Source organism: Hemiscyllium ocellatum, chromosome 18 (assembly GCF_020745735.1).
Source record: "Hemiscyllium ocellatum isolate sHemOce1 chromosome 18, sHemOce1.pat.X.cur, whole genome shotgun sequence".
Classification (NCBI taxonomy): Eukaryota; Metazoa; Chordata; class Chondrichthyes; order Orectolobiformes; family Hemiscylliidae; genus Hemiscyllium; species Hemiscyllium ocellatum.
Genome location: NC_083418.1, coordinates 13,964,391 through 14,036,295, shown reverse-complemented (window position 1 = coordinate 14,036,295; position 71,905 = coordinate 13,964,391). Strand labels below are relative to the sequence as shown.

The 71,905-nt window shown below is 50.7% G+C and overlaps 1 protein-coding gene across 1 annotated transcript; it reads left to right on the top strand.

The window, feature by feature from the left end:
* The first annotated feature begins 22,096 nt into the window (after positions 1–22,096).
* On the top strand, positions 22,097–57,000 carry LOC132824134 (tetraspanin-4-like). The gene is made up of 7 exons (XM_060838376.1): positions 22,097–22,414; positions 29,735–29,926; positions 35,405–35,479; positions 43,034–43,135; positions 45,775–45,906; positions 49,336–49,419; positions 56,932–57,000. The coding sequence occupies exons 1-7, from the start codon at positions 22,097–22,099 to the stop codon at positions 56,998–57,000; spliced, it is 972 nt and encodes a 323-aa protein (XP_060694359.1).
* Positions 57,001–71,905: the final 14,905 nt, after the last annotated feature.

The window sequence follows — 71,905 nt, the reverse complement described above, 5'->3', positions numbered from 1 at the left end:
AGTTTCCCCACCTCCCCCAACCCTTCCACATGCATTTAAACCCTGCTGAATGATACTGTCAGGTCTCCCTGGCCAGGTATTGGTGCCCCTCCATTTTAGGTAAAAACAATGACTGCAGATGCTGGAAACTCGATTCTGGATGAGTGGTGCTGGGAGAGCACAGCAGCTCAGGCAGTATCCAATGAGCAGTAACATCGACACTTCAGGCAAAAGCTCCTCAGATGCTGCCTGACCTGCTGTGCTCTTCCAGCAACACTAATCCACAGCCCCTCCATTTTAGATGGAACCTGTCCTTCCACCCTGGAAGACATCTCAATGATCCACATACCCGAAGCCCTTCCTCCCACACCAGCTCCCTAGTCACATAGTTAACCGTATTATCTTCTTATTCCGAGCCTCCCTGTAATGCGGCACAGGGATTACAACCCTGGAGGTCCTGCTTTTCAACTTCCTACCTAACACTGGAACTCCCTTTTTCAGGACCTCATCTCTCTTCCTACCTGCGTCATTGGTATCAAGATGGACCACAATCTCCAGCTTCCCTCAACCCTTTAGAAAATCCTGTGCCCACTCAGAGACATCCTGCACCTGAAAGGTATCACCCCTCTCTGGTGTTCAGCCACTCAAACCCCTATCTGTGCTGCTGACTACAGAGTCCCCTATCACCACTGCTCACCGACAACTGGATCCTCCTTGTTGTACCACTGAGCCAGTCATGGGGCCTCACACACACACACACACACACACACACACACACACATCCCAACAGTATCCAACATGGTTTATCAGTTTGAGAGGGACTCCTGCACACATTCACCCTTCTTCCTGGTGGTCACCAGTCCTCCTTGGTGTGTGTAACCATAGAGTCATACAGATGGTCAGCATGGAAACATACCCTTCAGTCCAACCCATCCATGCTGACCAGATATCCCAACCCAATCTAGTCCCATTTGCACACACTTGGTCCATATCCCTCCAAACCCTTCCTGTTTATACATCCATCTAGATGCCTTTTAAATGCTGTAATTGTACCAGCCTCCACCACTTCCTCTGGCAGCTCATTCCGAACATGTACCACCCTCTGCATGAAAAAACTTGCCCCTTAGGTCTCTTTTATATCTTTCCCCTCTCATCCTAAACTTATGGCCTCTAGTTCTGGACTCCCCCACCCCAGGGAAAAGACTTTGTTTATTTACGCTATCCATGCCCCTCATGATTTTATAAACCTCTATAAGGTCACCCCTCAGTCTCCGACACTCCAGGGAAAACAGATCCAGCCTGTTCAGCCTCTCCCTGAAATCCTCCAACCCTGGCAACATCCTTGTAAATCTTTTCTGAACCCTTTCAAGTTTCACAACATCTTTCTGATAGGAAGGAGACCAGAATTGCATGCAATATTCCAACAGTGGCCTAACCAATGTCCTGTACAGTCGCAACATGACCTCCCAACTCCTGTACTCAATACTCTGACCAATAAAGAAAAGCATACCAAATGCCTTCACTGTCCTATCTACCTGCGACTCCACTTTCTAGGAGCTACGAACCTGCACTCCAAGGTCTCTTTGTTCAACAACACTCCCTAGGACCTTACCATTAAGTGTATCCTGCTAAGATTTGCTTTCCCAAAATGCAGCACCTCGCATTTATCTGAATTAAACTCCATCTGCCACTTCTCAGCCCATTGGCCCATCTGATCCAGATCCTGTTGTAATCTGAGGTAGCCCTCTTCCCTGTCCACTACACCTCCAATTTTGGTGTCATCTGCAAACTTACTAACTGTACCTCTTATGCTCGCATTCAAATCATTTATATAAATGATGAAAAGTAGAGAGCCCAGCACCGATCCTTGTGGCACTCCATTGGTCACAGGCCTCCAGTCTGAAAAACAACCCTCCACCACCACCCTCTGTCTTCTACCTTTGAGCCAGTTCTGTATCCAAATGGCTAGTTCTCCCTGTATTCCACGAGATCTAACCTTTCTAATCAGTCTCCCATGAGGAACCTTGTCGAATGCCTTACTGAAGTCTATATAGATCACATCTACTGCTCTGCCCTCATCAATCCTCTTTGTTACTTCTTCAAAAAACTCAATCAAGTTTGTGAGACATGATTTCCCATGCACAAAGCCATGTTGACTATCCCTAATCAGTCCTTGCCTTTCCAAATACATGTACATCCTGTCCCTCAGGATTCCCTCCAACAACTTACTCACCACCGAGGTCAGGCTCACCGGTCCATAATTCCCTGGCTTGTCCTTACCACCTTTTTTAACAGTGGCACCACTTTAGCCAACCTCCAGTCTTCCAGCACCTCACCTGTGATTATCGATGATACAAATCTTCTATGGAAGCTTGTGGATACATTGGAAGCAATTCAGAGAAAGTTTACTAGACTTCTACCCGGGGTGAGCAGATTGCCTTATGAGGAAAGGGTCGGTCTGTATCTTCTGATGTTTAGAACAGTCAGAGGTCACTTAGTTGAAACAAATAATCTCCTGAGGGGGCTTGACCGGGTGGATGTTGAAAGAATGGATCCTCTGGTGGAAGAATCTAGAAATAGGGGTCACATTTTAAAAATAAGAGGCTGCCCATTTCAAACAGAAATGAGGATTTTGTTTTCTTTCAGAGTCTTTAGAATTCCTTTTCTCAAAAGACAGTATATACTTAAGTAAGAGAGAGCTGGGTTCTTGATGACCAAGGGATGAAAGATTTTTGGGGATATGCAGAAATTTCTAATAAAGGTTAAAACCAGGTCAGCCACAATCCTACTGAAGGGTGGGGCAGCCTTGAAGGACCGAAGGCCTACTTCTGTTCCTTGATCACTTGTTAGCTTAGAGAGAGCTGTGAAGCTTTGAGTATGTTTAAGATAAAGATTTACAGATTTTGAATCCAAAAGTGGCAAACCGGGCTACAGAGATGGGAAGAAAAACCCTTTAAATTGGAAGTAAAACTCCCTGTAGTTTGAGTGGGGAACTGATGAAGGCATGGAGAGAGTTTGTGAAGAGAGCATTACTGTTGTTAAAGGGAGAAAAGGAGGCTATTGATTTACCAACAGTTTCTGACGATTATCGTCTCTGGTGAGCGAGCGAAGCAGAGACCTTTTACAGGTCAAAGAGCCAGCCATTCAGTGAAATTAGGGGCAGCATGGTGGCTCAGTGGTTAGCACTACTGCCTCACAGCGCCAGGGACCTGGGTTCGATGCCAGCCTCGGGTGACTGTCTGTGTGGAGTTTGCACATTCTCCCCATGTCTGCGTGGGTTTCCTCTGGGTGCTCTGTTTTTCTCCCACAGTCCAAAGATGTACAGGTTAGGTGGATTGGCCATGCTAAAGATTAGATTAGACTTACAGTGTGGAAACAGGCCCTTCGGCCCAACAAGTCCACACCGACCCGCCGAAGCGCAACCCACCCATACCCCTACATTTACCCCTTACCTAACACTACGGGCAATTTAGCATGGCCAATTCACCTGACCCGCACATCTTTGTGACTGTGGGAGGAAACCGGAGCACCCGGAGGAAACCCACGCAGACACGGGGAGAACGTGCAAACTCCACACAGATTGCCCATAGTGTTCAGGGATTAGCTGCATTAGTCAGGAGTAAATATAGAGTAATAGGGGAGGGGGATGGGTCTGGGTGGGACACTCCTCTGAGGGTCAGTGTGGACTTGTTGGGCCATTCGATGATACTATAAAATGGACAGTATAGACAGAGACCATTCGGTCCATTGTGTCTGTACAGGCCAAGCAGTGCACAGGAACAGCAGGAGGCTGTTCAGCTCGAGGGGGAGCTGCCCTGGTTGGTTGGGTTTGATCTGAGCTGTGCTGAGGCCAGTGTCCTGGAAAACCCAATAACTACAGTCAGACAGCTTGACATTACTTAGAGGGGAGAGCGTTTTGGAGGAGGAGAGGTGTAGCTGACAAAACAAGAGGATATAGTGGTGCTATAATGAGGGCAATGATTCCCAGAGTGAGACAGGAAGGGATGAGTGTACAAATAACAGCACATTAGGTGAAAGGGGTAACCAAATCTTAAAAGGGCAAGATTAATGACTCGTTCTTGCACATAGATTTCAGAACAAAATCAATGAATGAAATGCTCAGGTAGAAGTAATAGACATGACCTCATAACCATTCTGGAGTTGAGGTATAAGGAGATCGAAGTCGTATTCAGGGATATGTGGCTTGTTAAAAGGACATGTTAGAAGTGGGATAGCATTGTTAGTACGATAACAAGAAATGACCTTCAGTTGGAAGATGTACTGTCCATATGAGAGGAGGTAAGAAACAAACGAAAGGGAGAAGACCCCAGTGGGAGATGTCTATAGGCCCCCGAACTGTGGGTAAGGAATAGGGCAGAGAATAAATCTGAAGATAATGAGGACCTGTAACCAAGACAATACATTAATCACAGGCAACTTTAATCTTCTGACAGATTGGGAAGGTCAGATTTGCAGAAGTAGCCACAATTTATCATGTATATTCAGGATAGTCACCGGGAACGATCTACAGGGGATCCAGCCAGGGATCAGGCTATTCTGGGTACACTGATGAGAAATGAGGCAGGTTTAATAAACCATGTCAGAGTAAAAGATCCCCGAGGACATGGTGAGCAGACTACGGTCACATTTAACAGGCAGTTTGAGAGAAACTTGGGTTGGAACTAACTGGGCTAAATGTAAACAAAGGAACGAGGGCAGAGCTGGTTCGAGTAAACGGAGAAAGAAGTTTAATAGAGAAGGCGGTTGAGGAACAATGGCGGATGTTTATGAACGTAAATCATGGCTAACATCAGAAATATACCCCAGTGAGAAAGGAGGATTCTGAAAAGTGGTTAACCAGGGAACTTAGTGACAGTGTCATATTGAAAGAAAAAACATATACAACGTGGCAAAGGTTAGTGGTAACCCAGAGGATTGAGAAAGCTTTGTATGCCAGATAAAGACAAGCCAAAAAAAATGAAGAGAGAGAAAATAATCTATCAGGGTAAACTAACAAGTGATATCAAGACAGATAGCAAGAACTTGTTTAAATATATACAAGTGAAGAATCGAGCCAAAGTGAAAATCAGATTGTTAGAAAATGTGTCTGGGGAATAATAATGGGGAACAGGAAATGGCAAAGGAGTTGAATAAATCCTTTTGTTCAGTCTTTACAGCAGAGGAGGATATGAATAGCATTCCAAAAACACAGAAAAATCACGAAGCGGAAGGAGGAGAGCAACTAATTCCAGTGAATATCATTCGAGAAAAGGTGTTCAGGAAACTAAAGGGGTGAAAGACTGATCATCACCTGGACTGATGGGACAGGATATTGGTTAGACCACTTTTAGGAGTAAGTGAGGACTGCAGATGCTGGAGATCAGAGCTGAAAATGTATTGCTGGAAAAGCGCAGCAGGTCAGGCAGCATCCAAGGAACAGGAAATTCGATGTTTCGGGCATAAGCCCTTCTTCAGGAATGCATTCTTGAAGAAGGGCTTATGCCCGAAACGTCGAATCTCCTGCTCCTTGGATGCTGCTAGACCATTTTTAGAATACTGTGTTCGATCCTGGCCTCCCTGATATCGGAAAAATGTTGTGAAACTTGAAAGGGTGCGGAAAAGGTTTTCAGGATGTTGCTGGGTTTGGACGGCTTGATCAATACGGAAAGGTTGAATCAGCTGGAGCTGTTTTCCGGACCATCAGAGGCTGAGGGGGGACCTTATAGAGGCTTATAAAATCACGAGGGTGTGGTCCTTTTTAGTACGATAACAAGAAATGACCTTCAGTTGGAAGATGTACTGTCCATATGAGAGGAGGTAAGAAACAAACGAAAGGGAGAAGACCCCAGTGGGAGATGTCTATAGGCCCCCGAACCGTGGGTAAGGAATAGGGCAGAGAATAAATCAGAAGATAATGAGGACCTGTAACCAAGACAGCCAAGATCCTTTGCCCAAAACTAGAGGGCATAGGTTAAAGGTGAGAGGGGAAAGTTTAAAAGCAATTCAAGAGGCAACTTTTTCATGCAGAGGGTGGTACGTGTATGGAAAGAGCTACCCGAGGAAGTGGTGGAGGCTGGTACAGTTGCAATTAAAAGGCATCTGGATGGGTATATGAATAGGAAGCGTTTAGAGGGATATGGGCCAAGTGCTGGCAAATGGGACTAGATTGATTTAGGCTAACTGGTCGGCATGGACAGGTTAGACTGAAGGGTCTGTTTCCACGCTGTACATCTCCATGCATCTATGACTCTGTTAAAAATCACACAACACCAGATTGAAGTCCAACAGGATAATTTGGAAGCACTAGCTTTCGGAGCACTGCTCCTTCAGCAGGTAGCTAGGGGGACAGGGTCATAGGTCTCAGAATTCACAGCAAAACATCGTAGTGTCACACAACTGATGCGATGTATTGAACAATCCTAGACTGCTGTTAAGTCTTTCATCCTTTAGAATGGGCTGCAGGTTTCAGTTCATTAATATGTAAATCCCAGAACTTCAAGTCCCATTCCCAAGAAATTTTAAGGTTTTAGAAAAAAAAGTTAAAAATCACACAACACCAGGTTATAGTCCAACAGGTTTAATTGGAAGCACACTAGCTTTCGGAGCAACACACTCCACTACCACCTCATAAAGAAGCGTCGCTCCGAAAGCTAGTGTGCTTCCAATTAAACCTGTTGGACTATAACCTGGTGTTGTGTGATTTTTAACTTTGTACACCCCGGTCCAACACCGGCATCTCCAAATCATAAAAAAAAGTGGCATCTCAACTTAGACGATGCATGAAAGGTGAGAGGTTAGAGTCTCTCTGTCCCAACCTTGAGTCAGACCATTCCTATCTCAAAGTAGGGATTGATAAAATGTCACATGGACTGACTGCCTGCAGATTATGTGTTTTTTGAACAAAATAGAAGACATCTGCAAAAACAAATCTGCAACTTCACCCCATAGACTTATGTGTCTGTGCACGTGTGTGCGAGGGAGAGAGACAGTGAGAGCGTGTGTGCATGTGTGAGAGTGAGTCAGAGAGAAAGAGGCACAGAGTGTATGAGTCTGTTTAACAGAGTGTATACATGAGTGTGATGGAGTATATGCCTGTGAGAGGGTGTGTGTGAGTGATGGAGTATATGTCTGTGAGGGTGTGTGTGTGTGTGTGTGTGTGTGTGTGTGTGTGTGTGTGTGTGTGTGTGTGTGTGTGTGTGTGTGTGATGGAGTATATGTCTGTGTGTGTGTGTGTGTGTGTGTGTGTGTGAGTGAGAGATAGAGTATATGCCTGTGAGAGGGTGTGCGTGTGATGGACTATATGAGCTGAAAAATGTGTTGCTTGAAAAGCGCAGCAGGTCAGGCAGCATCAAAGGAGCAGGAGAATCGACGTTTCGGGCATAAGCCCTTCTTCAGGAGTTCATTCCTAAAGAAGGGCTTATGCCCGAAACATCGATTCTCCTGTTCCTTGGATGCTGCCTGACCTGCTGCATTTTTCCAGCAACACATTTTCAGCTCTGATCTTCAGCATCTGCAGACCTCACTCCCTCCTGCTGGAGTATATGCCTGTGAGAAGGTGTACCCCTGTCACCTCCACATCCAGGACTCTACGAAGCTTCAGGACTAGTGGGTCTACTGGCTTTAATCTTCCAGGAATCCTTTGAGTCTGGAAAAATCCCTGAGAATTGGAGAAGGGGCAAGAGACAAAGAACAGGCAACAATAACTCTGTTAGCTCAATGTCCATTATTGGGAAAATGTTCGAGTCTGTTATAAATGGAGCATTTACATAGAATATATATAGAATATAGAACATTACAGCACATTACAACGGCCCTCGATGTTGCGCTGACCTGTGGAACCAATCTGAAGCCTATCTATCCTACACTATTCCAATTTCACCCATATGTTTATCCAATGACCATTTAAATGCCCTTAAACTTGGCAAGTCTACTACTGTTGCAGGCAGTACATTCCATGCCCCTACTCTCTGAGTAAAGAAACAGCCTATGACATCTGTCCTATATCTATCACCCATCAATTTAAAGTTATGTCCCCTTGGGCTAGCCTCACCATCTGAGGAAAAAGGCTCTCAATGTCTACCATATCTAACCCTCTGATTATTTTGGATGTCTCAATTAAGTCACCTCTCAATCTTCTCTCTAACGAAACAGCCTCATGTCCCTCAGCCTTTCCTCATAAGACCTTGCCTCCATGCCAGGCAACATCCTAGTAAATCTCTCCTGAACCTTTTCCAAAGCTTCCACATCCTTCCTAAAATGCGGGGACCAGAACTGTACGCAATACTCCAAGTACAGCCGCACCAGAGGTTTGTACAGCTGCAGCATGACCTCTTGGCTCCGAAACTCAATCCCTCTACCAATAAAAGTGAACACACCGCATGCCTTCTTAACAACCCTATCAACCTGGGTGGCAACATTCAGGGATCTATGTACATGGACACCAAGATCTCTCTGCTCATCCACACTACCAAGAATCTCACCATAAGCCCAGTACTCTGCGTTCCTGTTACTCCTGCCAAAGTGAACCACCTCGCATCTTTCCACATTAAACTCCATTTGCCACCTCTCAGCCCAGCTCTGCTGCTTATCTACGTCTCTCTGTAAGCTATAACATCCTTCAGCACTATCCACAACCCCACCAACATTAGTGTCATCTGCAAATTTACTAACCCATCCTTCTACACCTTCATCCAGGTCATTTATAAAAAATGACACACAGCAGTGGCTCCAAAACAGGTCCTCGCAGTACGCCACTAGTATCTGAACTCCAGGATGAACATTTCCCATCAACCACCACCCTCTGCCTTTTTTCACCAACCAATTATCTGATCCAAACCGCTAAATTACTCTCAATCCCATGCCTCCATATTTAATGCAATAGCCTATCGTGGGGAACCTTATCAAACCCCTTACTGAAATCCATATACACCACATCAACTGCTTTACCCTCATCCACCTGTTTGGTCACCTTCTCAAAGAACTCAGTAAGGCATGACTAACCCTTCACAAAACCGTGTTGACTATCCCTCACCAACTTATTCCTTTCTAGATGATTATAAATCCTATCTCTTATAACCTATTCCAACACTCTACTCACAACTGAAGCTAGGCTCACCGGTCTATAATTACCATGGTTGTCTCTTGAGCAAGGAAACAACATTTCATGTCCTCCACTCTTCTGGCACTATTCCTGTAGACAATGACAATATAAAGATCAAAGCCAAAGGCTCAGCAATCTCCTCCCTAGCTTCCCAGAGAATCCTCGGATAAATCCCATCCGGCCCAGGGGATTTATCTATTTTCACACTTATCAGAATTGCTCACACCTCCTCCTTATGCACCTGGATCCTATCTGGTCTAGTAGCCTGTTTTTCAGTATTCTGCTTGACAACATTGTTTTTCCAGTGTGAATACTGACAAAAAATATTCATTTAGCGTTTCCCCTACCTACTCAGACTCCACGCACAACTTCCCACTTCTATCCTTGATTGACCCTAATCTTACTCTAGTTATTCTGATATACCCATAGAAAGCTTTAGGGTTTTCCTTGATCTTCCCTGCCTCCTCTCATGTCCCTTCCTGGCTTTTCTTAGCTCTCTCTTTAGGGCTTTCCTGGCTAACTGGTAACTCTCAAGTGCCCTAACTGAACCTTCACATCTCATTCTAACATAAGCCTTCTTCTTCCTCTTGATGGGAGATTCAACTTCTTTAGTTTCAAAGCATATGATGTAGTTTTCACAGTCTGTGACAAGATTTGTAGCTCGGGTGCTTGTTGTTGTGGTGCTGTTCGCCGAGCTGGGAATTTGTGTTGCAGACGTTTCGTCCCCTGTCTAGGTGACATCCTCAGTGCTTGGGAGCCTCCTGTGAGGCGCTTCTGTGATCTTTCCTCCGCCATTTGTAGTGGTTTGAATCTGCCGCTTCCGGTTGTCAGTTCCAGCTGTCCGTTGCAGTGGTCGGTATATTGGGTCCAGGTCGATGTAATTATTGATTGAATCTGTGGATGAGTGCCATGCCTCTAGGATTTCCCTGTCTGTTCTCTGTTTGGCTTGTCCTATAATAATAGTGTTGTCCCAGTCCAGTTCATGTTGCTTGTCATCTGCGTGTGTGGCTACTAAGGATAGCTGGTCGTGTCGTTTCGTGGCTAGTTGGTGTTCATGGATGCGGATCGTTAGCTGTCTTCCTGTTTGTCCTATGTAGTGTTTTGTGCAGTCCTTGCATGGGATTTTGTACACTACATTGGTTTTGCTCATGCGGGGTAGCGGGTCCTTCGTTCTGGTGAGTTGTTGTCTGAGAGTGGCTGTTGGTTTGTGTGCTGTTATGAGTCCTAGTGGTCGCAGTAGTCTTAGTAGCCACACACGCAGATGACAAGCAACATGAACTCGACTCTACCCTCTGAGACAATAAATTCCTCCACATCTCAGTCTTATATTGACACCACTTTATTCCGAGACTGTGCCCGCTGGTCCTTGACTCTCCTCTGAGGGGAAATATCCTCTCAGCATTGACCCTGTCAAGCCCCTTAAGAGTCCAATGTGTTTCAATGAGACCACCTCTCATCCTTCCAAACCCCAGTGAGTAGAATCCCAACCTGTTTAGCTTTTGTTTACATCTGGGATTATTCCAGTGAACCACCTCTGAACTTCCCCCTTAAATATGGAGACCAAAAACTGCTCCAGTACACCAGATATAATCCTGACAGTAGCTGGTACATTTGCAATATGATTTCCGTACTCTTATACTCCAACCTCCTGGAAACGGGGGCCAATATTTGATGACCATTCCTGATGACCTGTGATGTGCTAGCTTCCTCTGTTTCCAGCACAAATACCCTCAAGCCCCATGGTGTTGCAACTTTCTGCTTTTTCTCGCCCATTAAATTATGCTCTTTTCCTTCGTTCTGCCTTCCAAAACAAACAACTTCACTTTTTCTTAAATTATAGCCCATTTGCCAACAGTAAATTGTTTGTATCCACTTCAAAACGTGCCTTTCCACCTACTTTTTGTGCCATCTGCAAGTTGGGCCACAGAGGCTTCCTTCCTCCAAGTCACTAATACATACTGGAAACAGTTACAGTCCCAGCACTGACCCCTGTGCAACCTCACTGTATCCATGTCAGCAACCTGAAAAAGGGAACCCCTTATCCCCACTCCCTGTTTCCTGCCCACTCCCCAATTCTCTATCCATGCTAATGTACTACCTCCAACACCATAGGCTACTCTTATGACTTAACCTTTTGTGAGGTACCTTATCTAATGGCTTCTTTGAAGTCACCTGGCTTAAACAAATGGTTTGGACTTGTTTATTGGAAATCATACGCCTGGGTTAATGGTGATGTTTTGCATGTTGTTTGCAGTGCAGTTGAGGTATGACCTGAACTGTGTTTGAATGACTTGTCCGGACTTGTCCTACCTACCTATCTCCTTTTCCACCTATCGACTCCACCCTCTCCTCCCTGACCTATCATCTTCATCCCCTCCCCCACTCACCCATTGTACTCTATGCTACTTTCTCCCCACCCCCACCCTCCTCTAGCTTATCTCTCCACACTTCAGGCTCACTGCCTTTATTCCTGATGAAGGGCTTTTGCCCGAAACATCGATTTCACTGCTCCTTGGATGCTGCCTGAACTGCTGTGCTCTTCCAGCACCACTAATCCAGAATGTGTTTGAATGATAACTTGTGTTTAGTGACTCCTGTGTACATAGAGTCATAGAGATGTACAGCACGGAAACAGACCCTTTGGTCCAACCCGTCCATGCCGACCAGATATCCCAACCCCATCTAGTCCCCACCTGCCAGCACCTGGCCCATATCCTTCCATACCCTTCCTATTCATATACCCATCCAAATGCCTCTTAGATGTTGCAATTGTACCAGCCTCCACCACTTCCTCTGGCAGCTCATTCCATACATGTACCACCCTCTGTGTGAAAAAGTTGTCCCTTAGGTCTCTTTTATATCTTTCCCCTCTCACCCTAAACCTATGCCCTCTAGTTCTGGACTCCCCCACCCCAGGGAAAAGACTTTGTCTATTTATCCTATCCATGCCCCTCATGATTTTATAAACCTCTATAAGGTTTATAGAACCTCAGCCTCCGACGCTCCAGGGAAAACAGCCCCAGCCTGTTCAGCCTCTCCCTATAGCTCAAATCCTCCAACCCTGGCAACATCCTTGTAAATCTTTTCTGAACCCTTTCAAGATTCACAACATCTTTCCAATAGGAAGGAGACCAGAATTGTACGCAAAATTCCAACAGTGGCCTAACCAATGTCCTGTAAAGCAGCAACATGACCTCCCACCTCCTTTACTCAATACTCTGACCAATAAAGGAAAGCATACCAAACGCCTTCTTTGCTATCCTATCTACCTGCAGCTCCATTTTCAAGGAGCTATTAAAATGCACTCCAGGGTCTCTTTGTTCAGCAACACTCCCTAGGACCTTACCATTAAGTGTATACGTCCTGCTCTGATTTGCTTTTCCAAAATGAAAGAATCCTCACATTTATCTGAATTGCATGTGTCAGGATAGAGACTGACAGCCAGATTGAACTTTTCATATCTTCAGCACTTTTCTCTTCAAGAACAAAGGAATTGGCCAAAGGAATTTTATTTTCAAAGGTGATCACTGAGGAAATGTGCTTTATTTTTCTTTAATCGGGGTGCGTTTGAAACAGCGAGAAAGAATTACACTACAATTGAACTGTTGATCTATCTCCCTCCGTAGATGTTATCGGAGCTGCTGAGTGTTTCCAGCAGTTTCTGTATCAGTACGGAGTATAGTTGAGAACTAAGCAAGGCATTTACAGTTAGAAAGGGACTAGTGGAAGTGATGGGATTAGAGAGAGAGAGAGAATGGACTCTTCCAACATCACTTGTAACACTAGATGGTGCCTGAATGTATATCAGAGTCATTCCCGAAGCGTAGCTCCAGCAACAGCACAACAACGTTCCTGTTTACAAGGTGGAAAAGCAAGACAGAAAAGAGGATAATCGAGGAGTTGGGGGTCACAATATTGTTTAAAGACACAAACACAGCTTTGAGGGAAATTCTGTGCTTGAAAGAGCATCCAATGTGGCCAGGCAGGTTGAAGTGAAGAGTAAAAACAATGCCTGCAGATGCTGGAAACCAGATTCTGGATTAGTGGTGCTGGAAGAGCACAGCAGTTCCGGCAGTATCCAAAGTGCAGCTGCTACCTGAACTGCTGTGCTCTTCCAGCAACACTGATCCATGAACTGGAGCGTAGATATGGGACAATGAGCCGACTGAATGTATAATAGGAGACAGCAGGGCAGGTATTCTGCATGTTGCTGAGAAGTGCTGAAACAATAGGGCAGTAATATTGCATTTGGGAGCGGACAGTGTCCCAGTTCAAACCTCCCGATATTTTTACTTAGCATCTGTCTGAGTTCCTTTCCACGCCAGGCAGTTTTATTTATAATAAATGGAATGTCTCAAAAATAGATGCTGACCATGTTTGAGAGTGATGAAGAGGTCATCTACCATGTATGGAACAGTTGGTGGGGACATAAATTGCCACTTCCATATGGTGGAGCTATTGCCCACCTATGGTCATAGAGCCGTCCAGCACAGAAACACATCCTTCAGGCCAACTCGTCCAGGCCAACCAGATATCCCAACCTAATCTAGTCCCATTTGTCAGCATTTGGCCCATATCCTTCTAAACCCTTCCTATCCATATACCCATCCAGATGCCTTTTAAATGTTGCAATTGTACCAGCCTCCACCATTTCCATTGGTAGCTCATTCCATACACGTACCATCCTCTGCGTGAAAAAGTTACCTCTTAGTCCGTTTTAAATCTTTCCCCTCTCACCCTAAACCTATGCCCCCTACTTCTGGACTCACCTAGCCAAGGGAAAAGATCTTCGGGTAAAAAATGAGGTCTGCAGATGCTGGAGATCACAGCTGAAAATGTGTTGCTGGTTAAAGCACAGCAGGTCAGGCAACATCCAAGGAATAGGAAATTCGACGTTTCGGGCATAAGCCCTTCATCAGGAATGAGGAGAGTGTGCCAAGCAGGCTAAGATAAAAGGTAGGGAGGAGGGACTAGGGGGAGGGGCGATGGAGGTGGGATAGGTGGAAGGAGGTCAAGGTGAGGGTGATAGGCCGGAGTGGGGTGGGGGCGGAGAGGTCAGGAAGAGGATTGCAGGTTAGGAGGGCGGTGCTGAGTTGAGGGAACCGACTGAGACAAGGTGGGGGGAGGAGAAATGAGGAAACTGGAGAAATCTGAGTTCATTCCTTGTGGTTGGAGGGTTCCCAGGCGGAAGATGAGGCGCTCTTCCTCTAACTGTCGTGCTGTTATGTTCTGCCGGTGGAGGAGTCCAAGGACCTGCATGTCCTCGGTGGAGTGGGAGGGAGAGTCACCCCGTGGATCAACACTTTAACTCTCCCTCCCACTCCACCGAGGACATGCAGGTCCTTGGACTCCTCCACCGGCAGAACATAACAACACGACGGCTGGAGGAGGAGCGCCTCATCTTCCGCCTGGGAACCCTCCAACCACAAGGAATGAACTCAGATTTCTCCAGTTTCCTCATTTCCCCTCCCCCCACCTTGTCTCAGTCGGTTCCCTCAACTCAGCACCGCCCTCCTAACCTGCAATCTTCTTCCTGACCTCTCCGCCCCCACCCCACTCCGGCCGATCATCCTCACCTTGACCTCCTTCCACCTATCACATCTCCATCGCCCCTCCCCCCAGTCCCTCCTCCCTACCTTATCTTAGCCTGCTTGGCACCCTCTCCTCATTCCTGATGAAGGGCTTATGCCCGAAACGTCGAATTTCCTATTCCTTGGATGCTGCCTAACCTGCTGTGCTTTAACCAGCAACACATTTTCAGCAAGGGAAAAGATCTTGTCTGTTTATCCTATTCATGCCCCTCATGATATTATAAACCCCTATAAGGTCACCCCTCAGCCTCCGACGCTCCAGGGAAAACAGCCCCAGCCTGTTCAGCCTCTCCCTGTAGCTCAAATCCTCCAACCCTGGCAACGTCCTTGTAAATCTTTTCTGAACCCTTTCGAGTTTCACAACATCTTTTCATGCATATATTTAACAAAGCCTTATAGACTAACAATCAAACATATTTTCACTCTTCAGCTGCTGCCTTATGTATTTATAGCATCTCATGAAATCTATATTCAATGTTTCACCTTATGGATTTACCCCTATGGAGCAATTATCCCCTGAGCTAACCATTCACTCAGAACTTGTATGGAGCCTTTTAAAAAAAATGACCACAGGAAGATTTTCTTTCAAGTCTTCTGTTCAAAGCAGAATATATTCTCACAAGGTGAAAGAGCTTCTGACATTGGAGATAGTTAAGAATTTCATGAGGTTGCTCTGATGTCTCTTTGAAGGCTGCCCTTAATGAGGAGATTTATTTGCACGTCCCAGTAGCCTGTATACCTTCCTGCTTTAAGCGGTCAGAGACAGGGATCCTTTCCCTTTCTGACTGGACACAGTGGGGGATAACACATGGAGTGACACAGATTCATGTTTTCGTCCCTGATCTAAAAACACATGTCAGCCAGGTGGCAGACTGTGTCTCATCTTCTCTGCATTTCCTTTTCCCGTTAATAAAATTGGCTGAGGATTAGAAATGAAAATGTGTTACCGGAAAAGCGCAGCAGGTCAGGCAGCATCCAAGGAGCAGGAGAATCTACGTTTCGGGCATAAGCCCTTCTTCAGGAATGAGGAAAGTGTGTCCAGCAGGCTAAGATAAAAGGTAGGGAGGAGGGACTTGGGGGAGGGGCGTTGGAGATGCGATAGGTGGAAGGTCAAGGTGAGGGTGATAGGCCGGAGTGGGGTGGGGGCGGAGAGGTCAGGAAGAATTAGAAAGGCTGGTTAACTTATTGTTTATTACTAATCATGGAGTTTTTGAAACAGAACCGCATCTATTCAGTCTGTTTAGGCCTACTCAGAACACTTCCACCTGCCCATTTAGCTGTCCTCACCATCTCGTATCTAATTGTTTGTCATGGCCCCTATCTTAAACCTCTATAACGCACTGACTAGAACTCATTGAGAATTATTTCCAGTTGTGGGCACCAGCCATGAGGAAGAGTGTCAATGCCTCTGGGATGGTGCAGATGAGGTTTCATGGATTGCATTAAATGGCGGAGGAGTGGACTGAGCACTTCCTGCTGTTGTTCTCATGAATGGTGTTAAAGCAGAGGCACTGACCTTGGATGGAGAGACTGAAGGAAGTTTTACAAAATGGACGCAGTGGCCTAGTGGTATTCCTGCTGGACTGTTGATCCAGACACCCAAATAATGCTCTGGGGGCCCAGATTAAAATCCTGCCATTGGCAGATAGTGGAATTTGAATTCAATAAAATGGGGAACTAAGAGTCTACAGTGTCAATCATTGGGAAAAACCCAACAGGTTCACTAATGCTCTTCAGGGAAGGAAGCTACCACCCTTACCTCGTCTGACTCCAGTCTCACAGCAATATATTTGACCTGTGTCTGACCAACTAGGGATGGGCAATAAATCCTGGGCCTAGTCAGTGATGCCCTCTTCCCATGAATAAATTAAAAAGCAACTTCGAGCACAGAAGGTAGAGATGAAATTTAACAAAGATAATTGAAACCTAACTAAAATCCGAAAGAATTGCGGATGCTGTAAATCAGAAACGAAAGCAGAAATCCCTGGAAAAGCTCAGCAGGTCCACCAGCATCTGCAGAGAGAAAGCAGAGTTAACCTTTCAGCTCGAGTGACCCTCGCTCAGGACGGGTCGGAGGAAGGCTCACTCGATTCAAAACATTAACACTGATTTCTCCCCACAATGCTGCCAGTTCTGCTGAGCGCTTCCAATAATTTCTGTTTTTCTCTGAACCAAGCAACGGTTTCAAAGTAACTAGGTAGGCCGCTGGCTGAGGGGTCAGTCAGGAGAGGAAGCATGATTATTCTCATGTCAAACAAGAGAAAGGGAAGTTCAGGAGGTATATTATGCTCTGGCAGGAACTCTCTATGGGGAATTAGAGAAATCATCATAGTAAAGATGTAGGAGAACAGAGCAGGGAGTGGGATGAATTAGTCAAAACAGCAAAAGGATGTGGGCCAAATGGCCTCTGTTGGTACTGTCTCATCCTACCATTGCAAGGTTCTGGTGTCCTCCCTCACCCCAATTCCATTTCAGGGTTTACTCCCGATGTTCCTCTCCTCATGTGAAGATGAACTGATAGCTGTCTGTCCCCCTTGAAATCCCTTGTCATTCCTGTAATCACCTTGAAAACTTGGCTCTGAATGGGAAGAGTGTATGCTATATAAGCTCTGTCTAGTTGTACTATATTTAGAGCAACCAGACATTAAATGGGAGCTGATCAATACTGGCCATAAATCTTAGTCAACATCATGGTCTTGCAGAGACAGATAGAGCAGGAAGACTCCCTTTGGCTCCACAGATCTATGAGCGGGGGAGGGGGGGGATCATTTGATACCTCACCTTCGGTCAGGCACTGAATTGGCCATCCCATGTACAAGGACCTACTTACAAATGAGTTCAGTATGGACATCAGGCTGTGATGACTGAGTTGCAAGGGAAGACCTGTTTGACATCAGCGACTCTCCGCTTCCCTCAGAGACCAGAAAACCATCACCCTCCGACCTTTCGGCCATTTTGGGACCTCCACAAGCTCAGTCACCATGACGATGGCCAGCTTCTGATTACGGGGTCACGTGTGGAAACACATACAGTTTAACCTGCTCTCCATCTGTCATGTGCAGTGGCAACCAGCTGCCTCACGTTCATTGGACCCGCCATGATGGAAATCACGAGTCCCATCAAAACCCAATTTCTGAACGTGCGCTGGTCAAACTGCCCCCATTTTCTCTGCACCTTTGTTCTGACTTTGACCTGATTTCCTCTCTGTGTCCTAATCTGTTCCTTTGACCTGGTGGTGATCTTCTGACGTGACCCTTTATCCCAGCAGTGTGACAGGAAGGATAAGGCTGAAGCAATCTTCAGTTAGAAGTATTGAGTGGATGATCCATCATGGCCTCCTCCACTGGTGCCCAACTTTACAGATACTAGTCCTCAACCAGTTCGATTCACTCCAGGGGATATCAAGAAATGGCTGGAGACACGAGATATTACAAAGGCTATGGGCCCTGATGTCTTTCCAACAATAGTACTGAAGACTTATGCTCCAGAACCGGCCGATTCCCCCCTAGCCAGACTTGGGGAAGGGAACTACCATCCATACCTGATCGGGCCTACATGTGACTGCAGCCCCACAGCAATCAGACTGACTCTTAACTACCTTCTGGGCAAGTAGGGATTGGTAATGAACGCTAGCCTGGCCAGCAAGGCCCACATCCTGTGAATGAATTTAAAAATAAACCACAGAGAGAGTTAGACCGGGATACAGGGAGGGAGATAAACTGGGATGTGAACTGAGTTGCATACCTCCCGGTCGTGAATTACTTGTGAAGATATTTTGAAATAATGCAGTGTTTATTACTGTCCTGTCTCTTATAAATAACCTTATTTCCCCACCACCCCCCTTTACCGTAGGGCCTGCTTTATCATGGTTTATCTTATTTTATCCAGTTTTTTAAGATGCCTTATGAATCAGATTGCTTTCTGCCTTTTGAAAACACAAAATGGGAATATGTTTCTCTCTGTTGGGTTTCCAGTCGGGAGTGCCGGTGTCTGTGATGTTATTCCTGAAGGGATTGAGGAGGAAAGACTTATCTCTGGCAGCTTTTGACTGCCTCTGCTGTGGCTGTAGATGGCCAGGGTGGTTCCTGATTTAACCTCAGACTTGTCCTTTGTGGGAATTACCAGGAGAGAGACTGGAACAGGGAGCGGTGGATATGATCGTCCAAGGAGGCAGTCTGGCAGTGTGGCCAGGTCCCAGCAAGGGGCAGTCTGTACAAGACTGAGCTGGAGGTGTACCAGCAGGGGGCAGTCTGTACAAGACTGAGTTGGAGGGGTCCCAGCAGGGGGCAGTCTGTACAACACTGAGTTGGAGGGGTCCCAGCAGGGGACAGTCTATACAAGACTGAGCTGGAGGGGTCCCAGCAGGAGGCAGTCTGTACAACGCTGAGCTGCAGGGTTCCCAGCAGGGGACAGTCTATACAAGACTGAGCTGGAGGGGTCCCAGCAGGAGGCAGTCTGTACAATGCTGAGCTGGAGGGGTCCCAGCAGGGGGCAGTCTGTACAATGCTGAGCTGGAGGGGTCCCAGCAGGGGGCAGTCTGTACAACGCTGAGCTGCAGGGTTCCCAGCAGGGGACAGTCTATACAAGACTGAGCTGGAGGGGTCCCAGCAGGAGGCAGTCTGTACAACGCTGAGCTGGAGGGGTCCCAGCGGGGGGCAGTCTGTACAATGCTGAGCTGGAGGGGTCCCAGCAGGGGGCAGTCTGTACAACGCTGAGCTGGAGGGGTCCCAGCAGGATGAATTAGGGAGGTGCAGTGAAGTGAGGAGCCGAAGGGTCACTGGGGGATAACATGCCAGTGTGGAGTAGGAGATGGGTGTTTCCCCTGCTGCTCTCCATCCCTCCCTCCCTCTCCTGTCTATCTCCTTTCCTCTCTCTGTCAGTGTCTGTCGCTCTCCCTCTCTCTTTCTGTCACTGTGTGTTTTTCTCTCTCTGTCTGTCTATCTGTCTCCCTCTGTCTGTATGTGTTTTTACCTGTGTGTGTGCCTGTCTCTCCCTCTGTCTGTCTGTCTGTGTGCCTGTCTCTCTCTTTGTCTGTTTGTGTATGTCTGTCTCTCCCTCTGTCCGTCTGTGTGTGTGTGTCTGTCTCTCCCTCTGTCTTCTGTGTATGTGCCTGTCTCTCCCTCTGTCTGTGTGTGTGTGTGTGTGTCTGTCTGTGTGCATGTCTGTCTCTCCCTCTGTCTGTCTGTGTGTATGTGTCTATCTCTCCCTCTGTCTGTGTGCATGTCTGTTTCTCCCTCTGTCCGTCTGTGTCCGTCTGTGTGTCTGTCTGTCTCTCCCTCTGTCTGTGTGCGTGTGCCTGTCTCTCCCTCTGTCTGTCTGTGTGTGTATGTGTGTGTCTCTCCCTTTGTCTGTGTGTGTGATCTCCCTCAGTCTGTCTATGTGTGTATGTGTCTGTCTCCCTCTGTCTGTCTGTATGTGTGTGTCTGTCCCTCTGTCTGTCTGTGTGTATGTGTATGTCTGTGTGCGTGTGTCTGTCTCTCCCTCTGTCTATGTGTGTATGTGTCTGTCTCTCCCTCTGTCTGTCTCTCCCTCTGTCCGTCTGTGCGTGTCTGTCTCTCCCTCTGTCTGTCTGTGTGTGTGTGTGTCTCTCCCTCTGTCTGTGTGCGTGTGCCTGTCTCTCCCTCTGTCTGTCTGTGTGTGTATGTGTCTGTCTCTCTCTTTGTCTGTGTGTGTGTGTCTCTCCCTCAGTCTGTCTACGTGTGTATGTGTCTGTCTCCCTCTGTCTGTCTGTGTGTGTGTCTGTCTCTCTCTCTGTCCTTCTGTGTGTATGTGTCTGTCTCTCCCTCTGTCTGTCTGTGTTTGTGTCTGTCTGTCTCTCTGTATGTCTGTGTGTGTGTGTCTGTCTCTCTGTATGTCTGTGTATGTGTCTGTCTCTACTTCTATCTGTGTGTGTGTGCCTGTCTCTCTCTGTCTGTGTATGTGTCTGTCTGTCTCTCCCTCTGCCTGTCTGTCTGTATGTCTGTCTCTCCCTCTGTCTATGTATGTATGTGTCTGTCTCTCCCTCTGCCTGTCTGTGTTTGTGTGTCTCTCCCTCTGTCAGTCTGTGTGTATGTGTCTGTCTCTCCCTCTGTCTGTCTGTGTATGTGCCTGTCTCTCCCTCTGTCCATCTGTGTGTGTGTCTGTCTCTCCCTCTGTCTGTCTGTGTATGTGCCTGTCTCTCCCTCTGTCCATCTGTGTGTGTGTGTGTGTGTGTGTGTGTGTCTGCCTGTGTGCGTGTATGTGTCTATCTCTCCCTCTGTCTGTGCATGTCTGTCTCTCCCTCTGTCCGTCTGTATGTGTGTGCCTGTCTTTCCCTCTGTCTGTCTGTATGTGTCCGTGTGTGTCTCTCCCTCTGTTTGTGTGCGTGTGCCTGTCTCTCCCTCTGTCTGTCTGTGTGTGTATGTGTCTGTCTCTCCCTTTGTCTGTGTGTATGTGTGTGTCTCTCCCTCAGTCTGTCTATGTGTGTATGTGCCTGTCTCCCTCTGTCTGTCTGTATGTGTGTGCCTGTCCCTCTGTCTGTCTGTGTGTATATGTCCGTCTGTGGGCGTGTGTCTGTCTCTCCCTCTGTCTGTGTGTGTCTGTCTCTCCCTCTGTCCGTCTGTGCATGTCTGTCTCTGTCTGTGTGCGTGTGTCTGTCTCTCCCTCTGTCAGTGTGTATGTGTCTGTCTCTCCCTCTGTCTGTCTGTATGTGCCTGTCTCTCCCTCTATCTGTCTGTGTCTGTCTGTCTCTGTGTGCGTGTGTCTGTCTCTCCCTCTGTCTGTGTGTATGTGTCTGTCTCTCCCTCTGTCTGTGTGTGTGTGCCTGTCTCTCCCTCTGCCTGTGTGTGCGTGTGTCTGTCTCTCCCTCTATCTGTCTCTGTGTGCGTGTGTCTGTCTCTCCCTCTGTCTGTGTGTATGTGTCTCTCTCCCTCTGTCTGTGTGTGTGTGTGTGTGCCTGTCTCTCACTGTGTCTGTCTGTGAATGGCTGGTCCAGTTCTGGCTGTGATTGGACAGGGAGGGGAGCTGTGGTTGTTGACAGTCCGGCTCCGATAGGAGAGAGGGACAGACAGTGAGCAGGAGCAGGAGGAGGTGGACTGTGATGCTGGGACATTGCATGAGAGGATGTCCTGACCACACACTGACAGACAGGGAGGGAGGGCTGGCTGTGTGACTGAGGAGCAGTGAGGTTTTTGTGAATGGGAGTTGCTGCTTCTGAGCGGGAAAGGGGTAACCCCGGGAGAGCTGCCTTGCTGGGTTAGCTGGAAGTGTGTGTGTGTGGGGAGCTGTCTCTGAGCAATGTCTGCTGCTGTGACCCCTCTGTCTCTCCCTGAGCACAGTATCCTCTCCCTCCCCAAGCGGCCAGCCTGCTCCCTCTCTCTCACTGACACCGACACTGGGGCTGCTCCGGCAGTTGGTGCTCGCTGAAAACCAGGCGTGGGAGAAGGTTTCCTGCCGAGGCTTTGCAGGGATGGATGGATCAGACAGTGAGGGATCTGCCTGTCACCGCAGCCCGTCCCTGGACAGTAAGGAATACCCGCCTGCAGGCGGCACCTTCCGGCGTGGCAGCACTTTGTACCGGGCTCACTCCTCCTTCTATGGGCTACACTCCAACCCAGGACCGAAAACCAGTCAGGCAGAGTACACCTCGTCAAAGGGCAGCAAATATGTGGTCTTTTACCTGGACCTCTCCTTTATCTTTCTCCTAGAGCTGAAAAGGTGTAACGTGACACAGAACTGCTTACAGTGTCTCAAGTACCTCATGTTCATCTTCAACCTCCTGGTCTGGGTAAGTGCCCCTTCACTCTGTGTGTGTGTGTGTGTGCTTTCAAATCCCCCCCCCCGCCCCTTCTAGTCTCTGCACTTCACTCCATGTGACCCCCCATACAATCCAGGTCAGCATTAGCCTGTCAACCCTAGACCTTGCCCCCAAGTGCCCAGGGGGATCTGTTTAGTCACCAGGCCCTTCCTCATGCTCCACATCAGGGTAGACGGTCGGAGATCTCCCCTGCCTGGCTCAGCTCCTGTCGAACTCTCCCCAAAACACCCACCGGCCTGAGCAACTCACTGCTCCGCACTCCCCAATGCCACCCAGCACCAGAGCACCGTGCCAACAGACTGGCGAGTGGGGCTGAAGCTGGGAAAGACACTGTCCAGCTGTTCTGGGCACAGGGAGGTGGTTTCATTGGGCACACAGACAGCTGAATGGTTTGGAAACAGGCCAGCGGTGAGGGACATTCCCAGGATAACACCTTGGAGAGGAACAGGCACTTATCATGAGATTGCCAAAGTCCCTGGGAGCTGTACAGTTTGTCAGCTGTGAACTGAAAACACCAAGGTACTTGACATCGTGGCAAACTGAAGAACTCGGTGCAGAGGGCAGGTCAATATCAGACACATCCCAGATACTTGGCTGAGAAGGGTTGAATATTCAAAATGACCGAGTGCCCTTACCCTCCCCCATATTGTCCCCTCCCCCCCATATTTCCCCCTCCCCTCCCCCCCCATATTTCCCAAACCCCACCCCTCCTCTCCCCCTCCAAAGATCCCTCCTCCCCTCCCCATCCTTCGCATTCTTCCTCTCCTGCCCCACATACCCCACTCCCCTCATCCACCTTTCTCCATCCCCTCCCCCACATTCCCATCACTCTCATTGCCCTTTCACCTTGCCCCTTCTCACCCCGCATGTCCCTCAACATTCCCCCCCACATTCCCCCCCCACATTTCCCCCTGACATTCCCCCCCACAGTCTCCCACACATCCCCTCCCATATTTCCCCCGCACTATGCCCCCCACATTGCCCCACCAAATTCCCCCCACATTCACCCTCATCCCCCCACATTACCCCAACATTACCCCACCCACCCTCACATTTCCCCCTCACATTCCCCCCCACATCCCCCCCACATTCACCCCCCCACATCCCCCCACATCCCCCCCACATTCACCCACCACATCCCTCCCCACATCCCCCCCCCACATTCACCCCCCACATCCCCCCACATTCACCCACCACATCCCTCCCCACATCCCCCCCACATTCACCCCCCACATCCCCCCCACATCCCCTCCACATTCCCCCCCCACATCCCCCCCACATCCCCCCCACATCCCCCGCACATCCCCCTCCACATTCCCCCCCCACATTCCCACCCCCACATTCTCCCCCACATCCCCCCACTCCACCCCCACATTTACCCCCCACATCCCCCCCCACATTCCCTCCCCACATTCCCCCCCCACATTCACCCCCTACAATTCCCCACATAGCCCCCCACATACCCCTCCCCCCCCCAAAATTCCCTCCTTTATCAATCCAGGCCTTGCTCCCAGTAGAGAGTTACCTTTTCCCCTGCTGCCTTCCCATGATTAAAGTGTCCCAGTGCCTTGCCTTCTAGCTCTCTAAGATTTACAAGGCGGTAGAAAACCATCCTCTCTCCTCTGCCTGTCCTTCACTAATACCGGGCAAATCCGAGATTGGCGTATTCCCAGCTGTTGCTTTGACATGATGCTCTCGGATCCTGGAATTGGGGAAAGCAGCAGAGAAGCAGGTACCCTTCGGGTCTCCCAATGGTCTCCTCCACCTTTTGTATGTAAAGTCTGAACATGGAACAGTACAGCACAGTACAGGCCCTTCGGCCCTCAATGCTGTGCTGGCCTTTTATCCTACTCTAAGGTCAGACTAACCTACATACCCTTCATTGCAATACCTTCCATGTCCCTATCCAAGAGTCGCTTAAGTGCCCCTAATCTCTCTGACTCTGCTCCCATCGCTGGCAGTGCATCCCACACACCCACCACTCTCTGTGTAAAGAAACTACCTCTGACATCGCCCCAAAACCTTCCTCCAATCACCTTAAAGTTATGCCCCCTTGTGATAGCCATTTCTGCCCTGGGGAAAGGCTCCTGGCTATCTATGTAAGTCTCTCACCATCTTGTACACCTCTATCAAATCACCTCTCATTCTTCTTTGCCCCAGTGTGAAAGGCCCGAGCTCCCTCAATGTTTCTTCATAAGACATGCCCTCCAGCCCAGGCAGCATCCTGGTAAATCTCCTCTGCACCTTCTCAAAAGCTTTCATATCATTCCCATAATGAGGTGACCAGAACTGAACACAGTATTCCAAGTGTGGTCTAACCAGGGCTCTATACAGATGCAGCATAACCTCCCGGCTCTTAAACCCAGACCCCTGCTAATGAGAGCCAACACACCACATGCTTGTTTAACCACACTATCAACTGGGGGGCCAACTTTGAGGGATCCATGGGCATAATCCCTCTGTTCCCCCACACTGCCAAGAATCCTGCCTTTAACCTTGTATTCTGTATTCAAATTCCACCTTCCAAAGTGAATTTTCCAGGTTGAACTCCTTCTGCCACTTCTCAGCCCAGCTCTGCATCCTGTCACAGTCCCGTTGTAACCTACAACAGCCCTTCACCCACCCTTCCACTTCCTCATCCAAACCATTTATAAAAGTCACAAAGAGCAGAAGTTCCAGCACTGATCCCTGGGGAACACCGCTGCTCACTGAGCTCCAGGCTGAATACCACCCTCTGTCACCTATAGGCCAGTTCTGTGCCTGGACAGCCAGAATTCCCTGTATCCCCTGTATAGTTGGACAGACAGTATATTTGTACAGAGAAAGTGCCAAGTATTTGGTAGTACAGCACTGGAGTACTGCTGAGGAAAAACACATTTTGTCAAAGTTTTTTTAAATCTAGCAATCATCAAAATATTTCACCTGAATGCCCATAATCAAGGGGGAAAGTGTAAATTGCCATGATGAAGGCATGACACAAAGCTTCAATAAAATGTGTCTCTCTCTTTCAACTGTAAACAGGTATCATTGTGGTATGTGGTACTTCGACATTAGAAATAACATTTGAGCATCTATATTGCTTTCCACTGAGATTGTGGGATATACTGTGTACCTTCACACGGTCCAGCCCTGTATATCACTACAAGGGAAACTCGGGTGTGCGACTGTATGGCTCTATTCGAGATGGTATTCCTGTCACTGACTCCCCCACTGTCAACATCCTGGGGAGGTACAATTGCCCAGAAACTCAGAAGGATTCACCACACAAACACCGTGGCTACAAGAGCAAGTCAGAGGCTAGGGATACCACAGCGAGTAACTCACCTCCTGAATCCCCAAAGCCTGCCCATAATCTACAACGGCACAAGTCAGGAGGGTGATGGAGTACTCCCCACTTCCCTGGATGGGGCAGCTCCAACACTCCAGAAATATGACACCATCCAGGGACAAAGCAGCCCCACTTGATGGGCACCACATCTGGTCCAGCCATCACTGACGCTCAGTAGCAGCAGTGTGTACTATCTCCAAGATGTACTGCAGAAATTCACCAAAGACCCTTAGATAGCACCTTCCAAACCCATGGTCACTTTGATCGAGAAGGACAAGGGCAGCAGATACATGGGAGCCCCACCACCACCACTGAGAAGGTCCCCTCGAGGCCGGTCACCACCCTGACCTGGAAATAGATCGCTGCTCCTTCACTATCACTGGGCAAAAGCCCTGAAATGCCCTCCCGAATGGCATTGGGGGTCAGCCGACAGCACATGGGCCACTGTGGTTCGAGAGAGCCGAGGAACAGACAAAAAAATCAGGTCCAGCCAGCAACACCCAGGCACCACCTGCAAAAACAAACATAATCTCTTCAGGATCGATGTGTGTTCGAAGGGGATCCTCACCTTGGGACTGTACACTTGTCCCGAGACATGGTTGCTTGAGAGGAAATATGGGAATGTATATCTTCACAGGAATCTCACTGTGGGAGGGAGCAACTGAACAGGGAACCCTTGCATGACTATGTATATTCACGGGGAAGGGTCTGTGCGGGGACGGTGTGTATTCACGACGAGGGGTCAGTGCGGGGACTGTGTGTATTCACGGGGAGGGGTCGGTGCGGGGACGGTGTGTATTCACGGGGAGGGGTCGGTGCGGGGACGGTGTGTATTCACGGGGAGGGGTCTGTGCGGGGACGGTGTGTATTCACGGGGAGGGGTCGGTGCGGGGACGGTGTGTATTCACGGGGAGGGGTCTGTGCGGGGACGGTGTGTATTCACAAGGAGGGGTCAGTGCGGGGACGGTGTGTATTCACGGGGAGGGGTCGGTGCGGGGATTGTGTGTATTCACGGGGAGGGGTCGGTGCGGGGACTGTGTGTATTCACGGGGAGGGGTCGGTGCGGGGACGGTGTGTATTCACGGGGAGGGGTCTTTGCGGGGACTGTGTGTATTCACGGGGAGGGGTCTGTGCGGGGACGGTGTGTATTCACAAGGAGGGGTCAGTGCGGGGACGGTGTGTATTCACGGGGAGGGGTCGGTGCGGGGACTGTGTGTATTCACGGGGAGGGGTCGGTGCGGGGACGGTGTGTATTCACGGGGAGGGGTCGGTGCGGGGACTGTGTGTATTCACGGGGAGGGGTCGGTGCGGGGACTGTGTGTATTCACGGGGAGGGGTCGGTGCGGGGACGGTGTGTATTCACGGGGAGGGGTCTTTGCGGGGACTGTGTGTATTCACGGGGAGGGGTCAGTGCGGGGACGGTGTGTATTCACGGGGAGGGGTCGGTGCGGGGACAGTGTGTATTCACGGGGAGGGGTCTGTGCGGGGATTGTGTGTATTCACGGGGAGGGGTCGGTGCGGGGACAGTGTGTATTCACGGGGAGGGGTCGGTGCGGGGACTGTGTGTATTCACGGGGAGGGGTTTGTGCGGGGACTGTGTGTATTCACGGGGAGGGGTCTTTGCGGGGACTGTGTGTATTCACGGGGAGGGGTCGGTGCGGGGAGTGTGTGTATTCACGGGGAGGGGTCTGTGCGGGAACTGTGTGTATTCACGGGGAGGGGTCTGTGCGGGGACGGTGTTTATTCACGGGGAGGGGTCGGTGCGGGGACGGTGTTTATTCACGGGGAGGGGTCTGTCCGGGGACGGTGTTTATTCACGGGGAGGAGTTAGTGCAAGAACTGTGTGTATTCACGGGGAGGGGTCGGTGCGGGGACGGTGTGTATTCACGGGGAGGGGTCTGTGCGGGGACGGTGTGTATTCACGAGGAGGGGTCTGTGCGGGGACGGTGTGTATTCACGGGGAGGGGTCTGTGCGGGGACGGTGTGTATTCACGAGGAGGGGTCTGTGCGGGGACGGTGTGTATTCACGGGGAGGGGTCGGTGCGGGGAGTGTGTGTATTTACGGCGAGGGGTCCGTGCGGGGACTGTGTGTATTCACGGGGAGGGGTCGGTGCGGGGACGGTGTGTATTCACGGGGAGGGGTCTGTGCGGGGACTGTGTGTATTCACGCGGAGGGGTCTGTGCGGGGACTGTGTGTATTCACGGGGAGGGGTCAGTGCGGGGTCTGTGTGTATTCACGGGGAAGGGTCTGTGCGGGGACTGTGTGTATTCACGCGTAGGGGTCTGTGCGGGGACTGTGTGTATTCACGGGGAGGGGTCGGTGCGGGGACTGTGTGTATTCACGGGGAGGGGTCTGTGCGGGGACTGTGTGTATTCACGGGGAGGGGTCTGTGCGGGGACAGTGTGTATTCACAAGGAGGGGTCAGTGCGGGGACGGTGTGTATTCACGGGGAGGGGTCAGTGCGGGGACTGTGTGTATTCACGGGGAGGGGTCGGTGCGGGGACGGTGTGTATTCACGGGGAGGGGTCTGTGCGGGGACGGTGTGTATTCACGGGGAGGGGTCTGTGCGGGGACGGTGTGTATTCACGGGGAGGGGTCTGTGCGGGGACGGTGTGTATTCACGGGGAGGGGTCTGTGCGGGGACGGTGTGTATTCACGAGGAGGGGTCGGTGCGGGGACGGTGTGTATTCACGGGGAGGGGTCGGTGCGGGGAGTGTGTGTATTCACGGGGAGGGGTCTGTGCGGGGACGGTGTGTATTCCCGGGGAGGGGTCGGTGCGCGGTCTGTGTTTATTCACGGGGAGGGGTCGGTGCGGGGACGGTGTGTATTCACGGGGAGGGGTCTGTGCGGGGACTGTGTGTATTCACGCGGAGGGGTCTGTGCGGGGACTGTGTGTATTCACGGGGAGGGGTCAGTGCGGGGACTGTGTGTATTCACGGGGAGGGGTCTGTGCGGGGTCTGTGTGTATTCACGCGTAGGGGTCTGTGCGGGGACTGTGTGTATTCACGGGGAGGGGTCGGTGCGGGGACGGTGTGTATTCACGGGGAGGGGTCTGTGCGGGGACAGTGTGTATTCACAAGGAGGGGTCAGTGCGGGGACGGTGTGTATTCACGGGGAGGGGTCAGTGCGGGGACGGTGTGTATTCACGGGGAGGGGTCTGTGCGGGGACGGTGTGTATTCACGGGGAGGGGTCGGTGCGGGGACGGTGTGTATTCACGGGGAGGGGTCGGTGCGGGGACGGTGTGTATTCACGGGGAGGGGTCGGTGCGGGGACGGTGTGTATTCACGGGGAGGGGTCTGTGCGGGGACGGTGTGTATTCACGGGGAGGGGTCGGTGCGGGGACTGTGTATATTCACGGGGAGGGGTCGGGGTGGGGACTTTTGTATGTCAGGGAGAGGGAGAGTACAGAGCCACTGCCCATTCAGCAGGGTAAGGGTCACTCTCTGTGTAACCGTGTGCAGTGTCACACTGTCTGTGTGTTTGTCCGTGTGGTTTTGTCATAATGGTTGTTGTTGTATTTGTGTATTTTGTCAGGATGTCTATGTGTTTGTCAGGGTGTCCTTTGCCACTGTGTCTATTTGTGTGTTTGTAAGAGAGTGTTTCATTAATGCGTGTGTGTGTGTGTGTGTGTGTGTGTGTGTGTGTGTGTGTGCGCGCGTATTCATGTGTGCGTGCCTGTACGTGTATGTACGTGTGTGCTCGTGCATGTGTGTGTGCGCGCACGTGTGTGTGTGTGTTTACAAGTGTGTATTTTGTCAGTGTGCTTATCCCCAGGAACGATGCTCATGTTCTGTGTGATTATTATTGAGCAGAACATGCCTGTGTCTGAGCTATGTTGTCTGTCTCCCTGGTGAACACCAGGGCATTTGCTGCCAGTTCTCCAGGCCTGTTCTATCCTGGGCTGCTCAGTGAGAGTGGGACACAGCAACATCTGATGAGTGTTCTTTGCTTGTTTCCTAGTTGGGTGGCTGTGCTGTCCTGGCCGTTGGGATTTGGTTGGCTGTAACACAGGGAAACTTTGCCACCCTCTCCACAACCATCCCCTTCCTATCCGCTGCCAACCTGCTCATTGGCACAGGCTCCGTGGTGATGCTGCTCGGATTTCTTGGATGTGTTGGTGCAATAAAAGAAAATAAGTGTCTGCTATTGTCTGTAAGTAGCAATAAATCATCTTGCCATTCAGCCCTCATGCCAACTGTTCCCCTCCTCTAACCCTCGGTGCTCCCACACGGTCCCTTTCTCACTCCTCGCTCTCCCAGCTAATCCCACATTCCCTGCCAAATCCTGATCATACCATCACTCGCTGCATGTCCCACAGAAAAGCCTGAGATGTTTGTCCCTGAGCAATGTCCCAGATTATCCTCGAGATGGGAGGTAGCTGAAAGAGCTGAATAATGGATACCACAAGCTATCTCACACCACAGCTTTACATCGCTGTGACATGGGTCCCACTTTAACATAGTATATGAGTTTCAGTGCCAGTGTGTTGCCAGGCCTGTATGAAGGCCATACTGTCAATAACTAAGGGACCCTGTCAAACGACACATCCAACTGACTGTTGATTAGAGGCAGCATGCCAATTGTGCTCAACTAGACTGTATTAACCAAACCTCAGGGCACCCACACCAACAGGAGATGTGAGTTACTCTCGGACGGCCTTTAGAAAGTAATCCTGACTGTGCTCAGAATGGCAGTGGGAACCGAGGGCTCACTGTAACGGGGGCTCACAGTGCTGGATTTGCACGTTGTAGATGCTACATGTTTCCTCACATGGGATGCTGTTCTTCATCAGGAGAAAGTGAGTGCTGTGGATGGAGGCGTCCGGAGTGGAGAGTGTGGGCCTGGAAAAGCACAGCAGGGCAGGCGGCATCCGAGGAGCAGGAGAATCGACGTTTCAGGCAAAAGTCCATTCCTGATGCCCGAAACGTCGATTCTCCTGCTCCTCGGATGCCGCCTGACCTGCTGTGCTTTTCCAGCCCCACACTCTCCACTCTGTTCTTTCTCAGCAATAGAATCCCAACGCTGTAGAATAAGGCCATTCTACCCATCTGGTCTGCATTGTCTCGGCAAAGAACAAAAAGGAATTTGTCCATCTTTGGGATCGCTTCATTCCTGGAGGAAATCTGACCAATTGGAATGGGACTGGGTTGATTCAGCATGGATTGACAGATAACCTGTACAAGGGAGGCGCGGTGGTAGTTTGGCGCACTGACCTGTACAAGGGAGGCGCGGTGGTAGTTTGGCGCACTGACCTGTACAAGGGAGGCGCGGTGGTAGTTTGGCGCACTGACCTGTACAAGGGAGGCGCGGTGGTAGTTTGGCGCACTGACCTGTACAAGGGAGGCGCGGTGGTAGTTTGGCGCACTGACCTGTACAAGGGAGGCGCGGTGGTAGTTTGGCGCACTGACCTGTACACCGCTGAAGCCAAACGCCAGCTCGCGGATGCCTCCTCTTATCGCCCCCTTGACCACGACCCCACCTCCCACCACCAAACCATCATCTCCCAGACCATCCAGGACCTCATCACCTCAGGGGATCTCCCATCCACCGCCTCCAACCTCATAGTCCCACAACCCCGCACCGCCCGTTTCTACCTCCTGCCCAAAATCCACAAACCTGCCTGCCCCGGCCGACCCATTGTCTCAGCCTGCTCCTGCCCCACCGAACTCATCTCCCAATACCTCGACACGGTCCTGTCCCCTTTAGTCCAAGAACTCCCCACCTACGTTCGGGACACCACCCACGCCCTCCACCTCCTCCAGGATTTTCGCTTCCCCGGTCCCCAACGCCTTATTTTCACGATGGACATCCAGTCCCTGTACACCTCCATCCCCCATCACGAAGGACTCAAAGCCCTCCGCTTCTTCCTTTCCCGCCGCACCAACCAGTACCCTTCCACTGACACCCTCCTTCGACTGACTGAACTGGTCCTCACCCTGAATAACTTCTCTTTTCAATCCTCCCACTTCCTCCAAACTAAAGGAGTTGCCATGGGCACCCGCATGGGCCCCAGCTATGCCTGTCTCTTCGTAGGATATGTGGAACAGTCCATCTTCCGCAACTACACTGGCACCACCCCCCACCTTTTCCTCCGCTACATCGATGACTGTATCGGCGCTGCCTCGTGCTCCCACGAGGAGGTTGAACAGTTCATCAACTTTACCAACACCTTCCATCCCGACCTGAAATTCACCTGGACTGTCTCAGACTCCTCCCTCCCCTTCCTAGACCTTTCCATTTCTATCTCGGGCGACCGACTCAACACAGACATCTATTATAAACCGACTGACTCCCACAGCTATCTGGACTACACCTCCTCCCACCCTGCCCCCTGTAAAAACTCCATCCCATATTCCCAATTCCTTCGTCTCCGCCGCATCTGCTCCCAGGAGGACCAATTCCAACACCGCACAACCCAGATGGCCTCCTTCTTCAAGGACCGCAGATTCCCCCCAGACGTGATCGACGATGCCCTCCACCGCATCTCCTCCACTTCCCGCTCCTCCGCCCTTGAGCCCCGCTCCTCCAACCGCCACCAAGACAGAACCCCACTGGTTCTCACCTACCACCCCACCAACCTCTGCATACAACGTATCATCCGCCGCCATTTCCGCCACCTCCAAACGGACCCCACCACCAAGGATATATTTCCCTCCCCTCCCCTATCAGCGTTCCGCAAGGACCACTCCCTTCGTGACTCCCTTGTCAGATCCACACCCCCCACCAACCCAACCTCCACCCCCGGCACCTTCCCCTGCAACCGCAGGAAATGTAAAACTTGCGCCCACACCTCCACACTCACTTCCCTCCAAGGCCCCAAGGGATCCTTCCATATCCGCCACAAGTTCACCTGTACCTCCACACATATCATCTATTGCATCCGCTGCACCCGATGTGGCCTCCTCTATATTGGTGAGACAGGCCGCTTACTTGCGGAACGCTTCAGAGAACACCTCTGGGCCGCCCGAACCAACCAACCCAATCACCCCGTGGCTCAACACTTTAACTCCCCCTCCCACTCCACCGAGGACATGCAGGTCCTTGGACTCCTCCACCGGCAGAACACAACTACACGACGGCTGGAGGAGGAGCGCCTCATCTTCCGCCTGGGAACCCTCCAACCACAAGGTATGAATTCAGATTTCTCCAGTTTCCTCATTTCCCCTCCCCCCACCTTGTCTCAGTCGGTTCCCTCAACTCAGCACCGCCTTCCTAACCTGCAATCCTCTTCCTGACCTCTCCGCCCCCACCCCACTCCGGCCTATCACCCTCACCTTGACCTCCTTCCACCTATCCCACCTCCATCGCCCCTCCCCCTAGTCCCTCCTCCCTACCTTTTATCTCAGCCTGCTTGGCTCTCTCTCTCTTATTCCTGATGAAGGGCTTATGCTCGAAACGTCGAATTCTCTATTCCTGGGATGCTGCCTAACCTGCTGTGCTTTAACCAGCAACACATTTGCAGCTGTGATCTCCAGCATCTGCAGACCTCATTTTTTACTCGAAGATAACACTTTCCTGCTCATTTACAACGACCATTCAATCAAACAACATATTCACACAGTGCAGGAGAATTTAATCTTCAGTTTCGGAGTTGGCTTTGTTGGATTGGAGTGTCGATGAACACAAGCTGATAACATTGCACTTCACCTTCCTTTTAAACAATGTTTCAGAACCGGCCTACCAGGAATTTAACTGATCCTTCTGTCTATACACCTGGCATGAAACCAATGAAGAGATGACAGTGAAGCCACAGGCTTGACATTCATCCTGACATTACTGTGGGATCAAACAGCTTTTCCAGTTATCAGTGTGTATATATGTGTATATGTGTGTGTGTGGGTGTATATGTGTGTGTGTGTGTGTGCAGTGTGTATGTGTGTGTATATGTGTGTGAGGGTGCTGTGTGTACACTGTAAAGGACACAGTGTGAGTGTGTATGTGTGTGAGGGTGCAGTGTGTACACTGTAAAGGACACAGTGTGAGTGTGTATGTGTGTGAGGGTGCAGTGTGTACACTGTAGAGGACACAGTGTGAGTGTGTATATGTGTGTGCGTGCTGTGTGTACACTGTATATGACACTGTGTGAGTGTGTATATGTGTGTGTGTGCTGTGTGTACACTGTATATGACACTGTGTAAGTGTGTATATTTGTAAGGGTGCAGTGTGTACACTGTAAAGGACACAGTGTGAGTGTGTATATGTGTGAGGGTGCAGTACGTACAATGTAAAAGACACAGTGTGAATGTACATATGTGTGAGGGTGCAGTGTGAACACTGTAAAGAACACATACAGACTCACACTATGTCCTTTACATTGTACACACTGAACACTCTCACATATACACACACACTGTGTCGTGTGTACATGTAAACGACACAGTGTGAGTGTGTATGTGTGTGAGGGTGGTGTGAACACTATAAAGGACACTGTGTGAGTGTGTATATGTGTGAGGGTGCTGTGTGTACACTGTAAAGGACACAGCGTGAGTATGTATATGCGAGAGGGTGCTGTGTGTACACTGTAAAGGACACAGTGTGAATGTGTATATGTTTGAGGGTGCAATGTGAACGCTGTAAAGGCCACATACAGACTCATACTATGTGTCCTTTACAGTGTACACACAGCACCCTCACACATACACACTCACACTGTGTCATGTACAGTGTACACACTACACCCTCACAAATATACACATTCACACTGTGTCCTTTACATATGTATGAGGGTGCAGTGTGTACACTGTAAAGGACAAAGTGAGAGTGTGTATGTGTGAGGGTGCTGTGTGTACACTGTAAAGGACACATAGTGTGAGTCTGTATGTGGCCTTTACAGCGTTCACATTGCACCCTCACACATATACACACTCACACTGTGTCCTTTACAGTGTACACACAGCACACAGACAGCACTCACATATACACACTCACACTGTGTCCTTTACAGTGTACACACTGCACCCTCACACACATACACACTCGCACTGTGTCCTTTACAGTGTACACACAGTACCCTCACACATACACACTCATACTGTGTCCTTTACAGTATACACACATACACACTCATACTGTGTCCTTTACAGTTTGCACACAGCACACACACACATATACACACTCTCACAGTGTCCTTTACAGTGTACACACTGCACCCTCACACATATACACACTCACACAGTGTCCTTTACAGAGTGCACACAGCACATATACACACTCACACTGTGTCCTTTACAGTATACACACAGCACCCTCACACATATACACACACACACACTGTGTCCTTTACAGTGTGCACACAGCACACACACACACACACACACACACATATACACACTCACACTGTGTCCTTTACAGTGTGCACACTGCACCATCACACATATGTAAAGGACACAGTGTGAATGTGTATATTCGTGAGGGTGTAGTACATTGGAACAACACAGTGTGTGTGTATATGTGTGAGGGTGCTGTGTGTACACTGTAAAGGACACAGTGTGAGTGTGTATGTGTGTGAGGGCGCAGTGTGTACACTGTAAAGGACAGTGTTGCATTTTTGGTGACTGGGACGTATTGATGCATTCGCTTTCCAACTCCTTCCACAGACAGTTACCTGTGTTTCTGTTTGTTTTTCTCCAGTTTTTCATCTTGTTGCTCATGATCTTTCTGTTGGAGATTATTGGAGGAATTATCTTCTGTGTCTACAGGAGTCAGGTGAGGAAACCATCTACGAACAGTTCCGTGAACTCTCACCGTAGGTTCATGGGAATGTGTGCTGTCTCCATCAATCCTCACAGGACAGCCATCTTTCTCCCACAACATCAACGGCCGAGAGACTGTGCCCCACATTCTTGTGAAGTGACTACTGGTTGGCACAGGCTGCGATGCTAGTCTTTGTGAGTGAGATGCCTGGGTGAGATGCCAGTCTCTCTGTCTGCGATGCCCAGTCTCTCTGGGTGAGATGACAGTCTCTCTGGGTGAGATGACAGTCTCCCTGGGTGAGATGACAGTTCCCAGTTCAGGATTCTCTTAAGGCTAACATGCCAGTTCAGTTGGCAGTTATAAAGGCAACTGCAATGGTGCCATACATTTCTAGAGGACTAGAATACAAGAGCAGGGATGTACTGCTGAGGCTGTACAAGGCTCTGGTCAGACTGCATTCGGAATATGGCGAGCAGGTTTGGGCCCTGTATCTAAGGAAGGATGTGCAGGCCTTGGAGAGGATTCAGAGGAAATTCACAAGATTGATCCTGAGGATGAAGGGCTTGTCATGTGAGGCGTGGTTGAGCACTCTGAGCATGTACTTCATGGAGTTTAGAAGGATGAGGATAGGATCTGATTGAAACTTCGGGAACGCTGAGAGGTCTGGATAGAGTGGTCATGGAGAAAATGATTCCAGTCGGAGCTGAGACTGGGACCCGAGGGTACTGCCTCAGAGTGAAGGGACGACCCTTTAATACTGAGATGAGGAGGAATTTCTTCAGCTGGAGGGAAGATTAAATGGAGGAGTGGACATGATGGGCCAAATGGCCTTGCTTTCACTCCTATGTCTTATGGTCTTATGGAACCCATTGCTGCAGAGAGCTATGGTGGCCACATCATTGAGTGTCTTTAAGACAGAGATAGGTCAGTTGTTGTTTAGTAAGGGGGGGTCAGAGGTTATGGAGAGGAAACAGGACAGTGGGGTTGAGAAATGTATCAGCCATGATGGAATGGTGGGACAGACACAATGGGCTGAATAGCCTAATTCTGCTCCGACATCTTCTGGTCTTTGCTACCATTCCCTCTGGATGAGACACCAATCAATCTGGCATATTCTTGTAGCAATTGTTTGAATCCGAATGTAGAAACATCAAAATAAAACTGTTGTGAAGATGGTCACTGTTCCCGAAACCTTGATCCTTGGTACAATGCTACCAGACCCTGCCGCATTCCTCAATCACTCTCTGCTCCCAGCATCAATGTTGGTCAGAAATGGATGGTAACTTATTGTAGCTCAGGTAAGTCTCCATCAGCAGGGTCCATGGCCTCGGCTAATATACATTCTTTCCATTTCTGAGGCACCATATTTAGCAATTCCCAGCAGGGTTTACAGGATATAAACAAGGGAGCAGCAGCTAGCAGGGAAAGCTGATTAAATCGCACAGTTATTGTCATCTGATAAATAACATAAAGCAGAGTTCAAGGTTTGAAATATCCAGAGACTCGGTGATGAAGCGTTCTAAGATGCTGGCTGATAGTCTGCTAAAAGTGCTGGGTAATTAAATGTCATCATCCGAATGGAGACTGCTCTCGTTGAAAGGTTTTCAGAGAGCAGGCGATAAAGGGCTGCATTAGGTGATGGTGACCTGGATTTGTCACTGTGGATGTTAAAGACTTTTCATCATGTCTGCATTATAATCGAGAGAGAGCTGGAAAAACACACACACACACACACACACATATAACATACACACACAGGCACACACATAACAGACAGATGCGCACACACAGACACACACAGACACACATAACACACACGCACACAGACACACACACAGACACACACATAACAGACACAGACTCACACATAACAGACACGCACACAGATGCTCACACACAGACACACGTACACACAGACACACACACACACATAATCGACACACACTCACACACAGACACACACTCACACACAGACACACTCACAGACAGACACACACATATAACAGACAGACGCACACACACAGTCCCATAGTGTTGTCAAACCTAGGTACTTAGGGATTCAGGTGCACAATTCTTCGACATTTGCATCACATTTAGACAGGGCGGTTAAGAAGGCATTTAGCACTCTTGCTTTCATTGCTCAGTCCTTTGCGTGTTGGAGTTGGGAAGCCATGTTGGGGGCAGCATGGTGGCTCAGTGGTCAGCACTGCTGCCTCACAGCACCAGGGACCCGGGTTCGATTCCAGCCTCAGGTGACTGTCTGTGTGGAGTTTGCACATTCTCCCCGTGTCTGCGTGGGTTTCCTCCCACTGTCACAAAGATGTGCCGGTTAAGTGGATTGGCCGTGCTAAATTGCCCTTGGCGAAAGGTGCATTAGTCAGAGGGAAATGGGTCCGGGTGAGTTACTGTTCAGAGGGTCGGTGTGGGCTTGTTGGGCTGAAGGGCCTGTTTCCACACTGGAGGGAATCTAATCTAAATCTTGTTGAGGTTGTACAGGACATTGGTGAGGCCTCCTCTGGAATACTGTGTCCAGTTCTGGTCACCCAGTTATAGGAAGGATATTGTTAAGCTGGAGAGGGTTCAGATGAGATTTACCGAGATGTTGCTGGGTTATGGAAGGTCTAGGTTATAAAGAAAGGCTGGGACCTCCTCTCTGGAACACAGGAGGTTGAGGGGGCGACCTTCTAGAAGTTTATAAAATAATGAGGGCTATCGACAGAGTTAATGCTCGGGGTCTTTTCCATAGGGTGTGGATGCCAAGACATGGAGGGGTCACATTTTTAAGGTTAGAGGAGAGACATTTTAAAAAAAGGGATGGGGGCAAATTTTTACATAGAAAAACCTTTCACACCCACGGTGACAAATCCAAGTCACCATCGCCCAAAGCACCCCTTTATTAACTGCTCTCTGAACACTTTTCACCTCCATGCCGAACTGAATCCCAAAGTGAACCAGTCCCACCTGCCTGCTCCCAGCCCACATCCCTCCAGGTCGTCCCTATTCATGGACAGATCCAAATGCCTTCCGAATGTTGTAACTGTACCCATAGCCAACACCTCCTCAGGACTTACATTCCACGTGTGGAGATTGCCCATAGCATTAGGTACATTAATCAGGGTAGGGGAATGGGTCTGGGTGGGTTACACATCAGAGGGTCAGTGTGGACTTGTTGGGCCAAAGGGCCTGTTTCCATGCTGTCAGGAATCTAATCTAATCTTTTCCCAGCTATAATTAGTTCTGAAGGAGGCTGAAGTACTGGACCTGAATTGTTAACTCTTATTTTCTCTCCACAAGTGCCGCCAGACCAGCTGAGTTTCTCCAGCTCTAAATTGAACTTGCCATCTCAGTGCCCACCTCACCAGCGCGTCAATGTGCTGTTGGAGTTCCACACTGTCCTCCTCACCAGTGTGTCAATGTCCTGTTGGAGTTCCACACTGTCCTCCTCACCAGTGTGTCAATGTGCTATTGGAGTTCCACACTGTCCTACTCACCAGTGCGTCAATGTCCTGTTGGAGTTCCACACTGTCCTCCTCACCAGTGCGTCAATGTGCTGTTGGAGTTCCACACTGTCCTCCTCACCAGCGCGTCAATGTGCTTATTGGAGTTCCACACTGTCCTCCTCACCAGTGCGTCAATGTCCTGTTGGAGTTCCACAGTGCCCACCTCACCAGTGCGTCAATGTGCTGTTGGAGTTCCACACTGTCCTCCTCACCAGTGCGTCAATGTCCTGTTGGAGTTCCACAGTGCCCACCTCACCAACGCGTCAATGTGCTGTTGGAGTTCCACACTGTCCTCCTCAAGACTTTCCAGTTCTTCCAAGACTCGTAGCATTTCCTTTGGAGACTGTACTGACGGAGGCTGGAGGTGGGGGGGTACGGTCAATCTCGTCCCATCACCACTCCCCACATCACCAACGCCAATAAAGATGATGCCTGTATTTTCTAAGATGACCAATTAACTTTATCAGCTTTTGAACAATAATATACAACGTAAATAACATTAGGTTTCTTAATAAGCACCATAATTACCATCAAATTGTTCAATGAAGATGCAGTCATAGAATCCCTAGAGTGTGGAAACAGGCCATTTGGCCCATCATGTCTACACCAACCCTGGGAAGAACATCCCGCCCAGACCCATTCCTCTATCCCTGTATTTCCCATGGCTGATCCACCTAACCTACACATCTCTGGCAATTTAGCGTGGCCAATCCACCGAATCTGCACATCTTTGGACTGTGGGAGGAAACCGGAGCACCCAGAGGAAACCAAAGCAGATATGGGGAGAATGTGCAAACTCCACACAGTCAGTCACCCGAGGCTGGAATCGAACCTGGGTCCCTGGCGCTGTGAGGCAGCAGTTGCTGACCACTCAGCCAGTCGTCACATGTTAACAGTAACAGTTCAGTAATATAGAGGTATTATCCCTCTAAATATCCCTAAAACACCCACCAACTCTTCAGGATAAGAGAGAAGAAAGAATTCTCTGCAGAGATTGGCTTTCTGTAGAGGGGGCTCCAAGGCCGATGGAGTGGGTCAGAGATCCGTACAGAAGGCTCAGAGGCCTGTACAGGAGGCTCGGAGATCCGTACAGAAGGCTCTGAGGCCTGTACAGGAGGCTCTGAGGCCTGTATAGAAGGCTCAGAGATCTGTACAGAAGACTCATGGATCTGTACAGGAGGCTCAGAGGCCTATACAGAGGGCTCAGAGGCCTGTACAGAGGGCTCAGAGGCCTGTACAGAGGGCTCAGAGGCCTGTACAGGAGGCTCAGAGGCCTGTACAGAAGGCTCAGAGGCCTGTACAGGAGGCTCAGAGGCCTGTAGGAGTCACAGGGAGATTATGGAGAAACAATCAGAGGATGAGAGATTTTAAAATGAACAATTGCTGGACTAGACCCCAGTGTAGGTCAATGAGGAGGGATGGTGAGTCAGGACAGGGATCAGCAAAGGTTTGGATAAGCTCAGATTCATGGTGGATGGATGATGGGAGGAGTCAGGGTTTTGGAGAGGAGCTGGGGTGGTGGGTGATGGTAATCTCCACTCTGGGTTATGCTGGACACAACCTGCTTCAGCGTGTGAATCCGCTGAGACACGGATCTGGTGACTGGGACTGACAACGGGGCCTTTATTCCTGACTGGGCCTTGATATTGAGGTGAATCAGCTTTCAGAGTCGGCCGTGGGAGTTCCCTCACAGCGTCTGTTTCCTCCGCCATGGTGCTCCCTACCAGAGGATTCGATTCCTCATTCCCCTTGGTGCGGTGAGAGAGGGAGAGATTCCGAGAGCTGGCCGCTCCCACTGACATTCGTCATCAGATAGGAGACTTGACCGTGCTCCCACTGGGATCCCCATTCAGTGAGTGACAGGCTGGAGGCCTTTTGTAGGCCGTAGCTGATACTGACAGGCAGATTCTGTCAGGAAACTTCAGTGGGCCGCCTGACACTTCGCATTGCATCAATGTCAAAACCTGCACCATTCCTCCTCGTTTTGCCAAGTCCCGCAGGGAAACGAGGGCTCATCTTGGGAGGTGTTTCTGTATGGAGCCACTCCCAGGCACCCCTCTGAGCGAGTCACCGTGCTCTGCTTTAGAATGAACACCAAGTCATGAATGAAGGGGATGCTGCAGCTTATCCACAAAGGTCCAATCACACACACACACACACACACACACACACACACACACACGTCACCCGGCCTTTCACCTTTCACCTTTGGTCAAGTGGCCAATCAGTACTGAGGTGAGGAAGCTCTCTGGGTGTCACCATGCCTGGAACACGGTGGTGTAACTATGGTGATGAGGTGCAGTGTCAACTGGAGCCAGGGACACTTGACCTTTTGCCCTTTGGTAAGAGTCCCAACAGGATCTCTAAAGAGATGGGCCTAACCCCTAACCCTACCGGAGCCCTCTGAGTGTGAAAGCTTGGAGCTACAAGAGATTGCATTTGAATAGCACCTTTTGGCACAGTGGAACGTACTTCACAGCTGTGTTATGAAATTAAACATGAGGCTGAAGCATATTTCAAAACGCCAAAAGCTATAACAAAGGGAGTAGGTTTTGAAAGAGCATCGTGAAAGGGCAGAGAGAGGCAAATTTTGGAACTTTGGGGCCATGGAAGCAGAAGGCATGGTCATCAAATATGGAGCAGTTGAGTGTCGGGGGATTAATGTGGGCCACGAGAAACCAGGATTAGAGGGGAGCAGATAACTCAGAGGGCTGTGGGGGCTAGAGGGGGTTACAGGGACCAGCGGTGGTGCGGGGGAGGGGGTTGTTGGTGATGGTGACACGGTGATATTTGAAAGCAAGGATGAGAATCATCACCTCAAGGAGCTGTTCAATGGGGACATGGAAGGTGAGCTAAGGGGAAGTAGAGGAGGTGGGGGGGTTGCTGAGTGTTCGGACAGGGGTACCTCAGTGTTGGAGGTTGGGTGCTGTCAAAGAGTCAAGTGTAGAAGTTCCAAAGATTTGGAGGACAGTCTGGACCGAGTGGGCAAACACAGTGCCCTCCCAAACTCCCATACGCTGACCCTCAGTCATAGAGTCATAGAGATGTACTGCATGGAAACAGACCCTTCGGTCCAACCCGTCCATGCTGACCAGATAACCCAACTCAATCTAGTCCCACCTGCCAACACCCAGCCCATATCTCTCCAAACCTTCCTATTCATATACCCATCCAAATGCTTCTTAAATGTTTCAATTGTACCAGCCCCCACCACTTCCTCTGGCAGCTCCTAGTTTCCCGAGGGTTGGCAGATGTCAATGCCATCAGCACTTCATGTAAAGGTGGTCTCATCAATTCATGAAACAGCGACCTCGGTAATCCTCTCCTGGACCATCAACTTGCCGGAGTCTGTTTGTTTCTTCATTCCCGGGATGAGGGTATCCCTGGTTCGACCAGTATTTATTGCTCATCCCTAATTACCCAGGGGGCAGTTAAGAGTCGACCCCATTGCTGTGGGTCTGGAGTCCCACGTAGGCCAGACCAGGGAAGGATGGCAGCTTCCTTCCCTCAAGGACATTAGTGAATCCAGATGGGTTTCCCCAACAATCAACAATGGATTCATGGCCATCATTGGGCGGCACGGTGGCACAGTGGTTAGCACTGCTGCCTCTCAGTGCCAGAGACCCGGGTTCATTTCCCGCCTCAGGTGACTGTGTGGAGTTTGCACGTTCTCCCCGTGTCTGCGTGGGTTTCCTCCGGGTGCTCCGGTTTCCTCCCACAGTCCAAAGATGTGCAGGTCAGGTGAATTGGCCATGCTAAATTGCTCATAGTGTTAGATAAGGGGTAAATGTAGGGGAATGGGTGGGTTGCGGGTTGGTGTAGACTTGTTAGGCTGAAGGGCCTGTTTCCACACTGTAAGTAATCTAATTAGACTCTTCATATCAGATGTTTTTATTGAATTTAAACGTGGGTCGCAGAAGTTGACTGGCTCTCTGGGTTAACAGTCCAGTGATAATATCACCATGCAGCTGCCCACCCCCCCCCCCAAATCGCCATTCCCTGGAGTCTGTAACAGCACATAGCTTTTATCACCTGACTAACACAAACCTCTCCCTCTCTCCCTCAGATTGACACTTATGCCCGAGATGATCTGAAGGAAGGTCTTTGGCTGTTTGAGACGGACGGAAACATTGGCCTGACAAATGCTTGGAGCATCATCCAGACTGATGTAGGTCCACTCGACGTTGCCAGTTCACATTTCAGGGAGAGTGGGATCTTTAACCTGCAAGGCCTCGTGTGGAAGGGCACAGAGCTGCAGTATTAGTCACATTTGCTCATCTGCCTGCCCAACCTGCTGAGTTTCTCCAGCTATTTGTCTGTTTGTTTCTATTTGGAAGGGGTTTCTTTTTGGAACCTGGGGCTATGAACAAGAATGATCGTCAGAGTTCAGGGCAGAGGAGAAAGGAGGTGTTCATTAATTTTAAGTGGCAATAATAAATTACATATAATTAGAGTCATAGAGATGTACAGCACAGAAACAGACCCTTCGGTCCAACTTGTCCATGCCGACCAGATATCCTAAATTAATCTAGTCCCAATTGCCAGCATTTGGCCCATATCCCTCTAACCTCATCATACACCCATCCAGATGCCTTTTAAATGTTGCAATTGTACCAGCCTCCACCACTTCCTCTGGCAGCTCATTCCATACACATACCACCCTCTGCGTGAAAATGTTGTCCCTTAGGTCCCTTTTATATCTTTTCCCTCTCACCCTAAACCTATGCCCCAGGAGTTTTGAACTCCCCTACCCTGGGAAAAATACATTGTCTATTTATCCTATCCATGCCCCTCATGATTTTATAAACCTGTATAAGGTCACCCCTCAGCCTCCGACGCTCCAGGGAAAACAGCCGCAGCCTGTTCAGCTTCTCCCTGTAGCTCAGATCCTCCAACCCTGGCAACATCCCTGTAAATCTTTTCTGAACCCTTTCAAGTTTCACAACATCTTTCCGATAGGAAGGAGACCAGAATTCCACACAATATTCCAACAGTGGCCTAACCAATGTCCTGTACAGCCGCAACATGACCTTCCAACTCCTGTACTCAATACTCTGACCAATAAAGGCGAGCATATTAAATGCCTTCTTCACTATCCTGTTTATAAAAGGGCAATTAATTAGATCAATGGGGATGTCATTTACTAAGTTAGCAGTTCAATGTTAAAAGGATCCAAATTGCCTTTATAAAATTCTGGTCTGCAGAAATGAATAATTAAGGATTTGGAGGAAGGCGATACAATTATAAAGAGATACCCATGGTGGGGGGTGGGGAGATGTTAGCTCAATTACCAGATTAATCCGAGTAAAACATGAGGTCTGCAGATGCTGGAGATCACAGCTGCAAATGTGTTGCTGGTCAAAGCACAGCAGGCCAGGCAGCATCTACCAGATTAATCCAACAGCTTCAATCCCTGCGCTGGATGAGGTTACCACAACGGACTCTCCTTCTCAACCCCTCCCCACACCTGAGGTGTACTGACCCCCTCCCTCTAATTACAGAGACCCCGCCTTGGTCTGGCCGGACTGTGGTGACTGGAGCCACACACCATGGATTTGGAGTGGGTCTTGAACCCTCTAACTCTGAGACAAGGACAATGCACTGCAAAATGGAGTTGTTTCCTTGGATCTGGGAACAATTGGAGGTTTTATTCCACTCTGAGCCGTCCTGCTGTTTCTTACCTGACTCGGCCAGAAAATTCCCAAAGGCCTTGACTTCCCCAGCATGCTGTACCTCCTGCCAGGCTCTGTGAACTGTCTATTCATCGTGTTTAATTGTACACAGGTAGAGGGCATTAACTATGGCTTTCACTGAGCATCTGTCAAGAAATACTTATTGAGACTTTGACACTAGGAGGCCTGTGTGTGGAATGTTTCAGTTTGTAAATAAATGCAAGAATGTGAAATGATTGGCCCCAGTCCTATCCTTCAACAACTTGCTATCTGAATTGGAACAGTCGCCTCCTTCCCTCACTGACTGCCTCCAGCCAGTTGTCAGACAGGAGATAGCCTGGGATTCGGAAAGTGTTGTAGCCTTTTTTTGAATCATAGAACCCCTACAGTGTGGAAGCAGGCCATTCAGCCCATTGAGTCTACACCAACTCTCCAAAGAGCGTCCCACCCAGATCCATCCTCCATCCCCATAACCCTGCATTTCCCATGGTTAATCCACCCTAACCTGCACATCATTGAAGGAAACCGGAACACCCAGAGGAAACACGTGCAGACATGGAGAGAATGTGCAAACTCCACACAGAAAGTCACCGAAGTGTGGAATCGAACCTGGGTTCCTGGCACTGTGAGGCAGCAGTGCTAACCACTGAGGCTCCATTTTGCAGTGCATTGTTCTTGTCTCAGAGTTCGAGGGTTCGAGACCCACTCCAGGAATTAAGCACAAAATCCATGGTGTGTGGCTCCAATCACCACAGTCCGACCAGACCAAGGCGGGGTGTCTCTCTCTGGTTCTCTAATTAGTTGGAGGCAAATGGTGGTGATTTAGTCTGAGGGTCACTACACCTCAGGGAGAGGCTGAGAAGGAGAGTCCTTTGTCAAAAACTTGGTCAGTGCCGGAATTGACACCGTGTCACCCCAATTGACTTGAGGAAATATTCCAGAGCACAAACCGTGGAGTGGGAGAGCAGTACAGGATGGGTCGAAGTTCAGAAGCAGGGAACGACAATGTAAGAAGGCTTTGGGCCCACACAGTTGATGTTGCTATGACGACTGGATGCAGGTGGGTTTGACCAAAGGTTAACAGCGGAGCGGCTATTTGGGATTGTTCTGATGTGTAACCTATTGGCTCTTCCAGTTTGGCTGCTGTGGAGTTTCGAACTACACCGACTGGTTTGAGGCCTTCAACATGACGCAAGTGCCAGACTCCTGCTGCCAGGAATACAGTGTGAGCTGCGGCCTCCACTCCCCAGACACATGGTGGAAAGACGTGAGTACTGTCGTCTGGGTGAGACACAGGTGTCCCATTGGGGGAAAAGGGGCAAGACCAGGAAGCCCTGGTTCAGAGGGAGGATCCAAGCGAGCGTCTGGCTGTTCAAAGCCAGAGGCCTACAGACATTCCCAGCCTCGGACCCTGGTCAGAGGAATTGCAGGGAATGCTCTGAATGAGGGATGAGCTCTCTGCAAGCTGGAAGCGAAGGGCAGATGAGAGGAAGTGGGGAGGTTAGAACAAAATGAGCAAATGTCACCTCAACATCTAACTGTGCCACAGCAGCGTTTGCAATCGCACATTGTCTGTCTCCAACTGGTTCTGCTCTTGTCAGTGAGTGGGAACATTCTGTCTTTACTTGGCCAAAACCTTTCATCGTTTTAAAGGGGGAGATTAGGTCACACGTCAACCTTTTACATTGAAGAGAGAGATCTGAACTGGCTTGTGTATCCTTTCCTGATGAGCCTTCCCTCCAGCCTTCTGATTGAGAGCTGGCTGCAGGATTCAGACTGTGCACTAATTATGGTCCTATACGAGTTACAACACTTTCCTGTTTTATTTTCCATCACTCAACCCCTCGAGAAATGTTATATTTTAAAGCCTCACTAACCTTCCTGAGATTTATCCCTAATTGCCCAGAGGGCAGTTGCGAGTCAACGCCATTGCTGTGGGTCTGGAGTCAGTAGTAGGCCAGACCAGGTAAGGGTGGCAGATTTCAATCCCGAATGGACATGACTGACCCAGATGGGGATCTTTAATGCAGTGGGTGTCACTAAATCAACTTTTAAAATTCTAATCTTTGAAAAATTGAAATCAGATATCTCCATCTGTCCTGGTGGGATTCAAACCCATGTCCCCAGAATATTAGCCTGGGGTTCTCGATTGCTCAGTCTGTGATGTTACTGCCACGCTACTTTCTCAATTGTACCTCACCATCCCATGGCCCCTATATGGGCAGCACGGTGGCTCAGTGGTTAGCATTACTGCCTCATAGCATCAGGGACCCAGGTTCGATTCCAGCCTCGGGCGACTGTCTGTGTGGAGTTTGCACATTCTCCCCGTGTCAGCGTGGGTTTCCTCCCACAGTCCAAGGATGTGTATGTGTCCGTGCTAAATTGCCCATAGTGTTTGGTGAGTTAGTCAGAGGGAAATGGATCTGGGCGGGTTACTCTTCGGTGGGTCAGTGGGGACTTGTTGGGCCGAAGGGCCTGTTTCCACACTGGAGGGGAGTCTAATCTCTTTAATTGCTCTGACTGAACCAAACTCGCACCTTCCAGGTGTTCAGCAGGTCCCCCCCCTACCCCCCTTCCCTATCTCTGTAACCCCCTCCCTACCTCACTTTCTCAAGTCATCCTGGGACTTACTGGAGTCCTCCTCAACAAGGACTATTCCTGACACCAGTGTAACCTCTTGGCTGAATGAATGAGGGAAGCATTGCCACAACTAACACTTCGATTCTTTCCACTCTCTCCCTATCTCTGTAACCTCCTCCAGCCCCTACACTATGGGCGGCACGGTGGCACAGTGGTTAGCACTGCTGCCTCACAGCGCCTGTAGACCCGGGTTCAATTCCCGACTCAGGCGACTGACTGTGTGGAGTTTGCACGTTCTCCCCGTGTCTGCGTGGGTTTCCTCCGGGTGCTCCGGTTTCCTCCCACAGTCACAAAGATGTGCGGGTCAGGTGAATTGGCCAAGCTAAATTGCCCGTAGTGTTAGGTAAGGGGTAAATGTAGGGGTATGGGTGGGTTGCGCTTCGGCGGGTCGGTGTGGACTTGTTGGGCCGAAGGGCCTGTTTCCACACTGTAAGTCTAATCTAATCTAAACCTCCTCCCCGTCTCTGTAACCCTTCTCCAGCCCCTACAACCCATCCCTACCTCTGTAACCCCCTCCAGCCCCTACACCCCCTCCCAATTTCTGTAACCCCCTCCAGCCCCTACACCCCCTCCCAATCTCTGTTAACCTCCTCCAGCCCCTACACCCCCTCCCTAACTCTGTAATCCTCTCCAGCCCCTACACCCCCTCCCTATCTCTGTAACCCCCTCCAACCCCTACACCCCCTCCCTATCTCTGTAACCCCTTCCAGCCCCTACACCCCCTCCCAATCTCTGTTAACCTCCTCCAGCCCCTACACCCCCTCCCTACCTCTGTAAACCCTCCAGCCCCTACACCCCCTCCCTAACTCTTTAACCCCCTCCAGCCCCTTACACCCTCTCCCTATCTCTGTAACCCTCTCCAACCCCTACACCCTCTCCCTATCTCTGTAACCTCGCCCAGCCCCTACACCCCCTCCCTATCTCTGTAACCCCCTCCAGCCCCCTACACCCCCTACCTATCTCTGTAACCCCACTCCAGCCCCTACGGCTCCTCCCTATCTCTGTAACCTCGCCCAGCCCCTGCATCCCCTCCATATCTCTGTAACCCCTCCTGCCCCTGCATCCCCTCCCTATCTCTGTAACCCTCTCCAGCCCCTACACCCTCTCCCTATCTCTGTAACCTCGCCCAGCCCCTACACCCCCTCCCTATCTCTGTAACCTCCTCCTGCCCCTACACCCCCTCCCTATCTCTGTAAACCCCTCCAGCCCCCTACACCCCCTCCCTGTCTCTGGGACTCCCTCTGACCCCTCCATGCCTTTGAACCTTCCATCTGCCCTGAAAATCTCTCCGTCTGGCCAGGGTTGGAATAGTGTTGGCAGGTCCTGCTGCTATGAGCCCAGCTACTGCACCTCCTGGCGCTATACGAATGCAAGTTAATGTGAAGAGGACTGTAAAGCTGGCCGTGTGGGAGGCTGCAGGTGTCAGACTGTCCTCTCCGCCTGTGAAAGCTTTGCCTGTCCCCAACAACCTGACAGTGTGTGGTGGGGGGGGGGGGGGGGGGGGGGCCTGGGCCCTAGCCTGCAGCTCCTGAGCAGCACAGTGCCTGCTGAGGGAGTTGGGCAGTGGGGCGGTGGGATTGTGTAGAGTCTGCCCCTGACTCTCGCTCATTCTGAAGGGTGTGGAGGGGGTGGTGGGGAGGGGGAGCCGCTAACACACAGTAGGCCTCCAGGCCAGGGCCAGCTCTTCCGGAACCTTCCGCCGAGTGGTGCCGTGCCCATCCCCTTCCCTTGGCCCTGTTCAGGCCTCGGAACCCACTGACGTCAACTGAGGCTCTGACCAACTGGGGATCTGACGGGGGCTCGAACCTGGGATCTCACTGGTGTTAAAGGGATGTCTAATGGTGGATCGGATTGGCGATTTAATGGGGGATCTGATGGTGGGGTGGGGTGGGGAGGGGATCCAGCTGGAGGTGTAGTTGGGGAATCCTGTGGTGGCTGGTGTTGAAGCAGATGGAGATCTCCCCCCAGTAGGAGCAGCAGGCAGCATTAGGCTGCTCCCTGGAGCCTGTCAGTGATAGCTGTCTGTCTGTCTGTCTGTCTGTCTCCCTTACGCCAGGCCTGCTATGAAAAGGTCAAGCTGTGGCTTCAGGACAACCTCATCACCCTGGGGGTCTTCACCCTTTGCACAGCCCTGGTCCAGGTAAGGTCAAGGACCTGCCCTTCAGCACATCTCCTCCACTTCCTGCACCCCGAACCTCACCCACAACAAGGACAGAATCTACCCACCCCCACCCCCCTGGTCTGCACCTTCCACCCCACTCATCTCCTCCACCATTTCTGCCGCCTACAGTCAGATCCTACCCACCAGAGAGAGATTTCCCTTCCCACGCCTATCTGCGTTCCGTAAAGACCATTCCATCCAGGATTCCCTTTACCGACTCAGTGTCCACACTCAGTACCTTCCCCTACTGCCGCAAGAGCTGTAAAAATGTGTGCTCATAACCTCCCCCCTTCACCTCCCTCCAAGGCCCCATCGGAGTTTTTTCCACAGCCGGCAGAGATTTTCCTGCCCGTGCCCCAACACCTCATCCACTGCATCCATTGCTCTCGAGGTGGTCTCCTCTCCTTCAGGGTGACAGGACGCTGACACACAAAGCGTATCAGGGAACATCTCTGGGACACATGCACCAACCAACCCCGCCATCCTGTGGACAACCACTTCAACTCCCCCTCCTACTCCCCCAAGCACAGGAAGAACGCCTCATCTTCCACCTTGGGACCCTTCAACCACATGGCATCAACATTGACTTCACCTGTTTGCAAATCTCTCCCACCTCCACCTCATCCCAGATCCATCCTTCCAGCTCGGCACCACCCTCATGTCATGTCCTATCCGTCCATTTTTCCTCCCGCCTCTCCATTCCACCCTCCCCATTGGCCATGACAGATGTCGAGGTCAGGGATAGATGTCAAGTTGGCATAAGGAGAGAGGACGTGTTGTGTGTTCTAAAAGGCATTAAGTTGGACAAGTCCCCAGGTCCGGATGGGATCTATCCCAGGTTTCTGAGGGAAGTGAGAGAGGAAATAGCTGGGGCCTTAACAGATATCTCTACAGCATCCTTGAACACGGGTGAGGTCCCGGAGGACTGGAGAATTGCTAATGTTGTCCCCTTGTTTAAGAAGGGTAGCAAGGATAATCCAGGTAAGTAAAGACCGGTGTGATTGACATCAGTGGTTGGGAAGCTGCTGAAGAAGATACTGAGAGAAAGGATCTATTTACATTTGGAAGAAAATAGGCTTATCATTGATAGGCAATATGGTTTTGTGCAGGGAAGGTCATGTCTCACCAAATGAATAGAATTCTTTGAGGAAGTGACAAAGTTGATTGATGAGGGAAGGGCTGTAGATGTCATAAACATGGACATCAGTAAGGTGTTTGATAAGGTGGCCCACGATAGGATGATGGAGAAAGTAAAGTCGCAGAGGGTTCAGGGTGTTCCAGCTGGGAGCAGGAGACAGAGACGATAGTGGAAGGGAGCTTCTTAAAATGGAGACGTGTGACCATTGGTGTCCCAGCGGGATCGGTGCTGGGACCGCTGTTTTTTCTGATATACATAAATGATCTGGAGGAAGGCATAGGTTGCCTCATTAGAAAGTTTGCAGACACTAAGGTTGGTGGAGTAGCAGATAGTGAAGGGGATTGTCAGCGAATACAGCAGAATATAGATAGATTGGAGCGTTGGGCAGAGAAACGGTAGATGGAGTTCAATCTGGACAAATACGAGGTGATGCATTTTAGAAGATGCAGTTCAAGAGTGAACTATACAGTAAATGGAAAAGTCCTGGGGAAAATTGATGTACTGAGAGATCTGGGCGTTTAGGTCTGTTGTTCCCTGAAGGTGGCAATGCAGGTCGATAAAGTGGTCAAGAAGGCATATGTCATGTTTTCCTTCATCTGATGGGGTATTGAGTACAAGAGTTAGCAGGTCATGTTACTTTGGTTCAGCCTTAATTTGGAATATTATGCACAGTTCTGGTAGCCACATTACCAAAAGTGTATGGATGCTTTGGAAAGGGTGCAAAGGTGGTTCACCAGGAATGGGGATGGAGAATGCTAGCTATGAGAAGATGTTGAGTAGATTAAGATTATTTTCATTGGAAAGAAGGATGTTGAAGGATGAGGTCTACAAAATCATGAGAGATACAGACATGGTGGATGGCAAGAAGCTTTTTTCCCAGAGTGGGGTACTCAATTACTAGGGGTCATGAGTCCAGAGTGAGAGGGGAGACATTTAGGGGAGATATGCCAGGAAAGGTCTTCACGCAGAGGGTAGTGGGTGCCTGGGATGCTTTGCTGGCGGAGGTGGTAGGGACGGGCATGATAGCGTCATTTAAGATGTATCCGGACAGATACATGAATGGGCAGGGAGCAGAGGGATACAGATCCTTGGAAAATAGGCGACAGGTTTGGATAGGGGACCTGGATCAATGCAGGCTTGGAGGGCCGAAGGGCCTGTTCCTGGGCTGTCATGTTCTTACCCCCCACCTGCATCCACCTATCGCCTTCCTACCCACCTTCCCGTGAGCCCCCCTCCTATTTATCTCTCTTACCCCTCCACATTCCTGACAAAGGGTTTATGCCCAAAGTGTCGATTTTCCTGCTCCTCGGGTGCTGCCTGACCTGCTGCGCTTTTCCAGCACCACTCTCTCGCCTCTGATCCCCAGCATCTGCAGCCCTCACTTTCACCCGTGGGCCGAATCCCTTTGATCGGAAAACTGGAAAACCAGAATAATCTTGAAGATCAAGTGGGACCTCGAAAAATGAGGGGAAGTTAAAGCAAAATTGAATGGTACTGTTTATTCCGTAAGGACTTGGGTGTGTTAGTAAAGCAATTTGACATCGATTATATATCAGGGCTTGAGTGAGACTGCACTTCAGAGCACTGTGTACAGTTTGGGTCTCCTTTGTTTCAGAGATAGAAATCTGAAGTAGGGAGACCAGATATATCTTCCTAGGAGTTAGAAAAAGCACATTCAAATGCAGGAAATATCTTCCAGGTTGTAGATTTCCCGAGTTTCAGCAGTTTGGGACAAGAGATTGTGGACGAGTTGACATATCATCAGCCGAAGGAATTGGGAAACTAACACAAACATTCCCATGTTGACCAACTGAGATGGATACATTTTTGGATGGAAAGCTATTTCAGGACGGATATAGGGATGGCGTCGATTAAGTGTCAGAAAAAATAGTCAAGAGTTAGAAACAGGTGACATTTTAATGGGGAACAAAGACACCGAACGCAACATTTAATTAATAAATAATTTCCCAGCAACTTTGAGGAAGAAAGGGTCAAGTGAGAGGGAGGAATTGAAGAAATTTTGAGACATATAAGATAATCCGAGGGTTAGATAGGGTGGCCCGTGAGAGCCGAATTCCTCAGACGGTGATGGCTAGCACGAGGGGACCTAGCTTTAAATTGAGGGGTGTTTGGACACAGGACAGATGTCAGAGGTAGGGTCTTTACTCAGGGAGTTGGTAAGGGTGTGGAATGGCCTGCCTGAAGCAGTAGTAGACTTGTCAACTTTAAGGGCATTTAAATGGTCACTGGGGAGACATGTGGATGAGAATGGAATAGTGGAGGTATTAGGTTCACGGGGCGGTGCAACATCGAGGGCTGAAGGGCCTGTACTGCACAGTGTTCTATATTCTAGAGTCAGTATTAGTGAAGAGATTAGCCCCAGATAAACGAATGTTGTTACAGGCTGACAAATCCCCAGGGCCTGATCTGCTGCAGCCCACATGACTAAAGGGAGTGGAAATCATGGATGTATTGGTGGTCACCACCCAAAATCCTACAGACCCTGAACCGTTCCTCCAGATTGGAGGGTAGCAAATGTAACCCCATTATTTAACAAAGAAGGGACAGGAAAGAAAGTGAATTGCAGACCCCTTAGCCTAACATCAAACGTGGGGTAAATGCTAGCACCTATTATAAAAGATGTGATAGCAGAACATTTGGAAAGTATTAACTGGGTTAGACAAAATCAGCAAGAGTTTAAGAAAGGGAAATCATGCTGAACTGCTCTTCTGGAGGATGTAACCAGGACAGAATTAATGAGAGACATCCAGTGGATGTGTATATTTGGATTTGATAAGACCCCACATAAGAGGTTAGTAGGCAACATTGATGCACATTGGACTGGGGGTAATATATTGGTAATGATTGAGAATTATTGACAGACTTGAAACAGAGTGGGAATACACATCTTTTTCTCAGTGGCAGGTGGTGGCTAATGCTGTACCGCAGGAATCAGTGTACCACAGGAATAGCCCCAGCTATTCATAATATATATATGTGGATGAGGAACCAAATGCAATATCTTCAAGTTTGCTGAAGACACAAATCTGGGGGATGGATTGTGAGGAGGATGCGAGGCATTGGGGAAATTTTGACAACTAAAGTGGGTAAATACATGGCAGATGTGGTATTTTGTGTGGATAAGTGTGTAATTATACACTTCAGTGTGAGAAAAATGCAGAATATTATTTAAATGGTGATATATTTGGCTACGTGGATGTACAAAAGGACCTGGTTGTCATTGAACACCAGTCAATGAAAATGTAAGCAGGATGGTGCAGCAATCAATTAGAAAGGTGAATAATATGCTGGTCTTCATTATACATAGATTTGAGTTCAGAAAAAGGCATGTTTTAATGCAGTAAGGATGGTTTACTACAGAGCCTTGGTTAAACATTATCTGGATCATTGTGAGCAGTTTGGTTCCCACCTGAGAGAGGTCATAGGGAGTGCAGTGAAGGTGCACTTAATTAATACTAAGAATTTCATGACTGTCCTATGAGGAGAAATTGATTTGACTGGACCTCTAGTCATTGGAATTTAGAAAAGTAAGAGACATGATTGAAACATATAAAATGCAAATAGGGCGAGACAAAAATATACAGGGAGGCTACTTCCTGTTGGGGGAGTCTAGGACCATCAGTAACAGTTTCAGGATACAGGATGGACCATTTAGGACTGACATTTCTTCACTCAGAGGGTGGTCACTCCGACAGACAGCGGTGGGGGACCTACTCATTGAATAGATTCAAGAGGGAGGTAAATGCCAAGAGTTTTAAGATGTCAAGTGGTACAGAGAGAAAGCTGGATTGTAGCACTGTGATAGATGATTGGCCAACATGATATTGGATGGCAGAGCAAGCTCAAAGGGCTGAATGGCCTCCTGCTGCTCTGAGCTTCTCTGCTGAGGCACTGGTCGGGCAGGCTAGAGGTGGCAAAGTGTCACGTTAATATGTTAACCCAAATGCCAATATCCTCCACAAACTCAACATGACCCTCTCCTTATCCTGCTCTGTAATTCCCGTATCCTCTCCGTGTCCCGCTCTGTAATCCCCGTATCCCCCTCTCCGTGTCCCGCTCTGTAATCCCCGTATCCTCTCCGTATCCCGCTCTGTAATCCCCGTATCCTCTCCGTGTCCCGCTCTGTAATTCCCGTATCCTCTCCATATCCCGCTCTGTAATCCCCGTATCCTCTCCGTGTCCCGCTCTGTAATCCACGTATCCTCTCCGTGTCCCGCTCTGTAATTCCCGTATCCTCTCCGTATCCCGCTCTGTAATCCCCGTATCCTCTCCGTGTCCCGCTCTGTAATTCCCGTATCCTCTCCATATCCCGCTCTGTAATCCCCGTATCCTCTCCGTATCCCGCTCTGTAATCCCCGTATCCTCTCCATATCCCGCTCTGTAATCCCCGTATCCTCTCCGTATCCCGCTCTGTAATCCCCGTATCCTCTCCATATCCCGCTCTGTAATCCCCGTATCCTCTCCGTGTCCCGCTCTGTAATCCACGTATCCTCTCCATATCCCGCTCTGTAATCCACGTATCCTCTCCATATCCCGCTCTGTAATCCCCGTATCCTCTCCATATCCCGCTCTGTAATTCCCGTATCCTCTCCATATCCCGCTCTGTAATCCCCGTATCCTCTCCATGTCCCGCTCTGTAATCCACGTATCCTCTCCATATCCCGCTCTGTAATTCCCGTATCCTCTCCGTATCCCGCTCTGTAATCCCCGTATCCTCTCCATATCCCGCTCTGTAATTCCCGTATCCTCTCCGTATCCCGCTCTGTAATCCCCGTATCCTCTCCATGTCCCGCTCTGTAATTCCCGTATCCTCTCCATATCCCGCTCTGTAATTCCCGTATCCTCTCCGTGTCCCGCTCTGTAATCCCCGTATCCTCTCCGTGTCCCGCTCTGTAATCCCCGTATCCTCTCCGTATCCCGCTCTGTAATTCCCGTATCCTCTCCGTGTCCCGCTCTGTAATCCCCGTATCCTCTCCGTGTCCCGCTCTGTAATCCCCGTATCCTCTCCATATCCCGCTCTGTAATCCCCGTATCCTCTCCGTGTCCCGCTCTGTAATCCCCGTATCCTCTCCGTGTCCCGCTCTGTAATCCCCGTATCCTCTCCGTGTCCCGCTCTGTAATCCCCGTATCCTCTCCATGTCCCGCTCTGTAATCCCCGTATCCCCCTCTCCGTGTCCCGCTCTGTAATTCCCGTATCCCCCTCTCCGTGTCCCGCTCTGTAATTCCCGTATCCTCTCCGTGTCCCGCTCTGTAATCCCCGTATCCTCTCCATATCCCGCTCTGTAATCCCCGTATCCTCTCAATATCCCGCTCTGTAATCCCCGTATCCTCTCAATATCCCGCTCTGTAATCCCCGTATCCTCTCCGTGTCCCGCTCTGTAATCCCCGTATCCCCCTCTCCGTGTCCCGCTCTGTAATCCCCGTATCCTCTCCGTGTCCCGCTCTGTAATCCCCGTATCCTCTCCGTGTCCCGCTCTGTAATCCCCGTATCCTCTCCGTATCCCGCTCTGTAATCCCCGTATCCTCTCCGTATCCCGCTCTGTAATTCCCGTATCCTCTCCGTGTCCCGCTCTGTAATCCCCGTATCCTCTCCGTATCCCGCTCTGTAATCCCCGTATCCTCTCAATATCCCGCTCTGTAATCCCCGTATCCTCTCAATATCCCGCTCTGTAATCCCCGTATCCTCTCCGTGTCCCGCTCTGTAATCCCCGTATCCTCTCCGTGTCCCGCTCTGTAATCCCCGTATCCTCTCCGTGTCCCACACTGTAATCCCCGTATCCTCTCCGTATCCCGCTCTGTAATCCCCGTATCCTCTCCGTATCCCGCTCTGTAATCCCCGTATCCTCTCCGTGTCCCGCTCTGTAATCCCCGTATCCTCTCCGTGTCCCGCTCTGTAATCCCCGTATCCTCTCCGTGTCCCGCTCTGTAATCCCCGTATCCTCTCCGTATCCCGCTCTGTAATCCCCGTATCCTCTCCATATCCCGCTCTGTAATCCCCGTATCCTCTCCATATCCCGCTCTGTAATCCCCGTATCCTCTCCGTGTCCCGCTCTGTAATCCCCGTATCCTCTCCGTGTCCCGCTCTGTAATCCCCGTATCCCCCTCTCAATATCCCGCTCTGTAATCCCCGTATCCTCTCCGTGTCCCGCTCTGTAATCCCCGTATCCTCTCCGTGTCCCGCTCTGTAATCCCCGTATCCTCTCCGTGTCCCGCTCTGTAATCCCCGTATCCTCTCCGTGTCCCGCTCTGTAATCCCCGTACCCTGCTGCCTGCCTGTGTTGCCTGGGTGACTGTCTGGTCAGGAATAACCTTCTTTCTCTCCTTCCCTGCAGCTCCTGGGTATGACCTTTGCCCTGACCATGTACTGTAACCTGGTGAAGCCAGGTACCTACCACAGCTAGTGCCTGCCTCTCCCGCTGCTCCCTCCCGCTGGGCCTTGGCAGGACCTTCCATCTTCTTTCCCATTCTGTCTGAATCTCCTGACCTCCCGGGGCCTGGCCGGGGAAGATTTCCTGCTGGGCTGGAGCCGGAGGCCGTGGGGTGGTGCCGCCTGGAGTCTGCCCCTCTCGAACATGGTGTGGCTTGGACTAATGAGGACGGGCAAAACCGAGAGATGGCGGTTTCTGCTTGACGGGAAGAGGTGGCAGAGGGAGAGGTTTATTGTCAGTTTAAAGTCACTCTGTACTCGAGAGAGGCGAGGAGCAGAAAGCCTGTCTTTGGTTCGAGACTTCACCTGGAGCACCATGACCTGGGAACCACCAGCGTTGACCTGGCCGACCCCTGAGTGGGGAGCAGCACGGACATTGTCGAATGTCTCCTGCAGCGTTGGAGGATCTCCATCTCAGCCACCCAGGGACTGAGGGGTCCTGTTCACCAAACAGCCCAGGCAGACCCCTGCCTGAGGGGACATGACAATGAGCCCAAGTGGACCCTGCAGCCTTCCTCTGATGTGAACGTTCACGGGGAATTTGACACCTTGATTTCAATCCGCGACCTCACCCTTTCCTGCTCAGGCACCATTCCGGAGACTCAGGCTGTGAAAAGTATCAGTGGGGAGCAGTGACTGTCACAGTGTGTTACAGTATCGGGGGGAGCAGTGACTGTCACAGTGTGTTACAGTATCGGGGGGAGCAGTGACTGTCACAGTGTGTTACAGTATCGGGGGGAGCAGTGACTGTCACAGTGTGTTACAGTATCAGTGGGGAGCAGTGACTGTCACGGTGTGTTACAGTATCAGTGGGGAGCAGTGACTGTCACGGTGTGTTACAGTATCAGGGGGAGCAGTGACTGTCACGGTGTGTTACAGTATCGGGGGGAGCAGTGACTGTCACAGTGTGTTACAGTATCGGGGGGAGCAGTGACTGTCACAGTGTGTTACAGTATCGGGGGGAGCAGTGACTGTCACAGTGTGTTACAGTATCAGTGGGGAGCAGTGACTGTCACGGTGTGTTACAGTATCAGGGGGAGCAGTGACTGTCACGGTGTGTTACAGTATCAGGGGGAGCAGTGACTGTCACAGTGTGTTACAGTATCGGGGGGAGCAGTGACTGTCACAGTGTGTGCGAGTATCAGGGGGAGCAGTGACTGTCACAGTGTGTTACAGTATCAGGGGGGAGCAGTGACTGTCACGAGGTGTTACAGTATCAGGGGGAGCAGTGTCTGTCACGGTGTGTTACAGTATCGGGGGGAGCAGTGACTGTAACGGTGTGTTACACTATCGGGTGGAGCATTGACTGTCACGGGGTGTTACAGTATCGGGGGAGCAGTGACTGTCACGGTGTGTTACAGTATCAGGGGGAGCAGTGACTGTCACGGTGTGTTACAGTATCGGGGGGAGCCGTGACTGTCACTGTGTGTTACAGTATCGGGGGGAGCCGTGACTGTCACTGTGTGTTACAGTATCGGGGGACCAGTGTCTGTCAAGGTGTGTTACAGTATTGAGGGGCAGTGACTGTCACGGTGTGTTACACTATCGGGTGGAGCATTGACTGTCACGGTGTGTTACAGTATCGAGGGGCAGTGACTGTCACAGTGTGTTACAGTATCGGGGGGGGAGCAGTGTCTGTCACGCTGTGTTACAGTATCGGGTGGAGCATTGACTGTCACGGTGTGTTACAGTATCGGGGGAGCAGTGCCTGTCACAGTGTGTGAGAGTATCGGGGGAGCAGTGTCTGTCACGCTGTGTTACAGTATCGGGTGGAGCATTGACTGTCACGGTGTGTTACAGTATCGGGGGAGCAGTGCCTGTCACAGTGTGTGAGAGTATCGGGGGAGCAGTGACTGTCACGGTGTGTGCGAGTATCAGGGGGAGGAGTGACTGTCACAGTGTGTTACAGTATCCGGGGAGCAGTGTCTGTCACCGTGTGTTACAGTATCAGGGGGAGCAGTGTCTGTCACGGTGTGTTACAGTATCAGGGGGAGCAGTGACTGTCACAGTGTGTTACAGTATCGGGGGGAGCAGTTACTGTCACGGTGTGTTACAGTATCAGTGGGGAGCAGTGACTGTCACGGTGTGTTACAGTATCAGGGGGAGCAGTGACTGTCACGGTGTGTTACAGTATCGAGGGGCAGTGACTGTCACGGTGTGTTCGGTGTGTTACAGTAACGAGGGAGCAGTGACTGTCACGGTGTGTTACAGTATCGGGGGGAATAGTGTCTGTCACAGTGTGTTACTGTATTGGGGGAAGCAGTGACTGTCACTGTGTGTTACAGTATCGGGGGGAGCAGTGACTGTCATGGTGTGTTATAGTATCAGGGGGAGCAGTGACTGTCACAGTGTGTTACAGTATCAGGGGGAGCAGTGTCTGTCACGGTGTGTTACAGTATCAGGGTGAGCTGTGACTGTCACGGTGTGTTACAGTATCGGGGGGAGCTGTGACTGTCAGAGTGTTTTACAGTATCGGGGGGAGCTGTGACTGTCACGGGGTGTTACAATATCGGGGGGAGCTGTGACTGTCACGGTGTGTTATAGTATCAGGGGGAGCAGTGACTGTCACAGTGTGTTACAGTAACAGGTTGAGCTGTGACTGTCACGGTGAGTTACAGTATCGGGGGGAGCAGTGACTGTCACGGTGTGTTACAGTATCGGGGGGAGCAGTGACTGTCACAGTGTGTTACAGTATCAGGGGGAGCAGTGACTGTCACGGTGTGTTACAGTATCGGGGGGAGCAGTGACTGTCACGGTGTGTTACAGTATCGGGGGGAGCAGTGACTGTCACAGTGTGTTACAGTATCGGGGGGAGCAGTTACTGTCACGGTGTGTTACAGTATCAGTGGGGAGCAGTGACTGTCACGGTGTGTTACAGTATCGGGGGGAGCAGTGACTGTCACGGTGTGTTACAGTATCAGGGGGAGCAGTGACTGTCACGGTGTGTTACAGTATCAGGGGGAGCAGTGACTGTCACGGTGTGTTACAGTATCAGGGGGAGCAGTGACTGTCACGGTGTGTTACAGTATCGGGGGGGAGCAGTGACTGTCACGGTGTGTTACAGTATCGGGGGGGAGCAGTTACTGTCACGGTGTGTTACAGTATCGGGGGGAGCAGTGACTGTCACGGTGTGTTACAGTATCGGGGGAGCATTGACTGTCACGGTGTGTTACAGTATCGGGGGGAGCAGTGACTGTCACGGTGTGTTACAGTATCGGGGGGAGCAGTGACTGTCACGGTGTGTTACAGTATCAGGGGGAGCAGTGACTGTCACAGTGTGTTACAGTATCGGGGGGAGCAGTGACTGTCACGGTGTGTTACAGTATCGGGGGAGCAGTGTCTGTCACGGTGTGTTACAGTATCGGGGGGAGCAGTGACTGTCACGGTGTGTTACAGTATCGGGGGGAGCAGTGACTGTCACGGTGTGTTACAATATCGGGGGGAGCTGTGACTGTCACGGTGTGTTATAGTATCAGGGGGAGCAGTGACTGTCACGGTGTGTTACAGTATCGAGGGGCAGTGACTGTCACGGTGTGTTACAGTATCGGGGGGAGCGGTGACTGTCACGGTGTGTTACAGTATCAGGGGAAGCAGTGTCTGTCACGGTGTGTTACAGTATCGGGGGGAGCAGTGTCTGTCACGGTGTGTTACAGTATCGGGGAGCAGTGACTGTCATGGTGTGTTACAGTATCGGGGGAGCAGTGTCTGTCACGGTGTGTTACAGTATCGGGGAGCAGTGTCTGTCACGGTGTGTTACAGTATCAGGGGAAGCAGTGTCTGTCACGGTGTGTTACAGTATCGGGGGAGCAGTGACTGTCACAGTGTGTTACAGTATCAGGGGAAGCAGTGTCTGTCACGGTGTGTTACAGTATTGAGGGGCAGTGACTGTCACGGTGTGTTAGAGTATCAGGGGGAGCAGTGACTGTCACGGTGTGTTACAGTATCGAGGGGCAGTGACTGTCACGGTGTGTTACAGTATCGGGGGAGCAGTCACTGTCACGGTGTGTTACAGTATCGAGGGGCAGTGACTGTCACGGTGTGTTCGGTGTGTTACAGTAACGAGGGAGCAGTGACTGTCACGGTGTGTTACAGTATCGGGGGGAGCAGTGACTGTCACAGTGTGTTACAGTATCGGGGGGAGCAGTGACTGTCACGGTGTGTTACAGTATCGGGGGAGCATTGACTGTCACGGTGTGTTACAGTATCGGGGGGAGCAGTGACTGTCACGGTGTGTTACAGTATCGGGGGGAGCAGTGACTGTCACAGTGTGTTACAGTATCAGGGGGAGCAGTGACTGTCACGGTGTGTTACAATATCGGGGGGAGCTGTGACTGTCACGGTGTGTTATAGTATCAGGGGGAGCAGTGACTGTCACGGTGTGTTACAGTATCGAGGGGCAGTGACTGTCACGGTGTGTTACAGTATCGGGGGGAGCGGTGACTGTCACGGTGTGTTACAGTATCAGGGGAAGCAGTGTCTGTCACGGTGTGTTACAGTATCGGGGGGAGCAGTGTCTGTCACGGTGTGTTACAGTATCGGGGAGCAGTGACTGTCATGGTGTGTTACAGTATCGGGGGAGCAGTGTCTGTCACGGTGTGTTACAGTATCGGGGAGCAGTGTCTGTCACGGTGTGTTACAGTATCAGGGGAAGCAGTGTCTGTCACGGTGTGTTACAGTATCAGGGGGAGCAGTGTCTGTCACGGTGTGTTACAGTATCGGGGTGAGCTGTGACTGTCACGGTGTGTTACAGTATCGGGGGGAGCTGTGACTGTCAGAGTGTTTTACAGTATCGGGGGGAGCTGTGACTGTCACGGGGTGTTACACTATCGGGGGGAGCTGTGACTGTCACGGTGTGTTATAGTATCAGGGGGAGCAGTGACTGTCACAGTGTGTTACAGTAACAGGTTGAGCTGTGACTGTCACGGTGAGTTACAGTATCGGGGGGAGCAGTGACTGTCACGGTGTGTTACAGTATCGGGGGGAGCAGTGACTGTCACAGTGTGCTACAGTATCAGGGGGAGCAGTGTCTGTCACGGTGTGTTACAGTATCAGGGTGAGCTGTGACTGTCACGGTGAGTTACAGTATCGGGGGGAGCAGTGACTGTCACGGTGTGTTACAGTATCGGGGGGAGCAGTGACTGTCACAGTGTGTTACAGTATCAGGGGGAGCAGTGACTGTCACGGTGTGTTACAATATCGGGGGGAGCAGTGACTGTCACGGTGTGTTACAGTATCGGGGGGAGCAGCGATTGTCACGGTGTGTTACAGTATCGGGGGGAGCAGTGTCTGTCACGGTGTGTTACAGTATCAGTGGGGAGCAGTGACTGTCACGGTGTGTTACAGTATCGGGGGGGAGCAGTTACTGTCACGGTGTGTTACAGTATCGGGGGGAGCAGTGACTGTCACAGTGTGTTACAGTATCAGGGGGAGCAGTGACTGTCACGGTGTGTTACAGTATCGGGGGAGCATTGACTGTCACGGTGTGTTACAGTATCGTGGGGAGCAGTGACTGTCACGGTGTGTTACAGTATCGGGGGGAGCAGTGACTGTCACAGTGTGTTACAGTATCGGGGGGAGCAGTGACTGTCACGGTGTGTTACAGTATCGGGGGAGCATTGACTGTCACGGTGTGTTACAGTATCGGGGGGAGCAGTGACTGTCACGGTGTGTTACAGTATCGGGGGGAGCAGTGACTGTCACAGTGTGTTACAGTATCAGGGGGAGCAGTGACTGTCACGGTGTGTTACAATATCGGGGGGAGCTGTGACTGTCACGGTGTGTTATAGTATCAGGGGGAGCAGTGACTGTCACGGTGTGTTACAGTATCGAGGGGCAGTGACTGTCACGGTGTGTTACAGTATCGGGGGGAGCGGTGACTGTCACGGTGTGTTACAGTATCAGGGGAAGCAGTGTCTGTCACGGTGTGTTACAGTATCGGGGGGAGCAGTGTCTGTCACGGTGTGTTACAGTATCGGGGAGCAGTGACTGTCATGGTGTGTTACAGTATCGGGGGAGCAGTGTCTGTCACGGTGTGTTACAGTATCGGGGAGCAGTGCCTGTCACGGTATGTTACAGTATCGGGGGGAGCAGTGTCTGTCACGGTGTGTTACAGTATCGGGGAGCAGTGACTGTCATGGTGTGTTACAGTATCAGGGGAAGCAGTGTCTGTCACGGTGTGTTACAGTATCGGGGGAGCAGTGACTGTCACAGTGTGTTACAGTATCAGGGGAAGCAGTGTCTGTCACGGTGTGTTACAGTATTGAGGGGCAGTGACTGTCACGGTGTGTTAGAGTATCAGGGGGAGCAGTGACTGTCACGGTGTGTTACAGTATCGAGGGGCAGTGACTGTCACGGTGTGTTACAGTATCGGGGGAGCAGTCACTGTCACGGTGTGTTACAGTATCGAGGGGCAGTGACTGTCACGGTGTGTTCGGTGTGTTACAGTAACGAGGGAGCAGTGACTGTCACGGTGTGTTACAGTATCGGGGGGAATAGTGTCTGTCACAGTGTGTTACTGTATCGGGTGGAGCAGTGACTGTCACGGTGTGTTACAGTATCGGGGGGAGCAGTGACTGTCATGGTGTGTTATAGTATCAGGGGGAGCAGTGACTGTCACAGTGTGTTACAGTATCAGGGGGAGCAGTGTCTGTCACGGTGTGTTACAGTATCAGGGTGAGCTGTGACTGTCACGGTGTGTTACAGTATCGGGGGGAGCTGTGACTGTCAGAGTGTTTTACAGTATCGGGGGGAGCTGTGACTGTCACGGGGTGTTACAATATCGGGGGGAGCTGTGACTGTCACGGTGTGTTATAGTATCAGGGGGAGCAGTGACTGTCACAGTGTGTTACAGTAACAGGTTGAGCTGTGACTGTCACGGTGAGTTACAGTATCGGGGGGAGCAGTGACTGTCACGGTGTGTTACAGTATCGGGGGGAGCAGTGACTGTCACAGTGTGTTACAGTATCAGGGGGAGCAGTGTCTGTCACGGTGTGTTACAGTATCAGGGTGAGCTGTGACTGTCACGGTGAGTTACAGTATCGGGGGGAGCAGTGACTGTCACGGTGTGTTACAGTATCGGGGGGAGCAGTGACTGTCACGGTGTGTTACAGTATCAGGGGAAGCAGTGTCGGTCACGGTGTGCTACAGTATTGAGGGGCAGTGACTGTCACGGTGTGTTAGAGTATCACGGGGAGCAGTGACTGTCACGGTGTGTTACAGTATCGAGGGGCAGTGACTGTCACGGTGTGTTACAGTATCGGGGGAGCAGTCACTGTCACGGTGTGTTACAGTATCGAGGGGCAGTGACTGTCACGGTGTGTTCGGTGTGTTACAGTAACGAGGGAGCAGTGACTGTCACGGTGTGTTACAGTATCGGGGTGAGCAGTGTCTGTCACGGTGTGTTACAGTATCGGGGGTGCAGTGACTGTTACGGTGTGTTATAGTATCAGGGGGAGCAGTGACTGTCACGGTGTGTTACAGTATCAGGGGAGCAGTGTCTGTCACTGTGTGTTGCAGTATCAGGGGGCAGTGACTGTCACGGTGTGTTACAGTATCGGGGGGAACAGTGACTGTCATGCTGTTTTACAGTATCGGGGGGAGCAGTGACTGCCACGGTGTGTTACAGGATCAGGGAGAGCAGTGACTGTCAAGGTGTGTTACAGTATCGGGGGGAGCAGTGACTGTCACGGTGTGTTACAGTATCAGGGGGAGCAGTGTCTATTGCGGTGTGTTACAGTATCGGGGGGAGCAGTGTCTATCACGGTGTGTTACAGTATCAGGGGGAGCAGTGTCTGTTACGGTGTGTTACAGTATCGGGGGGAGCAGTGACTGTCACGGTGTGTTACAGTATCGGGGGGAGCGGTGACTGTCACGGTGTGTTACAGTATCAGGGGAAGCAGTGTCTGTCACGGTGTGTTACAGTATCGGGGGAGCAGTGTCTGTCACGGTGTGTTACAGTATCAGGGGGAGCAGTGTCTGTCATGGTGTGTTACAGTATCGAGGGGCAGTGACTGTCACGGTGTGTTACAGTATCGGGGGAGCAGTCACTGTCACGGTGTGTTACAGTATCGAGGGGCAGTGACTGTCACGGTGTGTTACAGTATCGGGGTGAGCAGTGTCTGTCACGGTGTGTTACAGTATCGGGGTGAGCAGTGTCTGTCACGGTGTGTTACAGTATCGGGGGTGCAGTGATTGTTACGGTGTGTTACAGTATCAGCGGGCAGTGTCTGTCACGGGGTGTTACAGTATCGGAGGAGCAGTGACTGTCACGGTGTGTTACAGTGTCGGGGAGCAGTGTCTGTCACGGGGTGTTACAGTATCGAGGGGAGCAGTGACTGTCACGGTGTGTTACAGTATCGGGGGGAGCAGTGTCTGTCACGGTGTGTTACAGTATCGGGGAGCAGTGTCTGTCACAGTGTGTTACAGTATTGGGGGAGCAGTGACTGTCACGGTGTGTTACAGTATCGGGGGGAGCAGTGTCTGTCACGGTGTGTTACAGTAACGGGGGAGCAGTGACTGTCACGGTGTGTTACAGTATCGGGGGGAGCAGTGTCTGTCACGGTGTGTTACAGTATCGGGGAGCAGTGTCTGTCACGGTGTGTTACAGTATCGGGGGGAACAGTGACTGTCACGCTGTTTTACAGTATCGGGTGGAGCAGTGACTGTCACGGTGTGTTACAGGATCAGGGAGAGCAGTGACTGTCACGGTGTGTTACAGTATCGAGGGAGCAGTGACTGTCACGGTGTGTTACAGTATCGGGGGGAGCAGTGTCTGTCACGGTGTGTTATTATATTGGGGGAAGCAGTGACTGTCACGGTGTGTTACAATATCAGGGGGAGCAGGGTCTGTCATGGTGTGTTACAGTATCGAGCGAGCAGTGACTGTCACAGTGTGTTACAGTATCGGGGGGACCAGTGTCAGTCACAGTGTGTTACTGTATTGGGGGAAGCAGTGTCTGTCACGGTGTGTTACAGTATCGGGGCGAGCAGTGACTGTCACGGTGTGTTACAGTATCGGGGGGAAGCAGTGATTGTCACAGTCTGTTACAGTATCGGGGGGAGCAGTGACTGTCACAGTGTGTTACAGTATCGGGGTGAGCAGTGACTGTCACGGTGTGTTACAGTATGGGGGGAAGCAGTGACTGTCACAGTGTGTTACAGTATCGGGGGGAGCAGTGACTGTCACAGTGTGTTACAGTATCGGGGGGAGCAGTGACTGTCACGGTGTGTTACAGTATCGGGGGGAGCAGTGACTGTCACGGTGTGTTACAATATCGGGGGGAGCAGTGACTGTCAAGGTGTGTTACAGTATCGGGGGGAGCAGTGACTGTCACTGTGTGTTACAGTATCGGGGGGAGCAGTGACTGTCACGGTGTGTTACAGTATCGGGGGGAGCAGTGACTGTCACGGTGTGTTACAGTATCAGGGGGAGCAGTGACTGTCACGGTGTGTTACAATATCGGGGGGAGCAGTGACTGTCACGGTGTGTTACAGTATCGGGGGGAGCAGTGACTGTCACTGTGTGTTACAGTATCGGGGGGAGCAGTGACTGTCACGGTGTGTTACAGTATCGAGGGAGCAGTGACTGTCACGGTGTGTTACAGTATCGAGGGAGCAGTGACTGTCACGGTGTGTTACAGTGTCAGGGAGAGCAGTGACTGTCACGGTGTGTTACAATATCGGGGGGAGCAGTGACTGTCAAGGTGTGTTACAGTATCGGGGGGAATAGTGTCTGTCACAGTGTGTTACTGTATTGGGGGACGCAGTGACTGTCACTGTGTGTTACAGTATCGGGGGGAGCAGTGACTGTCATGGTGTGTTATAGTATCAGGGGGAGCAGTGACTGTCACAGTGTGTTACTGTATTGGGAGAAGCAGTGAATGTCACTGTGTGTTACAGTATCGGGGCGAGCTGTGACTGTCACGGTGTATTATAGTATCAGGGGGAGCAGTGACTGTCACGGTGTGTTATATTATCAGGGGGAGCAGTGACTGTCACAGTGTGTTACAGTATCAGGGGGAGCAGTGTCTGTCACGGTGTGTTACAGTATCAGGGTGAGCTGTGACTGTCACGGTGTGTTACAGTATCGGGGGGAGCAGTGTCTGTCACGGTGTGTTACAGTATCAGGGTGAGCTGTGACTGTCACGGTGAGTTACAGTATCGGGGGGAGCAGTGACTGTCACGGTGTGTTACAGTATCGGGGGGAGCAGTGACTGTCACAGTGTGTTACAATATCGGGGGGAGCTGTGACTGTCACGGTGTGTTATAGTATCAGGGGGAGCAGTGACTGTCACGGTGTGTTACAGTATCGAGGGGCAGTGACTGTCACGGTGTGTTACAGTACCGGGTGGAGCAGTGTCTGTCACCGTGTGTTACAGTATCGGGTGGAGCTCTGACTGTCACGGTGTGTTACAGTATTGGGGGAGCAGTGACTGTCACGGTGTGTTACAGTATCAGAGGGAGCAGTGACTGTCTCCGTGTGTTACAGTATCGGGTGGAGCATTGACTGTCACGGTGTGTTACAGTATCAGTGGGGAGCAGTGATTGTCACAGTGTGTTACAGTATCGGGGGGAGCAGCGACTGTCACAGTGTGTGAGAGTATCGGGGGAGCAGTGTCTGTCACGGTGTGTTACAGTATCGGGGGAGCAGTGTCTGTCACGGTGTGATACAGTAACGGGGGAGCAGTGACTGTCACAGTGTTTTACAGTATCGGGGGGAGCTGTGACTGTCACGGTGTGTTACAGTATCGGGGGAGCAGTGTCTGTCACGGTGTGTTACAGTATCGGGGGAGCAGTGTCTGTCACGGTGTGTTACAATATCAGGGGGAGCAGTGTCTGTCACGGTGTGTTACAGTATTAGGGGGAGCTGTGACTGTCACGGTGTGATACAGTAATGGGGGAGCAGTGACTGTCACAGTGTTTTACACTATTGGGGGGAGCTGTGACTGTCACAGTGTGTTACAGTATCGAGGGAGCAGTGACTGTCACGGTGTGTTACAGTATCGGGGGGAGCAGTGACTGTCACAGTGTGTTACAGTATCGGGTGGAGCAGTGACTGTCACGGTGTGTTACAGTATCGGGGGGAGCAGTGACTGTCAAGGTGTGTTACAGTATCGGGGGAAGCAGTGATTGTCACAGTCTGTTACAGTATCAGGGGGAGCAGTGACTGTCACGGTGTGTTACAGTATCGGGGGAGCAGTGTCTGTCACGGTGTGTTACAGTATCGAGGGAGCAGTGTCTGTCACCGTGTGTTACAGTATCGGGGGGAGCAGTGACTGTCACGGTGTGTTACAGTATCGGGGGGAGCAGTGATTGTCACAGTGTGTTACAGTATCGGGGGTAGCAGTGACTGTCACAGTGTGTTACAGTATCGGGGAGAGCAGTGACTGTCACGGTGTGTTATAGTATAAGGGGGAGCAGTGACTGTCACGGTGTGTTACAGTATCGGGTGGAGCATTGACTGTCACGGTGTGTTACAGTATCGGGGGGAGCAGTGATTGTCACAGTGTGTTACAGTATCGGGGTGAGCAGTGACTGTCACGGTGTGTTGCAGAATCAGGGGGGAGCAGTTACTGTCACGGTGTGTTACAGTATCGGGGGGAGCAGTGACTGTCACGGTGTGTTACAATATCGGGGGGGGCAGTGACTGTCAAGGTGTGTTACAGTATCGGGGGGAGCAGTGACTGTCAAGGTGTGTTACAGTATCGGGGGGAGCAGTGACTGTCACGGTGTGTTACAGTATCGGGGCGAGCTGTGACTGTCACGGTGTGTTATAGTATCGGGGGAGCTGTGACTGTCACAGTGTGTTACAGTATCAGGGGGAGCAGTGTCTGTCACGGTGTGTTACAGCATCAGGGTGAGCTGTGACTGTCACGGTGTGTTACAGTATCGGGGGGAGCAGTGTCTGTCACGGTGTGTTACAGTATCGAGGGGGAGCAGTGACTGTCACAGTGTGTTACAATATCGGGGGGAGCAGTGTCTGTCACGGTGTGTTACAGTATCAGGGTGAGCTGTGACTGTCACGGTGTGTTACAGTATCGGGGGGAGCAGTGACTGTCAGAGTGTTTTACAGTATCGAGGGGGAGCTGTGACTGTCACAGTGTGTTACAGTATCAGGGGGAGCAGTGTCTGTCACGGTGTGTTACAGTATCAGGGTGAGCTGTGACTGTCACGGTGTGTTACAGTATCGTGGGGAGCAGTGACTGTCAGAGTGTTTTACAGTATCGAGGGGGAGCTGTGATTGTCACGGTGTGTTACAGTATCGGGGGGAGCTGTGACAGTCACGGTGTGTTACAGTATCAGGGGGAGCAGTGACTGTCACGGTGTGTTACAGTATCGAGGGGCAGTGACTGTCACAGTGTGTTACAGTATCGGGTGGAGCAGTGTCTGTCACCGTGTGTTACAGTATCGGGTGGAGCTCTGACTGTCACAGTCTGTTACAGTATCGGGGGGAGCAGCGACTGTCACAGTGTGTGAGAGTATCAGGGGGAGCAGTGTCTGTTACGGTGTGTTACAGTATCGGGGGAGCAGTGTCTGTCACCGTGTGTTACAATATCAGGGGGAGCTGTGACTGTCACGGTGTGATACAGTAACAGGGGAGCAGTGACTGTCACAGTGTTTTACAGTATCGGGGGGAGCTGTGACTGTCACCGTGTGTTACAGTATCGGGTGGAGCTCTGACTGTCACAGTGTGTTACAGTATCAGAGGGAGCAGTGACTGTCACCGTGTGTTACAGTATCGGGTGGAGCATTGACTGTCACGGTGTGTTACAGTATCAGTGGGGAGCAGTGATTGTCACAGTGTGTTACAGTATCGGGGGGAGCAGCGACTGTCACAGTGTGTGAGAGTATCAGGGGGATCAGTGTCTGTTACGGTGTGTTACAGTATCGGGGGAGCAGTGTCTGTCACCGTGTGTTACAATATCAGGGGGAGCAGTGTCTGTCACGGTGTGTTACAGTATCAGGGGGAGCTGTGACTGTCACGGTGTGATACAGTAATGGGGGAGCAGTGACTGTCACAGTGTTTTACAGTCTCGTGGGAGCAGTGACTGTCACGGTGTGTTACAGTATCGGGGGGAGCAGTGACTGTCACGGTGTGTTACAGTATCGACGGGCAGTGACTGTCACGGTGTGTTCGGTGTGTTACAGTAACGAGGGAGCAGTGACTGTCACGGTGTGTTACAGTATCGAGGGAGCACTGACTGTCACGGTGTGTTACAGTATCGGGGGGAATAGTGTCTGTCACAGTGTGTTACTGTATTAGGGGAAGCAGTGACTGTCACTGTGTGTTACAGTATCGGGGGGAGCAGTGACTGTCACGGTGTGTTATAGTATCAGGGGGAGCAGTGACTGTCACAGTGTGTTACAGTATCAGGGGGAGCAGTGACTGTCACGGTGAGTTACAGTATCAGGGGGAGCAGTGACTGTCACGGTGTGTTACAGTATCGGGGGGAGCAGTGACTGTCACGGTGTGTTACAGTATCGGGGGGAGCAGTGACTGTCACGGTGTGTTACAGTATCAGGGGGAGCAGTGACTGTCACGGTGTGTTACAGTATCGGGTGGAGCAGTGACTGTCACGGTGTGTTACAGTATCGGGGGGAGCAGTGTCTGTCACGGTGTGTTACAGTATCGGGGGGAGCAGTGACTGTCACGGTGTGTTACAGTATCGGGGGAGCAGTGACTGTCACAGTGTGTTACAGTATCGGGTGGAGCAGTGACTGTCACAGTGTGTTACAGTATCGGGGGGAGCAGTGACTGTCACAGTGTGTTACAGTATCGGGGGGAGCAGTGACTGTCACAGTCTGTTACAGTATCGGGGTGAGCAGTGACTGTCACAGTGTGTTACAGTATCGGGGGGAGCAGTGACTGTCACGGTGTGTTGCAGAATCAGGGGGGAGCAGTGACTGTCACGGTGTGTTACAGTATCGGGGTGAGCAGTGACTGTCACGGTGTGTTGCAGAATCAGGGGGGAGCAGTGACTGTCACGGTGTGTTACAATATCGGGGGGAGCAGTGACTGTCAAGGTGTGTTACAGTATCGGGGGGAGCAGTGACTGTCACGGTGTGTTACAGTATCTGGGGGAGCAGTGACTGTCACGGTGTGTTACAGTATCGAGGAAGCAGTGTCTGTCACAGTGTGTTACAGTATTGGGGGGACTAGTGTCTGTCACAGTGTGTTACTGTATTGGGGGAAGCAGTGACTGTCACTGTGTGTTACAGTATCGGGGCGAGCTGTGACTGTCACGGTGTGTTATAGTATCAGGGGGAGCTGTGACTGTCACATTGTGTTACAGTATCAGGGGGAGCAGTGTCTGTCACGGTGTGTTACAGTATCAGGGTGAGCTGTGACTGTCACGGTGTGTTACAGTATCGGGGGGAGCAGTGACTGTCAGAGTGTTTTACAGTATCGAGGGGGAGCTGTGACTGTCACAGTGTGTTACAGTATCAGGGGGAGCAGTGTCTGTCACGGTGTGTTACAGTATCAGGGTGAGCTGTGACTGTCACGGTGTGTTACAGTATCGTGGGGAGCAGTGACTGTCAGAGTGTTTTACAGTATCGAGGGGGAGCTGTGACTGTCACAGTGTGTTACAATATCGGTGGGAGCTGTGACAGTCACGGTGTGTTATAGTATCAGGGGGAGCAGTGACTGTCACGGTGTGTTACAGTATCGAGGGGCAGTGACTGTCACAGTGTGTTACAGTATCGGGTGGAGCAGTGTCTGTCACCGTGTGTTACAGTATCGGGTGGAGCTCTGACTGTCACAGTGTGTTACAGTATCGGGGGAGCAGTGACTGTCACGGTGTGTTACAGTATCAGAGGGAGCAGTGACTGTCACCGTGTGTTACAGTATCGGGTGGAACATTGACTGTCACGGTGTGTTA

What these genes read in the sequence shown, in the direction of transcription:
- LOC132824134 (XM_060838376.1), top strand. Translation starts at nt 22,097, where the DNA reads ATGGATGGATCAGACAGTGAGGGATCTGCCTGTCACCGCAGCCCGTCC. An exon ending in TCTTCAACCTCCTGGTCTGG is followed by an intron (nt 22,415 to 29,734) that starts GTAAGTGCCCCT and finishes CTTGTTTCCTAG; the next exon opens with TTGGGTGGCTGTGCTGTCCT. An exon ending in ATAAGTGTCTGCTATTGTCT is followed by an intron (nt 29,927 to 35,404) that starts GTAAGTAGCAAT and finishes GTTTTTCTCCAG; the next exon opens with TTTTTCATCTTGTTGCTCAT.